Source organism: Mirounga leonina, unplaced genomic scaffold, assembly GCF_011800145.1.
Source record: "Mirounga leonina isolate KUSES-001 unplaced genomic scaffold, KU_Mleo_1.0 Mir_179, whole genome shotgun sequence".
NCBI lineage: Eukaryota > Metazoa > Chordata > Mammalia > Carnivora > Phocidae > Mirounga > Mirounga leonina.
The window spans coordinates 4315629-4387717 of record NW_023270466.1 but is presented as its reverse complement, the minus strand read 5'-3'; positions in this window follow the sequence as shown (position 1 = coordinate 4387717).

The following is a 72089-nucleotide window of genomic DNA, read 5'->3' as shown; positions in this document are numbered from 1 at the left end:
TTTACATTAGAAAAAAATTTATAATCTTTGCAAATATACTTATATATAAAATAAAATACTTTCCTTGAGATACTTGAGATAATTTTTACCACATTCTATAAAAAATTGACAAACGGTAAAAAGTATTCCTAAGGGGCTTCATTAGATTATACATTATAATGAAAAGTGTCCTGGCAAATGACAAAAGTTGATGAGGTTGATGGGAAGCCAAAGGAAATTTGAAACCAGAGGACTCGCCCTAGGAAGGGCAATGGGGTCCCCTCCTGGTGCTCATGCCCTCAACTCTGTTCAAAGGCAGATTCCAGAGCATATGGCAAAACATTTACTGGAGGAGGGTTTGATATTAGAAAATATCCCTGACCTCCTGTTTTGAAATTATATATTCACATTAAATTATATACGCAATTAAATTATATATTCACATTAAATATATACGCAATTATATACACAAAGCATCCAACTGACTTTTGTCCTACTCTCTGCATCAAAGAAGTGACCAGTGAAGAAAGGGTCTGGAATTCATGCTGTTCACATACACCACTGGGGTTGACATCCCACAAAGGATGTCTTTTATTGTGGGGAAATTGCAATTACCAGCAGAAGGAAGTCTCTGCATTATCTGGGCCAGGGAAACTGCAGCAGATCTGGAAGCTGGTGTTTTAAAATGTGGGTTCAAGGGCACCTGGGTGGCTCAGTCAGTTAAGCATTTGCCTTCCGGCTCAGGTCATGATCCCAGGGTCCTGAGGAGCCACCCCCCACCTCCACATTGGGCTCCCTGCTCAGTGGGGAACCTGCTTCTTCCTCTGCCCCTCCTCCTGCTTGTGCGTGCACACGTGTGGGCACGCATGCATGCTCTCTCTCTCTCTCTCAAATAAATAAACAAAATCTTTAAAAATCTTTAAAATCTTTAAAAGTAAAAAGTGGGTTCAGGAATGATGAGGCCAACAGATCAGGACATGAATATCAATGAAAAAATAGTTACTTACAGTTCCCAAGCTGGGGGAACACCAAATCAGGCATGGCCACATGGGAAAGCATCAGGGTCAGTCAGGAGGCAGAGGGAGCAGGAAGCAGTAGGGGGCAAGGGCCTTTATTGTGGTTTCTGCAGGAAGGAATGGGCAAGGCAGCACAGGCAGGTTTAGGATTGTCTTGTTCGAGTAATTTCAGCAGACTCTGGGGTATAGAGCATGCCTAGTTGTCTGGAACTGGCTCTGGTGGGATTGGGGCAGGGGAATGGTGGCCTGGAGTGTGAGCCCAGTAAAGGAGGGGGGGCTGGGGGCAGCTAATGGGCTCTGGATGGGCTGGTTTGCATATGAAAGACACTCACTGGTGAGTCCTTTGCCAACTCTAGGAATTGGTTAACCCCAGAGGGGCAGTCCCTCTAGGATCAGCAAGGCCCCAGGATATCAAAGCATCAGAAATACAGAACATAAAAAAGGCCCAATTAATACAAGTGGTCACTTTAAAGCTACTGAACAAACAGCAAATCTGGCGGCTTGGAATTGATTATGGGGGCACAGAAAGTGGAGAGGCAGGTCACTAAATGTGGCATATCTCTCGCCCTCAGCACAATCCACCGATTGCTCTACCTTTTTCACAAATGCACATTAATGTGCATGACTGTGTCAGAAAACTCTACTTTTTTTTTAAAATAATATGAAACCCAGCATTCCTTTGTCAAAGAGGGAAGAGATTGTGCTGGTCAGCAAGGAGCCTGGGCCAATCCTGGTTCTCTCTCTAGGATTCACATTCCCCTTGGTGTCTTTGGCTGAAACTTTTGGTACTGCCCTGTGAGCTTCAGAGCAGCTGTTCTTCCTTGAACTCCTGTGTGCTCCCCCTTATAGTCAGCTGCACAGCTGTGATGTTCAAAAGGACTTCTTGAGGGGGGCGCTTGGGTGGCTCAGTTGGTTAAGCGTCTGCCTTCGGCTCAGGTCATGATCCCAGGGTCCTGGGATCGAGCCCCGCATCGGGCTCCTTGCTCAGCGGGAAGCCTGCTTCTCCCTCTCCTTCTACTGCTCCCCCTGCTTGTGCTCTCTCGCTCTCTCTGTCAAATAAATAAAATCTTTAAAAAAAAAAAAAGACTTCTTGAGGTAAGAACAAAGCAAAAGACAAAAAAAAAAAAAAAGTAAAATCTTAGCTTATAAAATGAAGATCACTCATCTTTTGCCTGGTTTGCACCTAAGGGAATCCTCTTCTGTCCAAAACCCACATTGGGCTCAATGATGGTAATCATCTCTGACCAACACTACCCAGGTGTGAACTCTTAGACATGCAAGTTTCTTGAAATAACGACCAAGAAAAGGAGCTTACGTTGCCTCTTCCATCTCAATCCTGGTCTCCCAATTCCTATTTCCTGTTGAGGGAATCCAGTCTATATTTGAGTGAATGACCTCACCCTTCAAAAGATTCTTCACCCACAGAGATTTCTCTTCACCCCTGTGAGTCTCAGCAGAACGAATGTATCTCAGTAACACAAAAACTCAGAATGCTAAGATGGCCCTCCAAAATTCTGGCCTCCTGGTGTACACACCCTGTATAATTCTTGGGACTTGTGACAATGATTAGATGGGCACCCCGTGATCAGGTGATGTTATATGGCACAGTTGGCCAGAATAGTGAGAGACTACCCTCACTGGGCCTGATGTAATCAGGTGAGCCCACAGGAGGGACGGGGCTCTTCCCAGTGAAATAGATTTGAAGCATGAAAGGGATTTGACATAAGAACAAGTCTCCATTGCTGGCTTGGAAGACAAAAGGGGTCGGATGACGAGGATTGTGAGCAGCCTGTAGGAGTTGAGGGCGGCTCCCAGCTGACAGCAATGAAACTGGGAAGTCAGCCCTATTGTTGCAAGGAACTGGATGTTGAACTTGGAGGAAGTCATCAAGCTCCAGTGCAGAATACAGCCTGGTTGATACCTTGATTTTAGCCTTGTGAGACCCTGAGCCGAACACCCACTAACCGTGCCTGGATTTTTGACCTAAGAAATGTGAGATAATAAATGGGTGCGGTTTTAAGCCACTAAGTTTGTGGTAACTGATTATGCTGCAGTAGGAAACTAATACAAACTCCAACCTTCTTGAGACGCATCTAATCAGGGTGTGGTGTCCACACACTCTGTTGTAGAAGAATTGATGGTGGTGGGTCCTGTTGCAAAATGACTCAATGTGCTCTGGGGCCTGTCATGAAAATACCAGCTAGAAACTGTTATTTACAATGCAAAACTCACTGCTTCTCAATCCAGATTTGCTTAGGTCGGTTTAAGAATAGGCAAATCACTTAAATGGGCATCAGCAAGCACCATTATTTCCAAAAAGGGGGCCAAAAAGATGATAAAGAGTACCAAGAACATCCTGGAGTGAATCGTTGATGGAAACTATCCTCCAAACTGGCCAGATTTCTCATTATGCTCTCGATGGTGAGCAGAGGCAGTTTGCCTTGTGGAATTACTCATCGGTTGGTGCCTTAAGTCTACTTCTTTCCAGACGGTGATGAAGTTAACAAAGTATCCTGGGTACTGCTTTCTGCTTTTAATCCTTGCCCAAATTTACTAGAAGACCCGTCCAAGAACCTAAAAGTTGAGTTCCTGACACCATAATTGAGGTCAAAGGCTCTGTGTCATATAAAAACCACAGAATGACTGGAACCATGTGGCATCATCACACTGACCAGTGGCAAAGAAGGTGTTCCTAGGGGGACTTGGGAATAGAGAAATGGTTCCCAGTGTTTCTGGGCCAACATGGATTGACCTGGTGATGTCCGCATGTATAACCTAGACATACCTAGATGTTTTATGCCCCCTGTGGCAAGGATGGGATGGTTTGTGGGTTCTTGAAGTTCCTAGTGTTAACCAAAATTCCAGCTCATTGAAACAACTATTTTAGAGAGCCATATGGCATTGGTTTTTAGCCAGACCTCCTGAGGATAAACAAAATGAAGGAGGCACATATTTTTTTTTCTGATTACCAAAACTGCTGACAAGAAATCATCTGATGTACACACATTCACAGTTGGAAAGAAGAGTTCTCAGGGCTGGTGAAGAGATGTTTAGTTAAAAGGGAAAGTGTACCATGTCTGGCATCTGTTTGAGTTCATATATGCTGCATGACTTATATCAGAAAGAATAAATGAGAACAATCATCACCATGACCAACACCACCACCATCCCCATCATCCTCATCACCATTGCCATCATTATCACCATCATCACCATTTTCAGAACCATCACCATCACCATCATCATCACTGTCACCACCATCACCATCACTGTCACCACCATCACCATCATCATAATCATCATCATTGTCACCACCATCACGATCATCATCATCACTGTCACCGTCATAAAATATGCTGCCTTTATATTAAAAGTAAGTAAATAAATCTCTCCCAAGACAAGCATGTCCCCAGCATCCTTAGATAAGGTCACCAGTTTTAGAAAAATCAAATCATATGACAGTTCCCTCTCCATCGTTTCTGAGAATAGTTATTCTGTGAGGACAGTTTTGGCCCCCTGCATCCATGCCTGCCTTCACCACTACCTCTGTGTAAATATTCAGTACAAAATCATAGGGGGAAAAAGCTGTATCAATGGAGACAGGACAATAATCCTTCCCTCACTATAGAATCTTTTCCTAAAATCTAGTGTACGTGGATTGACTTCTGTATAGCTTTTTCTTAACTGTGAAGATCTGTTTTCTTGTTTTTTGTTTTTTGGCTTTTTTTTTGTTTGCACTTTGGGAGGTTTTGAAGGAGTATTATTTATTTTTTTATACTGCATGTTTTAAATTAATCCCATTCAACATAATTAAAAAAAAAATCTGAAGGGAGATAGGGGAAGCAGAAGGTAAAATAGGGATAGAAGCTTAGCCACGTATGACACTTTGGTGTACCTCACCATTATGATTCCCCATGTGTAAAATGGCATTGATGTCATCTTTATTTAGTATGTTCTTGTAGCTTAATTTTTTTTCCCCACGTGCTATATAAGTCCAAAAGGTAAGAAGGAAAGCACAGTGGAAATCCAGACTCGTTCTCCCCTGGCTATGGTAGAGTTCTTACCTACTCTTTTCTACCTTCCAGAGGCAACTGCTAGTCACAGTTACTATATCTTCCTAGCTCCTGACATGTAGTAAACACTCAAAAACCGTAACAGATGTTAACCACACTATTCTGTACCATGCTTTCTTCACTTTGACAGTGTACATAGAAAATGTCCTTGTTCTTTTTAATGGCTACATAGTATTCCAGTATGTGGATGGATCATAACTGAATTCATGAATCCTCTTCTGATGAATATTTATCTTGTCTCCAATGTTTTCCTACTACAAATGATGCTACTATAAATATAATTTAAACACATCATTTCAGAAAGTTATTTTAATTTTTAAGAAATGTGAAAAATATGAGAACTCCATTGGATCCCTGCTAAATTCAGTCCTCCCCAAATTATGTTTTGTTATAAGGTATTAAGTTCTTTACACCAGAAATTCTTATTTAAAGATGACTTTTCATCCTAAAATACTGGGAAGCCACCATCAACAGAAAGTTAAGAATATTATTTGCCTTGGAGAAAAGGAGGGGGTTGGAACAAGATGGCGGAGGAGTAGGAGACCTGGATTTCGTCTCCTCTCAGGAATTCAGCTGGATAGAGATCAAACCATTCTGAACACCTACAAACTCAACAGGGGATCGAAGAAAAGAAGAGCAACAACTCTCTCATCAGAAAGCGACCACTTTCTGGAAGGTAGGACGTGCGGAGAAGTGAATCCGAGGCGATATTCGGGAGGATAGACGGCGGGGGAGGGGCCTCCGTCGGCTGCTTCTGGCAAGTGATAGAACCACGGAGCACAAAATCAGAACTTTTAAAAGTCTGCTCCGCTGAGGGACGTCACTCCGGTGGCTAAGCTGGGGGTGGAACCCTTCATGGGACAGTGTGGTCTCAGGACCCTTGGGGTCACAGAAAGACTGGGGGTGCCTGAGTGTGGCAGAGTTCCCAGGTATCAGAGCAGGGAAGCCGGCTGCAGAGGCAGAGCCCAGGCGCGGACTCTCAGCTCGGGGTTGCCATAAACCGTGATCCGCGGCACAGTCGGGCCCCTGCTCCTCCAGCAGGGACCCAACAAGAGGCAGATCCGGGGAGACTCACCTTCCTCCCCCGGGAGGAGTGGCACGGGAGTGCACCGCAGGGATCTGCTGGGTTTGGAGACTCCATACCGGCTCCAGTGCCGGAGATAGAAACGCGTGGTCACAGGCCGGGTGAGCACGGAGTGTGGCTGGAGACCGGGGAGATGGGAGTGACTGACTGCTTTTCTCTGGGGGCTCACTGAGGAGTGGGGCCCCGAGTTCTCGGCTCCTCCGGGGCAGAGACTGGGAGGCCGCCATTTTCACTCTCCGCCTCCAAAGCTGTACGGAAAGCTCGCAGGGAACAAAAGCTCCAGAGAGCAAACCCGAGCAGATTACTTAGCCAGGAGGGGGCAAGGGCGGGGCAATTCTGCCTCTGGCAAAGACATTTGGAAACCATGGCAACAGGCCCCTCCCCAGAAGATCAGCGAGAACAGCCAGCCAAGACCAAGTTTACCGATCAATGAGAAAGGCAGAACTCCAGCGCTACGGGAATACTACACATGGAATTCATGGCTTTTTTACCATGATTCTTTAGTCTTTCAATTTTTTTTAACTGTCTTTTTTCTTTTTTTTTTTGAATTTTTCTTTTTCCCTTTTTCAACCAACATCTTATCAATCTCTTTTTTAAAAAAAACATTTTTCTTTTTCATTTTTAGAGTCATATTCTATCCCTTCATAGTAGTTACCCTTATTTTTGGCATATATATATAAGTTGTTCTCTCTTTAAAATTTTGAGACAGTTTCTTCTAACAGATCAAAATATACCCTAAATCTCTAGTATATGGTTTTTTTCTACTCCCCTGCCTGATCACATTATCTCCCTTTTTTTTTTCTTTTTTCTTTTTTTAAATCCTCTTCTTTCTTTTTTTAAACAACTTCTTATCAATTCCTTTTATAAAATTTTTTATAATTTCCATCTTTACAGTCATATTCCATCCCTTCATCATATCAACCCTTATTTTTGTACATATATAAGTTTTTCTTTCTTTAAAATTTTGGGAGGCACTTTCTTCTAACAGACCAAAATACACCCAAAATCTAGTCTGTGGCATTGATCTATATATCAGCCTGATCATATTTGATCACATTCTGGTTTTTTGTTGTTGTTGTTTTGTTTTGTTCTGTTTTTGTTTGTCTTTATCTTTATCTTTATCTTTTTCTTTTTTTTTTCTTTTTCTTTTTTCTCTCTTTCCCTTTCTTTTCCCACTGCTTCAGGTCTTTTCTGATTTGTTTAGAGTATATTTTCTGGGGACGTGGTTACTCTGCTAGCATTTTGTTCTCTCATTAATCTATTCTCCTCTGCACAAAATGACAAGACGGAAAAAATCACCTCAACAAAAAGAACAAGACGTAGTACTGACTGCCAGGGACCTACTCAATACGGACATTAGTACGATGTCAGATCTAGAGTTCAGAATCATCACTTTAAAGATACAAGCTGGGCTTGAGAAAAACATGGAAGTTATTAGAGAAACCCTTTCTGGAGAAGTAAAAGAACTAAAATCTAACCAAGTAGAAATCAAAAGGCTATTAATGAGGTGCAATCAAATATGGGGGCGCTAACTGCTAGGATAAATGAGGCAGAAGAGAGAATCAGTGATATAGAAGAACAAATGAAGGAAAATAAAGAAGCTGGGAAAAAGAGAGATCAACAACTACTGGATCACGAGGGCAGAATTCGAGAGATAAGCGATACCATAAGATGAAACAACATTAGAATAATTGGGATCCCAGAAGAAGAAGAAAGAGAGAGAGGGGCAGAAGGTATAATGGAGCAAATTATAGCAGAGAACTTCCCTAATTTGGGGAAGGAAACAGGCATCAAAATCCAGGAAGCACAGAGAACCCCTCTCAAAATCAATAAAAATAGGTCAACACCCCGACATCTAATAGTAAAACTTACGAGTCTCATAGACAAAGAGAAAATCCTGAAAGCAGCTCGGGAGAAGAGATATGTAACCTACAAGGGTAGAAACATTAGATTGGCAACAGACCTATCCACAGAGACCTGGCAGGCCAGAAAGGACTGGCAGGATATATTCAGAGCACTAAATGAGAAAAATATGCAGCCAAGAATACTCTATCCAGCTAGGCTGTCATTGAAAATTGAAGGAGAGATAAAAAGCTTCCAGGACAAACAAAAACTAAAGGAATTTGCAAACACAAAACCAGCCCTACAGGAAATCTTGAAAGGGGTCCTCTAAGCAAAGAGAGAGCCTAAAAGCAACATAGACCAGAAAGGAACACAGACAATATACGGTAACAATCACCTTACAGGCAATACAATGGCACTAAATTCCTATCTTTCCATAGTTACCCTGAATGTAAATGGACTAAATGCCCCAATGAAAAGACACAGGCTATCGGATTGGATTAAAAACAAGACCCATCGATACGCTGTCTGCAAGAGACTCATTTTGGAACCAAAGACACCCCCAGATTGAAAGTGAGGGCTTGGAAAACCATTTACCATGCTAATGGACACCAAAAGAAAGCTGGGATGGCAATTCTTATATCAGACAAATTAGATTTTAAACCAAAGATTGTAATAAGAGATGAGGAAGGACATTATATCCTACTTAAAGGGTCTATCCAACAAGAAGATATAACAATTGTAAATATCTATGCCCCTAACATGGGAGCAGCCAATTATATAAGGCAATTAAACAAAAGCAAAGAAACACATCAACAACAATACAAAAATAGTGGGGGACTGTAACAATCCCCTCACTGAAATGGACAGATCATCTAAACAAAAGATCAACAAGGAAATAAAGACTTTAAATGACATGCTGGACCAAATGGACCTCACAGACATATTCAGAACATTGCATCCCAAGCAACAGAATACACATTCTTCGCTAGTGCCCATGGAATATTCTCCAGAATAGATCACATCCTAGGTCATAAATCAGGTCTCAACTGGTACCAAAAGATTGGGATCATTCCCTGCCTATTTTCAGACCGCAATGCTTTGAAACTAGAATTCAATCACAAAAGGAAAGTCGGAAAGAACTCAAATACATGGAGGCTGAAGAGCATCCTACTAAAGAACGAATGGGTCAACCAGGAAATTAAAGAAGAATTTAAAAAATTCATGGAAACCAATGAAAATGAAAACACAACTGTTCAAAATCTTGGGATGCAGCAAAGGCAGTCCTAAGAGGAAAGTATAGAGCAATACAAGCCTTTCTCAAGAAACAAGAAAGGTCTCAAGTACACAACTTAACCCTACATCTAAAGGAGCTGGAGAAAGAACAGCAAATAAAGCCTAAACCCAGCAGGAGAAGAGAAATAATAAAGATCAGAGCAGAAATCAATGAAATAGAAACTAAAAGAACAGTAGAACAGATCAACGAAACTAGGAGCTGGTTCTTTGAAAGAATTAACAAAATTCATAAACCCCTGGCCAGACTTATCAAAAAGAGAAGAGAAATGACCCAAATCAACAAAATCATGAATGAAAGAGGAGAGATCACAACCAACACCAAAGTAATACAAACAATTATAAGAACATATTATGAGCAACTCTATGCCAGCAAATTAGATAACCTGGAAGAAATGGATGCATTCCTAGAGATGCATCAACTACCAAAACTGAACCAGGATGAAATAGAAAACCTGAACAGACCTATAACCACTAAGGAAATTGAAGCAGTCATCAAAAATCTCCCAACAAACAAAAGCCCAGGGCCAGATGACTTCCCAGGGGAATTCTACCAAACATTTCAAGAAGAATGAATACCTATTCTTCTGGAACTGTTCCAAAAAATAGAAATGGAAGGAAAACTTCGAAACTCATTTTATGAGGCCAGCATTCCTTGATCCCAAAACCAGACAAAGACCCCATCAAAAAGGAGAATTACAGACCAATATCCCTGATGAACATGGATGCAAAAATTCTCACCAAAATACTAGCCAATAGGATCCAACAGTACATTAAAGGATTATTCACCACGACCAAGTGGGATTTATCCCTGGGCTGCAAGGTTGGTTCAACATCCGCAAATCAATCAATGTGATACAATACACTAACAAAAGAAAGAACAAGAATCATATGATCTCTCACTAGATGCAGAAAAAGCATTTGACAAAGTACAGCATCCTTTCTTGATCAAAACTCTTCAGAGTATAGGCATAGAGGGTACATACCTCAATATCATAAAAGCCATCTATGAAAAACCTACAGCAAATATCAATCTCAATGGGGAAAAACTGAGAGCTTTCCGCCTAAGGTCAGGAACGTGGCAGGGATGTCCACTATCACCACTGCTATTCAACATAGTATTGGAAGTCCTAGCCACAGCAATCAGACAACAAAAAGAAATCAAAGGCATCCAAATCGGCAAAGAAGAAGTCAAACTCTCACTCTTTGCAGATGATATGATACTTTATGTGGAAAACCCATAAGACTCCACCCCAAAACTGCTAGCACTCATACAGGAATTGAGTCAAGTGGCAGGATATAAAATCAATGCACAGAAGTCAGTGGCATTCCTATACACCAACAACAAGACAGAAGAAAGAGAAATTAAGGAGTCGATCCCATTTACAATTGCACCCAAAACCATAAGATACCTAGGAATAAATCTAACCAAAGAGGCAAAGGATCTGTACTCAAAAACTATAAAATACTCATGAAAGAAATTGAGGAAGACACAAAGAAATGGAAAAACGTTCCATGCTCATGGATTGGAAGAACAAATATGGTGAAGATGTCACTGCTACCTAGAGCAATCTACACATTCAATGCAATCCCCATCAAAATACCATCCACTTTTTTCAAAGAAATGGAACAAATCATCCTAAAATTTGTATGGAACCAGAAAAGACCCCGCATAGCCAGAGGAATGTTGAAAAAGAAAAGCGAAGCTGGCAACATCACAATTCCAGACTTCCAGCTCTATTACAAAGCTGTCATCATCAAGACAGTATGGTACTGGCGCAAAAACAGACACATCAATCAATGGAACAGAATAGAGAGCCCAGAAATGGACCCTCAACTCTATGGTCAACTCACCTTTGACAAAGCAGGAAAGAATGTCCAATGGAAAAAAGACAGTCTCTTCAACAAATGGTGTTGGGAAAATTGGATAGCCACATGCAGAAGAATGAAACTGGACCATTTCCTTACACTACACACAAAAATAGACTCCAAATGGTTGAAAGACCTCAATGTGAGACAGGAGTCCATCCAAATCCTAAAGGAGAACACAGGCAGCAACCTCTTTGACCTCAGCCGAAGCAACTTCTTCCTAGAAACATCGCCAAAGGCAAGGGAAGCAAGGGCAAAAATGAACTATTGGGACTTCATCAAGATAAAAAGCTTTTGCAAAGCAAAGGAAACAGTCAACAAAACCAAAAGACAACCGACAGAATGGGAGAAGATATTTGCAAATGACATATCAGATAAAGGACTGGTATCCAAAATCTATAAAGAACTCATCAAACTCAACACCCAAAGAACAAAGAATCCAACCAAGAAATGGGCAGAAGACATGAACAGACATTTTCCCAAAGAAGACATCCAAATGGCCAACAGACACATGAAAAAGTGCTCAATATCGCTCGGCATCAGGGAAATCCAAATCAAAACCTCAATGAGATACCACCTCACACCAGTGAGAATGGCTAAAATTAACAAGTCAGGAAACGACAGATGTTGGCAGATATGCGGAGAAAGGGGAACCCTCCTACACTGTTGGTGGGAATGCAAGCTGGTGCAGCCACTCTGGAAAACAGTATGGAGGTTCCTCAAAAAGTTGAAAATAGAGCTACCATATGATCCAGCAATTGTACTACTGGGTATTTACCCCAAAGATACAAAAGTAGGGATCCGAAAGGGTACGTGCACCCCGATGTTTATAGCAGCAATGTCCACAATAGCCAAACTGTGGAAAGAGCCAATATGTCCATCAACAGATGAATGGATAAAGAAGAGGTGGTATATATATACAATGGAATATTATGCAACCATAAAAAGGAATGAGATCTTGCCATTTGCAACAACGTGGATGGAACTGGAGGGTATAATGTTGAGCGAAATAAGTCAAACAGAGAAAGACATGTATCATATGACCTCACTGATATGAGGAATTCTTAATCGCAGGAAACAAACTGAGGGTTGCTGGAGTGGGGGGTGGAGTGGGAAGGATGGCATGACTGGGTGATAGACACTGGGGAGGGTATGTGCTCTGGTAAGCGCTGTGAATTGTGCAAGACTGTTGAATCTCAGATCTGTACCTCTGAAACAAATAATGCAATATATGTTAAGAAAAAAAAAAAAAGAAGAAGAAGGTAGCAGGAGGGGAAGAATGAAGGGGGGGGAAATCGGAGGGGTAGACGAACTATGAGAGATGATGGACTCTGAAAAACAGACTGAGGGTTCTAGAGGGAAGGGGGTCGGAGGATGGGTTAGCCTGGTGATGGGTATTGAGGAGGGCACATTCTGCATGGAGCACTGGGTGTTATGCACAAACAATGAATCATGGAACACTACATCTAAAACTAATGATGTAATGTATGGGGATAATATAAGAATAAAAAAATTAAAAAAAAGAATATTATTTGCCTTAGTAATTAATATAGTATATAGGTAATTGGGATTTTCTTCATAATCTTTAAGTGGAATATATATCAATTATGATCATCAAAATTTTTCATGAACTATCTGCTTGATCAGGATCTGACAACACATGTACATGCAAACACACATGAAGATATGTAAGTGAGCATTTGCCCCCTGACTGTGGTTTAGAAGATAACTAAACAAATGATATCATGTCTTGGACTATAATTATCACTCAACAAGTATTCATAAAACACTTCCATGTGTTCCCTACTCTTTTTACATATCTTCTTTACTCTTGGCTACTTTGGGGATACATAAAGTTATGAGTCTAATTCAACTTCTGGCAAGGTTCCACAGAGTGGCAGAAAATTCTGATGTTTGCACCCAAATTCCAACTAATTTTCTCATAGTGTAAGCAGAATGGTTATTAATTGGACCAGTGTGTATGAGCATGAATTGTATGGGAGTTGTAGGGCTGTGGGGCTCAAAATGATCCTGTTCAAACTTTCATCTCCCTGACGAGAAAACTAAGCCATGGAACAAATTACTTTCCCAGGATATGAAAACATGTTAAGATGAAACCAACTTTCTGATCTCCAGTTCAATATCCTTTCTTTTTTTAAAAACTAATTACCCATCTTGTTACTTTGGCTACTTTTACTCTCCTAGAGTTAGCCAGTCTCTGTATTATTTCCAATAATGTGTGTATAGTATGTGTGTTTGCATAGCTTTTGAGAAATGTTTAATCCCTGAATGATACTTACTCTCACCTTGGCCCATAATGAGTTTTTTTATTCCTATAAGTATCAATAGTGTTCTCACTTTCTTGTAGCCATTCTGTTCCCTCAGTGACCTCCCCTACAAAAAGTAAGTGTGACGGGTAAATTACTGAGCTATTAGTGTGTGTGTGTGTGCGTGTGTGTGTGTGTGTTCCTATCTCAATATCCTTTCAATCTCCTTTTCAAGAAGGTCCTCTGAGCCCTTTGCCCAGAGGAGAAGATGGAGAAACATAGCCAAGAAGATGGGGGAGAGAGGTTCCCCAGAAGGGAAAGAAATGGAGGTGATGGAGTTCTTTGGTCCATGGACCCTGTGGTGGGGGTGGGGCAGACAGTGGAAGGATGCCTATGGTCCTTTGAGGGTAGACAGATGCCCTGCTCATTTGCTACCCAAGGAGGAACAAAGATACTGGATTTCAGTATCCCTTATTGGCCAGGCCAATGGTACCCCAGTTGTAACCAGGAGTCCAAATAGCAGAGCTCCTTCCACCTAAGATTTAGCTCTGCTTGAGATGCCTGAGATGTTTGCATAACTCTGCAGGGTATCTGGGGAAGGGCCTGTATTAATTATCTATTGCTGTGTGACAAACCACCCCATGACTTACTGGCTTGACATAACAAAAAGCCTTTTATTTTGCTCATGAATCTGCAATTTAGGTTGGTCTCCTTTCTGTTCCTTCCAATTTCACCTGAACAGCTTGACTTAGGGCTGGAGAATCTACTTTCATGAAGGTTCACTCCCATGGTTGATGAATTGGTTCTGCTATTGGCTGGGAGCTCATGCGACTATAGGCTAAGATCTCGCATCTTTAGATCCTCTCCACACAGGCTTGTCCAAAGGCTGTTTGGGCTTTCTTTCACGCATGGTAGCTAATATCCAAGAGCACGAGACCTGGGAAGACCTAGCCTTGGAAGTACATGATGTCACTTCTACCTCCTCCGGTTCAGAGGGAGGGACATCAATCTCATCATTTGATGAAGGATTGTCAAAGCTACCCTATAAGTATAGCATGTAGGATGAGAAGTAGTCTTTAACTATTTTCAGAAAACACAGTCTGCCACACTCCCACGTGACTCAAATTGAATTTTGTACCAGCTCAACATGGGGAAGGGGTTTGAACTAGAAATGGTCAAAGTAGTCTCATCTTACACTTTCCAGTGTGCACAGAAAGATTCATATCATCTCAATGTGTGCCAATATCATATTTTTATTCTAAATTATACATAATGCTGTACAGAAAATATTTCTGAGACACCTTCCCTTCATTATATATTTCTTTCCCACTGACTCTGTTCCACAGATTCTCATCAAAGTGGCTATTTATCTTTGATCAGATAACTTGAGGCTCACATTATTTAACTATAAATTGTACAGTATAGTCTTTTTCTAATTGAACTTGCAGTCTGCATTTTTTTCTCTGCAAAATAGTTTATTGAATTGAAAGTAATATGGAGGGACACCTGGGTAGCTCAGTCGGTTAACGGCTGCCTTCGGCTCAGGTCACGATCCCAGTGTCCTGGGATTGAGTCCCACATTGGGCTCCCTTCTCAGCGGGGAGTCTACTTCTCCCTCTCCCTCTGCCTGCTGCTCCCCCTGCTTGTGCTCACTCTCTCTGTCAAATAAATCAATAAAATCTTTTTTAAAAAGAGAAAGTAATATGGAAAGAATTATTTAAAGTTATTTTCTGAAAAATAAGCAAGATTTTTGGTAATATATATTATTATATTTTATATATAATATATATCTTATATGCATAAATGTATTGCATCCTAAACATGGAGAGATAATGCCTTTTTTTTGTGCTTCACTTATAAATGTCATCTATTGCAATTCTTTGAACCCTGTAAATGAGGTCAAATAGGATCTATAGTGAGATAGTCAGATAATAGGGACTAAAATTATCAACAAAACAGCTGAATTCCAGTCTGAAAGCAGTGCTTGATCTTTCACAGGTAATATGTGTCTTCCTTCCTTCCTTCCTTCCTACCTTCCTTCCTTCCTTTTCTCTTTCTTAAATTGAAATATAGTCAACATAGAGTGTTATATTAGTTTCAGGTATACAATATAGTTATTCAGCAATTCTATACACTACTCACTAATCATCAAAATAAGTGTACCCTTGATCCCCTTCACCTATTTCACCTATCCCCTCACCCACCTCCCCTCTGGCAACCACCAGTTTTTTCTGTGTATTTAAGAGTCTGTTTTCTTATTTATCTCTTTTTTCCTTTGTTCATTTGTTTTGTTTCTTAAATTCCACGTATGTGTGAAATTGTATAGTATTGATCTTTGATTGACTTATTTCACTTAGCATAATACTCTCTCCAGGTACCTCCATGTTGTTGAAAATGGCAAGATCTCATTCTTTTTTTATAGCTGCATAATATTCCACTGCATATCTGTGCCACATCATTTTTACCCGTTCACCTAACAATGGACACTTGGGTTGCTTCCATATCTTGGCTATTGTAAATAATGCTATAATAAACATAGGGGTGCATATATCTTTTTGATTTAGTGTTTTCATTTTCTTTGGGTAAATGTACAGTAATGGAATTACTGGATCCTATGGTATTTCTATTTTTAATTTTTTTTTTAAGATTTTATTTATTTATTCATGAGAGACAGAGAGAAACAGAGGGAGAAGCAGGCTCCCAAGGAGCGGGAAGCCCGATGTGGGACTCGATCCCAGGACCCTGGGATCATGACCTGAGCCGAAGGCAGACGCTTAACCATCTGAGCCACCCAGGCGCCCTATTTTTAATTTTTTGAGGAACCTCCATACTGTTTCCCACAGTGGCTGCACCAATTTGCATAACTTGTAGTCTGCAACTTAACATTACTTTTTTTTCTAAAGCTAGGCCCATCTGTAGGTCGATTTGAAGTTAGCTGTGTATAAATCTTCCCCTAGCCAACAACCGCTGGCATACTTATGAAGACAAAAATTCTTAAATTCATTTATAGTAAGCCATCTCAGGTAAAACTCACAAAATCTGATGTGTGGTCCTTTACTTTGTTTAAAGAATTTGGAACAAATATTTGTTTGGAGGATGATCCTGTGAGAAAAATGATTTGAAATGGGAAAAGATTCCTCTTCATTTGCCAACTGCAAGTCAAAACCAACCAATAAGCAAACCCTCCCAGCAATGTTTCCAGTGGCCTCTCCCTCCTCTCCTTAGGGTTTTCTTTTCAAATGCAGATACAGGGGACTGGAGAGATCTGTCCAGAGAAGTCCCTAACACCTCACTGGGGTGCTGCTGGAGAAGGAAGTTTGGACCAGGAGGGGCAGTGGTGGAAGTTGGGTGCAGCGAGACAACCTCCACAACCTGTCCTCTTGGCAAATTCTAATGGCTGATCATTTCCTCCAAATGGCATTTGGCTCTAAAGATAACACCATGGTTGACCGCTGCTCTTGTATGTCTTGCATTTAGATAAAGATGTGAGCGCACTTTGTAAGTAATTCTCATTTTATAATGACCCAGCAGCTTATATCCATACCTTCTTTTTCTGACCTGAATGGAAACAGAAAAAATCTGCTAGGCTTTGGTAAGAATATTTCAGATGCTGCTTTAACTTCATGCTGGGGCCTATATCACAGGACGAATAATTCCAATGGCCCTTTACCCTCAGAGGCCCGGTTCATCAACACCCAAACCCTCTTTCTTTTAAAGCATCTTTTAGCTGTTGACAATATACCATGTGGTCTAACTTCCAGAGTAAGAGATGATGGTGATTTCCCAGGATAATTGCTCTGGACAGGAAAGAATATGAGAGGAAGGGCTTCTGTGGATACCTACTCAGGCCATGGCCCCACTCACAGAAAGCTGGCCTCTGGCCCTGGATGTCTACAAATCTAGTCACGAAGGAATAGATTAGATGATCAGATGACTCCTTCCAAGCAGCTTGTTGGCAGGCTGGTCAGCAGGTCTGAGGTGGCTCTGCCCGGCTGGGATAAGAAACTCCTTTTATATGTCACTGGAGCTGGGTGATAGGGATGGGAGGCCAACTTGTATCTAAAACCTGCAGACAGAGTTAATATTCCAGAGCAGGGACAGTAGGAGTCACTGAGTCAGCAGGAGCCTTGAGTATTCTGGACATTCAGGAGGTCAGAAGTTATAGGCAGAGAAAAGACCTAGACTCATGTTTCCTCAGACTTTAATGTGCATTTGAAATCTTGTCAAAATGCCAATTCTGACTTGATAATTCGGGGGTGGGGTTTGACACTGCATTTCCAATAAGCTCCCAGGTGACAGAGAAGTTGCCAATTCACGGTCTACACTGGTAACAAGGGTGTAGACAAGCAGTAACTCTCAGCTTCAGCTTGCACTAGAATCATCTGGGATGCTTGTAAAAATCCAGTCTCTGGGGGACATGGACATCAGTCTCTTAAAGCCTTGAGTGATTCCAACGAGCAGCCAAGGTTGAAAATCACTGCCTGACAGGGAGGTTAATTAATGGTTGAGAAGCAGTGGCTGCTGACTCAGACCCATCTCGGAGTGTCCAGAAAAGAGCAGCAGGTGCTCCTTTTCAAGGACATGACTTCTACACTGTCCATATCTCTTGAACATATGCCTGATTCCATGAGACATCTTCTTCTGTTTCCATCACTCTCAGCCCACTGTATCTCTGTCCCTTGTCATATGGAAGTATTCAGGGGGAATGACAATGATAATGTTCCCTTTCCTTCATCTACAGCACGTGCAGCTGAGCTGGAGGGTGTCTGCAAGCAGTCCAAGGTCTCATGCGTAGCTGTGCTGGTTCCCCGGGAATCTGCATTCACATGACCCCACGTTGGCATTTTATGCACCGACATTTCTTACAGAAACATCCTTTATCTTCTTTCAAGGCAAGTGAAGGAATGCCCTAAACCATGGCATAAATCTACACACATTTAAGATCCTACACAGAGTTAGCTTCGTGTCTATTTCTGGACACTTCTCAACAGAAGAAAGCATCTCTAACATCCCAAAGGAGATAGAGCCCAGAAGTGCAGCTGGGAAAGTGCAGGTTGAGAACCCAAGACAAAATACACTTATCTCTTGAAGCATGAACAAGTTTCTCCAAAATAACCAAGTATTTTCATCGATCTGGGGGTAATGGTGTTATGAAAAACTGAAGGAAGTGTAAGATAGTGTCTTTTAAGAGCTTCTGTACTGATTATAAAAACGAAGGCCCCTAAGAGGCTTATTGAGAGAGAAAAATAATTTAGTTTGGGGGAAGGCAGAGAACTCAACTGGTAAGAAATAATTTGAGTCCTGATGTCTCAGCACCTAAATCCCAGGATGGATGCAGACTCATTAAGATCATAGTCTCTGACATAACACAGATCAGAGACCAAAGCCTGGCGCTCCCACCGATTACCTTTATAAGTTCGGGCCACATCAGTTCCACTTGTGTAAATGAGTCTCTCTGTCTGGGGAGGCAGTTGTAAGGATGAACCAAGGCAGTGCCTGGAGCGGAGAAAGTGGTCAGCTGATGGTAGCCAATGGTATCCATAGTTATTGACAGCTTTAAAGAAGAGGAGTGCTGTGAACAATACCAAGAAATCTGTTTTATAAAAGACGGATGTGGTGGGGCGCCTGGGTGGCTCAGTCAGTTAAGAGTCTGACTCTTGATTTTGGCTCAGGTCATGATTTCAGGGTCCTGGGATCGAGCCCCGTGTTGGGCTCCATGCTGAGTGCAGAGTCTGCTTGTCCCTCTCCCTCTGCTCCTCTCCCCTGCCCAACCCCCCACGATCATGTTACAGGTCACAACACACACCTCCAAGTGTTAGCTAAAATGTGAAGAGGATGAGCTTTTGTCTTGCTGCGCCACAGTAGAAAAAAGAAATGTTAAGATATGAGCAGAAAACAAAACAAAAAGACAAAGGGGAGTTCAATATCAGCCATCAAGATGCCCAAAGAGTTAAGCTTCAAAAAATAAAAATTTTACCCATATATTAGTCCTCCTGCAGAGGAACCATCAAGTACCAAGGTTGAACACTTTATCCATGCTGGAAATTCCCCAGGATCATGGGATTTCAAAGGTTGATCGTCAGTGGGGCCGGCGGGCCAAATGGGAAAGTCAAGAATGTTTCTTCTTCCAACACAGCAAATGTCTTTGCAATAGTTTAGTAATTTCTAACTCATAAGAAATGGGTCTTATTATCCGTACTTTCCCTTGATACTTACTTTTTCTTTAGGCACCTTGAGAGTGTCTCTACAAAATATCAGATGTGAACATTGTAAAGCTTTACTGTTGTTCATAAACATTAAGTGATGACACTCCACTTTGGACTTTTCCACCTATCCTGACAGTACACAGGCCAATGACTTTTCTTCATTGACTTTTCTAGTTTTTCCTGTAGTTGTCCTATCATTTTTTTCTTTTTCTCTAGATATTCTATATTCTCTCTGTATTGTAGATGCTATATATATTCTGTATTTCTTTATCATTTTTTATATTGACTTGTCTACTTCTTTCCTGTAGTAGCCCTATCATTTTTCACTTAACCAAAATATTTACAGCATTTATAGTTTTCATTAAGACAGATTTTTTAAATGACTTAGGATTGCTTTTCCAATTTTTTATCAGAGTGGAATGATGTGAACATTATTATAACTCATCTATGTAAAAATGTGTAAAAAGAGCAGGAGACTATGGAAAGAAAGTTTACTTTTGCTATTTCTTATTTTAATGTTACTGAAGTACAGCTGGGAGAATATTGGTTTACCCACATTAATTTACTCAGTGTAGAATATATTTTAAAAATACATTAAGAACAAAGCAAGGAGTAACATCCATGGTGGGAAATTTCTCAATCTGTATAGGATTACGAATCCCTATTTCCCTTGAGCAAACAATTCCCATCTAAGAATGAAGCCTATGCATATACTTCTACGTACTCAAAATGCATTAACCAGTAAGCAGGGGGTTCCCAACCACGTAGTGCATGATGTCCAGGCCACAGGAGAAGAAAAGGATGAACTGGTGTCTCTCAAGTGGGACGAGTTTGGGAGCTGGTTTGCAGTTGGGACCCAGGAGGGGAAGGAGGAGCGGAGGGAAGACGGTGGACTTCAAGCACCCGAGGGCCAGTTAGGGAATTTCCAGCTGATGCTGCACAGCACTGGAAGGCCGAACTAGGACCTTCGGGTAGAGAGGACAAGGAGGCGGTTGTAGCTCATCTTATAATAACCACTTCTTCCAGTTTCTGTATTTGGTGCTTTGACATCTGGGGCACTGGAGGGACGGCCCCTCCCTGTGCTAGCTAATTCCTAGACACAGCAAATGATTGGGAGGCAAACCAACCAATTCAGAGGCTGCACCCCAACCACTTCCTTTATGGAGCTGACACACGCGGGGCCACCATCCAGCTGCCCTGATCATCCCAGAGCCAAGTGCCAGACAACTACGGACACCGCCTCTACCCCAGAGCCAGCTGCAAGTTTCAAATAAGCCAAACCTAAACCTGCTCAGGCTGCTGGATCTTTCCTGTGGAAACCACAATAGAGGCTTTGCCCACATGGTCCCCTCACTCCCTCTACCTCCTGACCGACCCAGGTGCTTCCCTGTGTGGCCTAATTTTAGGGATCACTGAGTGTAGAAACTTCTTCCTTCATGTCAGTCATTTCTGTGTCTGTGTGTCTTACTAGACCTGATTCAAACAAATCTGGGGCCCATTTCAAAACATCCCTGAAAAGAACTTTCAAATAGCTAGAGGTCTCGGGAAATGAAAGGGACCTTCATGGATAAAGCAGTTCGCATCCCTGAAGAAGAGTAATCAGAACACAGCAGCCCAGAGAATGCAGTTTGGCAGGCTGTGTGTGTATATGTTGGGCAAGGGGAGGAAGTGTCCTAGTTAATTTTTAAGATTCGTCTTCCATGCGTTATTCTACACAACCAGGCACATCCAGTAGAAGTCGTGGGTGGTGCTACTTATTTCTGCGCCTGCGCACTTACATTCAGTTTCGTCTGGTAGGTTCTGTGTAACGCCTAGTACACTGCTAGTACTTATTAGAGATTCAGCCCCAACCGGATTTAAACATCATGATTTCCTGTCACAAAAAGCATATATATCGTGGGTCGCTTTGTGAATGTTCCTGATGTCATATGTCCGGCGTGCTTGCCTCAAAATATCGGCGGGGCGGATGAGGTGGAGGTCTCGGTGGGGAAGGGAGGTCAGCACTAACCAAGCAGGTTACTTTAACTAGCATTAGGTTAACTGGAATCCAGGGTTGGATTCCTCTCTCATCTGGAGCTGTTGTGAGGAGATTCTTACTGTTGGCTACATAAATCACCTTCAAGCTAGAGCATGGGGGCTCTGAGTAGAAGCCAGTTGGAAAAGCCAAAGAACAAACAAGAGAAAAATGTGACTGCCGTGTGGGAGCCAGGAGTAGGATTTGGTGGGGGTTTCAGAGCTGAGCCGAATAGGGAGGAGCTCAGAGCAAAAATAGATTAGAAGCCAGACAAGTACATTCCTGTGCAGTTTATGAAATGACCTTGGGGCTTCCTGGGCTGGTGGATAGGTCTGTGGTTGGCTCAAAAGGTCAATGAAGGCAGAGTGAGCACCTGTCTTATGTTGGGTTCCCCTGGGAACACATTCTGAGTGTATAGGAGGCTTACTGGGGCATGCTCTCAGGATCAACATTGGAAGGGGACGAGGGAAGCAGGATGGGGCAGAGGGAGAAATTGAACTGTCATGGATGTGGTTGCAAACAAATCTGAAGCCGATCCCTCAGGTAGCTCCAGAACTGGGGAGGCCATTCAGAGTTGTCCTGTATTAAGTCAAGGAAATTGGGCTTTGGTACCTACCTTCTTGGTGGATTTGAGCTACTTCGGGCAGGCAACCTCACTCTTTTTTTTTTTTTTTTTTTTAAGATTTTATTTATTTATTTGACACAGAGAGAGAAAGTACAAGCAGGGGGAGCATCAGGCAGAGGGAGAAACAGGCTCCCCAATGAGCAAGGAGCCCGATATGGGACCCGATCCTAGGACCCTGGGATCATGACCTGAGCTGAAGGCAGATGCTCAACCAGCTGAGCCACCCAGGCACCCTGGACAACCTCACTCTTGCCAAAGGCAGTTCCTGGGGTTGCAGCTATGAACATCAGTAGCCAATACTCAGGACTCCTGGGGACCCATAATCCTAGAGGTTTGAGAAGAGAAGATGGGCACATGCTATTTTCAGAATTACGAATTTTCAACCAAAGCCTTTCCTATTATCTCAAAATGATGTTAAAAATGTTAAGCTCTGCTGGACCAGGAAATGAGATGGTCCAAACCTGTCAGTGATGGGTTCTCACAGCTCTCATGAAGATCCGAAAAATCTGCATGTGGTTGGGACAGAGAGATGTTATTCTAACAGGTAACTGCTGACCCGGTGAAACCAGGTAGTGCGACCACAGTGGACTACACTGGTGTCTGGCTGGGAAGGGGTCTCAATTAGCAAAAATGGAAAGACCCCAGGTTGTCACTTGAAACGTGCTCATCGGATACAGTTCATCTTTCCTGGGAATCCTGTGCACTATTTCCTAAACCCCTCTGACTCTAAAGCGTGATGATTTAAATCAAGACACATGGAAGCCATGCAGAATAATCATCAGGACTTTCTCTGGTTACCTCCTGCCCCATCTTCCCCAGCACATATGCAGACAGACACACACAAGTACAGTACTGTTCTACCATATCCTTAATTTTACAGATCTCCTGCTGAAGTTTTTGACTAATGGTAAGTTATTTGTTCAGAAAGATTTTATGGCTCTCATAAAACGTCAATTACAGTTTTAAAATAACTTGTAGTTTTTCTGTAACATGATGCTGCCATCTTGGTTCCCAGAGGGTGTATTAAATTCAAGTAGCAATAACAAATCATTTAAGCAATAAATAAATAACCTGAGAGAAGCGTTGTTAAGAGTTAATAGTCTCCCATACACTCAATAGAGGGTGAGGCTCCACTCAATTAAAGTGACCCCGGGAGGAGGGGGGGCAGGGGCCAAACTGCACCCAGTCGTTTTGTTGAAGGTATTCAACCCGCACACATTCATTTCCTTCTTTATGTTGTGTCTTTTCAGCAGGGAGGCTCTCTGCCGTCCCTGGGTCCAGAGAACAATTACGGTACAGTCTCAGAGAACAGAAAGAAAACTGGGGTCATAAATATGTTAAATGGGTGCGTGGGTTTAAGTGGCTTTGTAAACGAAACACGGAAGAAACCTCAGACTAATTAATGAATATGAAGCAGTGGGAAAGCTGGAGGGTTTTGGGGGGACAGTCTTGTGGGGTGAGGATGCGACGTCTGTAGAATTATTTTCCCCCAGGAAGATACACTTATTTATTTTAGAAATCCTTTTTTTCTCAAGGTCTCAGAGTGTCTTGATGGAGAATAGCAGACGTGGGTGAAAAAAGAATTTTTAAGATAAATCCTGTTTAGATTGTATTTTCTCCAATTGAGTTATAATCTGAGCCTGAGAGAATGATTTTTGTGGAATTTTTAAAAAGTGTTGTCCTTGTATTTTGAGAGAGAAACATCAAAAAAGAGGATGAATTACATACTTTTCATACTGAGTCGCTCATTCAAATATATAGACTCTTTCCTAGGGAATGGCTTTTGTTAAATAAATTCCATGTGAGTCAAAGCAAAGATTAAGTTTTTATAATGTGGCATTTCCATGTGATCTAAAACATTTCAGTCTTTCTATATGGAGAATTTACTATTTTTTTTCTCTGCCTTTCCCCCCCATTTTATTAGCACAAATATCTCCATGGGAAGTTAGAGGCTGTCTGAATGTCTCAGATGATCCATTTTTGACGCCACAAATGACTTCCAGAGCTTGCTACATGAGGCAAGCCAGTGCTGGTACTCTGAAAATGTCCTTGAACTTGGAGGGTGCTCACACCATAAAGGCAAGAGACCAAGGACCAAACAGAGGGCACTACAGAGATGCCAGTGGACAAAGGGACAGGGGTAAGAAAAGGGGGGAGAGAGACAGAGACAGAGAGAGGGAAAGATCAGGAGAGACAGAGGGAGGGAGAGGGAGCAAGAGATGGAGAGACTCAGGGGGAATGGGAGAAGTAGACAGACACAAATAAAGCCACAGAGAGACACCAGGATAGGAAGAGAAAAAAAGCAAAACAAAATGAAACACCCAGAAGCAATAGAAAAGTGGCTGGCCCAGACTTCCTTGTTTAACTGATTAAATGGGAGCTGTAAGCAATGGATAAATTGAATAGTTGATCTGCTTCAGTTGTTAAGATACTAAAATGAGCAGACCCACCTCTTGCTTTGGGGCTCTTTCAGTGGTCTTAGTTACAAGGATAAAGAGAGCCCCTCGTTAAATCATGTCTATATTGACTCAATCAACTCATTTTATTTTTATTGCATTTAAAACTACAGAATCACTGAATTATAATCCTTAACTGTACTTCATAAATGACATTCATTCTCCAGCAAGTTTTATTAAACATCTACTATAGGAATGGTAGAACATAAAGGTTTGTGCAAAGAATACAAAAATGTTGAAGAAACTATAACTGTCCCTAAACATTGAGACAATAGAGATTTAGATATCTTTGATAAACACATGTCAAACTGAATTCTATAAAGACAAGAACTGAATAGCACAAGAAAAAATACAGAAAGTGTCCCAGGCAAAAACTCGAAAACTTGTCTAATGTGGGATACAGACTATGTGTTTTGAGGCCTGTGAAAAGAACTCTTGGGAGTTAGTGTAATCTCTCATACTTCTATGAAGATGGATGGCTTGCTTTGGGTCTTCAAAGACCACTGATTCCCCACTGGGTGGAAAGGAGAAGAAAAAGACACTTGGAGACATTTGATTTGTATATTATCCATTTTTATTGCTTAATCGATAATGACCAATGAAAAGAATAAATGTAGTTGCATCATGTAATTTGTATTTTTTCCTAAAATTGCAGGTTATTGTATCACAAATTTAAAGGAAAGTTACCCAGCCAATCTGAAGGAAATCTTAGGCAAAAAGGGATGGTCGCCCCAGAATACCTTTCTCCTTTGCCACCATTTATACAAACTGTCCAAATCTTATCTCCTTCATGACAGAGTCCTTCTTATATCAGACTGGAATGGTGTCCTCTTCCAAATACCTTCTGGCCCTCTGAGCACTATTCGAGAGCTCGGCTGTGTGACGGATGGACAAGGGAAGCACAGCAGTGGTTCCCTGGGGCTGGGAGTGGGACCAGGGAATGCCTGCAAATGGGCACAAGGGAACTTTTGCAGTGATGGAGGTACTCTACAATTGAGATTGTGGTTATGGCTGCACATCTCAAAAAATTTAAGAAAATCATTGAATTATACACTTTTTATGGGTGAAATTTATAATATGTACATAATACCTCAATAAAGCTATTTAAAAAAAACAAAAACAAAAAAACCAGCATCTACCAGGCCAGGCTTATAGTGGGAAGCAAGTGTAGGTTTTAGTATTTGGTTGCAGACACACTCTTTTGGCTTAGTAAACACTTAAGAAATCCTTCTACCGCACAAAGAAATAGCAATCTCCCATATTTCATGAAACTCAAGATTGTCTTGTTCTAGTTTTTATTTCCTAATTTTGATAGAGATGTGACTACGGAGAAATATTTCTTAACTAAGAGGGAAACAATACTGTGATCACATGATAAGTAAAAATCAGTGATTCCCTACTGTGGGGCCTCCATCAGGGGTGGTGGGACCCGCAGTGACTGAGAGAGGCATGCCCCAGCTCAACGGGCCAGCCACCTTGCAGCTCTCTTAGCTGATACCATGGAAGAGTGCCAGCCTAATGTTGCCAGATTTTCTATTTGTCCAAGAGAACTTTATAATAAAATCTTATTTTTTAAATGACCGTTCAGACTTTTAAAACAAAACACTGTGTGGTCCAAACCAAATGAGATCAATTCAATAGCTGGACTGAGAGTTTGAAACCTCTGCTTTATAGTCAGAACCTTAGGATTCAGCGCTTAACTGTGGATTTCCCAGTTTTGTTCACTGTTATTTTATGGGGGCTAATTTTGACTTCCCAGCTTTTTTATAGTTCCTGGAACTAGGGGTTGGGATAAAAGGTTGGGGCCTGATAAATATATATGCTGTGTGTGTGTGTGTGTGTGTGTGTGTCCTGGCCTTCACACAATGCCTAGCTCTGTGCCCAGTATATGTTACAAATGCATAGTCACTGTTGTTAATTTCATTAATATAATCAAATGTTATCTAAATAAATGTTTCCCTGAAGCTAGCTCAAATATGCATAGTACTTCACCCATCTAGTAAGAGTTTAAGTAGACTTAAACTCAAGTCTAACTTGACCATTTCTTAAAGTGATAAACAATGACTCCTCAGATTTTCCTTGGCAAGACCTACTCTGGAGAGAAGTAAGAATAAGATTTCTGGCCCTATATTGGGCCATCACATTATTCCAGAACTGTGGCAGAGACTAGATAGATTCTTTTTTTTTTTTTTAAGATTTTATTTATTTATTTGACAGAGAGAGAGATAGTGAGAGCAGGAACACAAGCAGGGGGAGTGGGAGAGGGAGAAGCAGGCTTCCTGCCGAGCAAGGAGCCCGATGTGGGACTCGATCCCAGGACCCTGGGATCATGACCTGAGCCGAAGGCAGACGCTTAACGACTGAGCCACTCAGGCGCCCAAGACTAGATAGACTCTTACCACATATCGTTCCTTTTTTAAGGGCACACATAAAGGCTGTGCTCCCCAGTCTCCCTTATAGTTAGTTTGAAGCCATTATTAGATTGCATTCCAGGCAATAGAATGTAAGCAAATGTTCTGGACACTATTTCTAGGACTGGCCATTGAAATGCCCTGCATGGACTTCTAAACTTCCTCTATTCCCATGCTACAGCATTTGTGGAAGCTATACATTGAGGATGGAGTCATCATGAGAAGGAAGGAGCCTGGGCCCCTGAGTCACAGCTTGGAGGAGAATCACAGGAAAAGGTCATCTGACCTGCCTCAGAGAGGAACACACACAAGAAATAAACATATTTGTGTTAAGCCACCAAGATTTGATGTTTGTTTGTTACAGCAACCAGCAGTACGAATCCTGACTAATACAAAACTTGTCTTTTCAGAGATGGTCTAGAAGACAATTGATTACACAAGTCAGTATTCAGATCCTTCTGATGTAATTAGTAACAACAGATTACTAAATAATCATATGTGTTTTGTAGTCAGCAAAACTCCTTCACACTCTGTTTTCTTTAAGGCTCTTGATGCAACCAATGAGGGTACAGAATGGGGCTTATTATCACTGGTACAGATAAAGAAACAGAAGTGCAGAGAGGTAGACTGAAGAAGCTGAGATTTACACAAGACTATCTTGAACCCTCATTTTATCATCTGCCCATCTACCACTGTTTATGTTTAGCAGAGAATTCTCAAAGAGGTAGAAATGATGCTTAGCTTTGTTATCCAATTCTTTTCTCATATTCATATTTCAACTTAATATTTATTCCCAATCTTCATGCCAAAGTCTTCAGCATGGCCTAGATTCTTGGGCTAATGTTAATTATTGTTCCTTTACTTTGATTTCTTTAAAAATAGAAAAGAGTTGTACAACCTTGTCTACTCCATATTACGATTAATGAAATAGAAAAACTTGGAACTTCCCAGTGCAATGCACCTCCTGGGAAAATATAGAATTGATCAAAATTTTTTTATCCATAAGTAAAATACATAGTGTATAATTATAAGTATAGTTAACCAAGTTTTGTTATAACTTCTTTCTCAGTTGGTGTTGTACTGACAGAAACTTTTTTAAGGCAAAAATTAAAAATATTCCATGAGTATGATGCACTTAAAGAAGAAAAGAAAGCTAAAACACCCTCAAAACAGTGTTTCACCAAAGACAACAAATGAACTATCAGACATGAATGAGCTCAGGCAATTTTCAAATTTTTATCCTCAAAGGTCTCACTCAAAGCAAAGCTTACCTTGCTCCTCTCATTCTAAATAACACACTTAAAATCCATATGATTATATATATATATTTTTTTTGCCATGGTCTTAAGCATAGCCTACTGTGTACTGCATCCCAGCGGCTCCTGACCAGGGGTTATTTTACTCCTTAGGAAACAGTTGGCAAAGTCTGGTGACCAGGACCTGCTTGATAAATGTGTGACCTATGCATTTGCACAGAGCTGCACGTTCAGAAGGGCCCCGCTCCTGGTTTAATCTTCTGCTGTCACCATTTACAATGGCTAAGAATGTTATCTTCAACTTGTATTTTGTACATGAAGTCTGAGTGGACAACGGAGCTTGTACATGAGCAGAAGGGATCCATGCAGAATGTGTGGATGACTTTCCTTGGCACCCTGTTCACGTATAGCATTCGAGATGCCCCCTGAACACAGAATTCCGGTGCCTTTTGAGTAGGAGTTCAGCCAGACTCAAAGGTAGTAGGTTCTGCATGCTTCACCTATGGCTGAGTAAATAGGGGCAGCCCCAGAAGCCACACTTTCTGTTTGAACCAGAATTGCTTTGAGTCTTGCAGAAGGAAGACAATGACATTCTAAGAAACACAAATGACCAAGAAACCCCATCAGAGCCTTCTTGTTCATGTTACTTCCCTGTGTTAGCCCACCACTTACACCACAAATGATGATGTAGAAGGAAAAGAAAAGCTAGAACAGCCTCTACGTCCTTTCCTTTCTGACCTTCCTTCCTCAGCAAGGAGCTGAAGGTAGAGTGTGAGTAGGACTTGTGCATATTTTGTGCGGTGTAGTCACTGTTCTAGGGAGGCTGAAATATGAGTGGTGTAATTTCAGTGAATCTGCATATGATATAAATGCTCCTATATTTGCATTAAAACTGGTATTCTGCAATATAAACAGTAAAATTCATGATAATAATTTAGTTTTAATTTTTCTTTTTAGAATGGCACTAAATAGCAAAGTTTTAAAAGCATCATGGCAGGAACCCTTGGGTGGCTCAGTCAGTTAAGCGTCTGCCTTCAGCTCAGGTCATGATCCTGGGGTCCTGGGATCGAGCCCCGCGTCAGGCTCTCTGCTTAGCGGGGAGTCTGCTTCTCCCTCTCTCTCTGCCCCTCCTCCTGTTCGTGCGCTTTCTCTCTCTCTCAAATGAATAAATAAAATCTTAAACAAAAAGCATCATGACAAATCCAGAAAGACTGTGAAAGAAAAAAAAAGCGGCATATTTTAGTCCCTTTGATGCCACGTTTTCCCTGCTCTTTGAATAAGGAAGGCACCCACATTTTCATTTTGCACTGAGCCCTGCAAATTACGTAGCTGGCCTTAAGGGAGACATTTGTGATTGTCACAAGTGGACGGGGGAGGTGCTACTGGCATCTAATGGGTAGAGGCCAGGGACGCTGCGGAGCACCCTGCAATGCACTGGAGAGCCACCCCGACAGAGGATTATCTCGCCCATAATGTCGATAGTGCCGAGATGGAGAAACCCTGCGGCATTTGGGTCCATTCGGACTTCTCCAACCAGTTGCCAGATCTCTTCAGGTCAAGAAGCATCTCTTCTCTTTCTAACTCACATAATACACTTTCTGGCACAAGTGGTGAAATTTAATAAAAAGCGATGATAAATACTTGCTCCGTTAAGAGGAAAAAAGACTAATCTCTCAGTCTTTTTTGTTGCCCTCATGATCCTTATTATAGACTTCTTAAACAGCTTGGACAGTTTGCAAACAGCTTGCAAGGATCAAGTCATTGGCAGAACTGGCAACAGTAGCCTAGACCCTGACCTTCACCACACTGTGGGTTTGTAACCTCACTCAGAACTGATGTGTACACAGACAGGCATAACTTAGAATTGAAAGATCCTGCCGCAACACTTAAGAGGAGGAATAAGGGAAAGGATATATGAACTTCGTTTTTGACTTACAAGCACTGATATTGAAACTTTATATTTAATCATTTGCTATAAATGGTTATCATGCGTCCCGTTTCACAGGTGAGCACCCTGAGGCTCAGTGAAATGAAGCAACTTCTCCAAATTTATGTATCTAAAGAATGCTGACCGAGCCAAAAATCAAACACCGGTCTACCTGACTGGAACACTGGAACTGGTCCTCCCTGCGGCCTCACTTCGCCACAAAGGGTGAGAACGTGAACCCCAAGTGGAACTCCACTCCCATGGCACACCTGTGACTCGCCCCTTTGACAAGTGAGCCACATATCCTATCTAAATCAGCACACTTTTGAGAATGGAAGAGGGGCTGCTCATCAATATGCGGGACCACTGGTGTTAACCAGGACTGCTCCTGAAGTGTGGGGACCTCTGTGGTCAGTCTACTCCTGGAGGAACCCCGCTGAGGGGCGCCATGGCAGCAGAGGGCAGGTGGCCTGCTCAGCACCTGCTTCCCCACGGTGACGGCTCACAACGTTTACTTGCCAGAAGGAAGTGAAAACAGAAAGTGAAGCATGGAAGGTGAAAAGCACATGAGGCATTTTATAATCCACCATAAAATAAGTACAGGTCCCGCATTTTTCGCTTCAAAATCATTAGTCAAAAAAATTCGCATCTTAGCGGATGTCAGATGCAACCGTTTCTTGCTGGCAGGAGAATCCTCATACAGACCTGTGCCCGGTTCCCCTCCCCTCCCAGTGTCTCTGGCTCTGTATACCAGTGCCCGCAATTGAAGTGAGTGTGTAAGAAAAGATTCTGATTCACACAACCTGGGAAAGACATGAAGTTGATATGCTAGGTTTGTGTCATAGTCATGGTATGGTGACTAGTTAAATCGACTATGATCAAAAGAACCATAGCTCTTTCTTTCAAAAAACTTCATCTCTCCTCCTCTTCTGAATAAAATACATGCAAATCGGACAAGCATTACTGGAAGGAACTGGGGCAAAGGAAGCCACATGGCTCTAGGGGGATGGAAGGTTCAAACCCAGGGCAGGAATCCAGCCCCTCACCATGGGTTCATTTGAATACCCCCTGCTGTGGCTGACACTCTACTCACCCCCTGCCCCCCAAAGTTCTGAGGGGCACTAGCCAGAATCCAGAAGTATGAATCTAAATTTGATGGTAGGCACACAGACTCAGTCCCATTCATGAAGATTCATGACCACAAAGCCTAGGAAGTTAAGATACAGAGCACAGTCCCTTCATGTGTCCTATTTTCATACACTGGGTCAGCGACCCTCAGATGGCTGGAGTTGCGATTTCATGCATGAGAGGCTCCTGGTTCGTGGTTGTGGCTCCTTCCCTGGTGAGGAAGGCAGTGGGTCAGAGACCTACTCTTTTGTCTCAGCTCACGCAGACTCCTGGTAGCAGACCCTATAGTTCAAGCTTGCTCACTTCTGGAGTCCTGCCAAGCCTCACACTGAGGAAATGAGGGCATTTAATTAGGGGGGAGCACCTCGCAGTACATGAAATGTAGAAATGGGAAAAATTAATTCATTGCTATGTCCTAGGTGTAAAACACTTTAAAAATAGAGGTTGCCGTTTAGTTTAAAAAAAAAAAAAAAAGAGCACTTCTTAGAAAATAGTGTAGTTATCTGGACAGCCAGTCCACCCTGGTAGCAGCTGAAGGCAACATGGGAGTGGGAAAACCATCACAATAAACCTCTGAGCTTTGCCCTATTAAAGATGTCAGACCAATAAATCACATTTTTAATGGCCGAGGAGGGGGAGATCAATAAGTTTGGGGAAGCCATCCTTAGAAACATCATATGGTGTTATTTAACGCAAGCTCACCAAAGTGGCAAATATGTCACAGCAGTCTGAAGTTCAATGTTAAAATCCAAATTAGAGCATTAAGGTTGTATTCACTTTCAGGCCAGAAATCTTGGTTTAAACCCTCCTCATTTTAGGGGCTATCTGGTCTTTCAGATTGTGTATGTGTTTAAAAATAAATGGTCCTCTATCATTCCAATTGTTTTCTGTCTTCAGAATCTTCAAAATGTTAAAAAAAAAAAAATAGATCCATTCCAGTAACCATTAAAAAGCATTCCTAAAATTTGGCAATTATTTAGTATATTGAAACAACAACGGGAAGTCTAATTAAACAAAAGGGTGAAATTTACTGTGGAGACAATGAATGTGAGAGTGTACTCAATAGATCTGCAGGGTTCAGTGCTAGCAGAGATCAAACCGTCACAGCCAAAGAAAACTAGATCCCGTAAAAGAAATAATCCTAGTCTTCGAATTATTCTTAGTGGCTTTTTCTTCTCTCTTCCTCCCACCTCCCTACCCCTGAGTTACATATGTATTCATAGACATTCTCGTTGGAGGGGGAGGGGGAGCTCAATCCCACACATCTTTTATATGTTCTTCAGTTTGGCAAAAGTTTCAAAATTGCCTTATTTAATGAGTTTCTCTTCACAAGTACAAAAGATATAAATAAGGTGCAGTGATGGGCAGGCAGTAAAGGGAGCTCTTTTGAGGTCTTGGGGAAACTGGTTAGCTGGGATTGAAGACCACTTCTGATGCTCATTCTAAAAGAAATATTTTAAGCAAACCATAAAAGTGGGCTTGACCCTTCCATGGGCCCATCATAAATCAATTGTTAAAGCAAGGGTGAAAACTGGGGAGGAGGTCAGAGGTGGGAGAGAGGTCACAGAGAAAGGACAGTGTGAGAACCAGAGGGGAAACGGGGCGATCTTTGGACTGAGTAGCGTCATTAGTTCAGAATTACGTTCCTTGTAACTGTACGCTAATGAAATTATAGCCGAATGAAAAATGCCCAGAGCAGAACTTAAAAGCTAGGGTTGTTTTAGATGGAAAGTCTCTGCTCAGCAAAAGGTAGACTGAAACTTTGTTGAAAATAAGTAATCAATTCACTCTGTCTCCGAGTCCTTAGGACATTTTCTCCAAATAGGAACTGTTTTCTTTTTATCAGCAGAGGATACAAGATCTTAAAATTATGCAAAGCATAATCAGACATAAATACCTCATTCACGGTATCTCTAGTATGTCATTTTTGCCATATTCTGAGAAAGACAGCCTTTGACTTTTTGCCAAAGTGATCTTGCAGTCACAAAGAAAGCTTTGTGATGACCCTTTCACTAAGAGAGAATATTTATTGAATGATGAGTTAGCTCATTGACTAATCTACAGATTTTTTAAAAAACTTTCTTTTGTAGAAAATTTTGGACTAAAGGTAGAGTTTGAATGATCTATATCTCTCATCATTTGTTTCCATGGGGTGGAATTAAGTTTGAAGCCCAGACAATTAAAGTGATTCACATTTAAATGAAAGGTGGCTTGATTGATTTGTAACGACACAATTTATTTGGTAATAATGACATTCCTTGAGTTTGGCCAGGGAAAACAAAGGTTGATTTATTTCCTAATAACAAAGACAAATGGCCCTTCTGCTCAGGCCTCTTCCTCATGCTCAGGGGCATAGGCCAGGTTGCAAGTGGACTCTGGTCTGTTCTCCCTCCTACTAAAGGAGATTTCTAGACAAAATCTTTCAAAAATATGCATCCCGACGGTCCCAATAATGGAAACAAGATACTTGTACACCTGAAAGTTTTAAGGAGCCACATGCTGATTTTTTCTACTTGCCATTTTACAACTTTGTACTGAAAACAAAGGATCATGCCAGAACAATTCTACTTCTCATGCAAAGCATCTTAACTTTGGCATTCGTAAAGATACAGCTCTAGTCAGTGTACGTTCTGAGACAAATCTTAGAGGACTCAGGTAAATGGGGTACATATTATGACAGCATCATTATTATAATGGCATTGCTCATATTTTTAAGGATGTTATTCTTAAAAATGATCCAATGTTTTATACTGATGGTTTGCTTTAAATATGCTTTTTAAAATGCAAATGTAAGTGGAAAAACTGAGGAATGTCCACCTAAAGTAATAAGGAATAACAGAAATAATATAAGGGCAAGCAGATTAATAAAACCGATTTTGAGCAAATATACGGTTTCTATTTTTATGTGATAAAAATCACAGTATTAAGCTTTTAAAAATATGTTGCCTATTTCATTTTATTTCTTAAATTGAGACACAACTGACCTATAACATTATATCAGTTTCAGGTGTACAAGATAACGATTGGATCTTGGCATATCTTGTCAAATGATCACCACAATCTCTAGTTAATATTCCATCACCCTACATAATTACAATTTTTTTCTCCTTGAGAGAAATTTTAAGATCAACTGTCTTAGTAACTTTCAAATATGCAATTACAGTAGTATTAACTATAATTAGGATGCTGTACGTTACATCCCCAGGACTTATTATTTTTATAACCAGAAGTTGGCACCTTTTTACCCCTTTGACTCATTTCACCCACTCCACCCACTATTTTATTTTAATATGTTTTTAAATATTCCAAGAACAGCAGGGTTACTGGGGATTTTTAAGAAATAGATTCCTCGAGTGACTTACAGAATCTTCTGGGACCTGCTGGGCAGAGCGGGCCTCCACCATGTGAGGAAGACCCTGGCTGGGGAAAGAGGTCAAGGATAGTAAGTTGGAGCACTGTCCTAGTGTAATTTTCCAAGACCTTTTTTCCTGAGTAGGAAAAATGCAGTAATACAAAAGTTAAAGAAGAGTGTATAACCTCATCTTTGTTCCTTTCTGAAAACAGAACACTTTTTCATTTTGACCCTGAAAGGAAGATGAGAAATGCTGCAGGTAGCTGTATCCAAGAGCTGACAGAAGAAGGAAGGAAGCACATAGCTCTTTGCTTTGCATTAGAACGTTCATTCATTCAACAGACGTGTCCTTACTATGCACCTGGCGCTGCCCGCCAGCTTAACATAGTGCAGCGAGGAAGGCAGGCTAGGACTTTGCCTTCCTAGGCTCTGTTCTAATGGAAAGACTGGAGGACAGATAATTAGAAGGTAAGCAAAGGGATGTTTCCTGACAGTGATAGGTGCTAAGTAGGCAGTAAATAGGGCAGTATGACTAGAAAGGGGAGAGTAAAAGGTCAGATGTGTACAGACAGGTGACCTACACATGAAATTGGCAAGGGGATACTGCAGAGGGCAGCCTGCTACTTAGCACAAGCTAATGCAAATTTTTTTTTTTTTAAGTTTTAAAAAGTTAGAGAGGTTCAGGGTATAATAAACAAGCACCTGCATGCCTAAAATTTACAGTTAATACATGCTAGCATATTGTCATTTGGGCTTTGATTTATTTTTAATGAAAGAAATGAGACTATTACAGCTGAAGTCTCTCTCCATTTTATCTGCCTCTCTACTCCAGTTCCCTTCCTTTCATCCCTCCCTCCCTGCTGGAGGCGGGTCCTTATCACGACTTCCTGTGTCCTTCTCCAGCCACGTTGTTACTCCGTGTCTATGGGTCAAAGAATAGCATTGTTTTGGGTTTTTTCAATGTATACAAACTGCATCATTCTGTATCTAAGATTCTGTTATTTGCTTTTTATTCAGCCTTGTTTTTCAAGAGGCAACATTTGTAAATCGAATTCATTCATTTTGGTGTCCATACAGTATCCCATCATATATCATAACTTATTCATCCACGATGGTGAGTATCGGCAGACATTTGGATTTTTGAGAGATTTTACTATCACATACCATGTTTCACTAAACATTTTTATACCATGTCTCCTTGATGTAAAAGTTTCTTTAAGAAATATAACTAGAAGTAGAATTGCTTGGTGGGGATGGATAGGAGGTGTGTATGCACGGACTATTCCAAATATTGCCAAATTGCTTTCCAAAGTGGTCGCACACACTTATAGTCATATAAAGAATGTGAGGCTCGTCCTTGACCCCATTTTTGCCAGTATCTGGTATTGTAGACCATATTGTTACCAAATGATATCTCCTTTCTCACATTGGTGTATACAATATTACTTCTTTGGTCACTGGTGAAGTAAAACCATTTTTCATGTTTATTGGCTGTTTGGTTTTCTTATTTTGTAAACTCATTGCTTTTATCCTTTGTTGGATTTTCTATTGGGTTTTACATTTTTTTTTTAAAGATTTTATTTATTCATTTATTTGAGAGAGTGAGAGAGAGAGCACATGAGAGGGGGGAAGGTCAGAGGGAGAAGCAGACTCCCTGCTGAGCAGGGAGCCCGATGTGGGACTCGATCCCGGGACTCCAGGATCATGACCTGAGCCGAAGGCAGTCGCTTAACCAACTGAGCCACCCAGGCGCCCGGGTTTTACATTTTTGCTTATTGATTTGTGAAAGCTATTTATATGTTATAGATTCTGATATATGTGCACATAAATATATCCCATCTGTATATATAAACATATATCTCATATATATACTAATATATATTACTAATAAATATTCAGTAAGGTGAACAACCACAATATTAATATACATTAATTTTAAAAATTAATAGCATTAATTCATATATAGATATAACTAGTTAGAAGATATAATGATAGCCTAATTTACAAAGTTACATAAGCATACAAAATACTTAGCACTATCTTTATTGAAAAATATAAAGAAATATTAAAATGCTACTATGTACCTAAATTAATGAAAATACTTTCAAGTCCCTGGAGAATAAACTAACATCATAAAGATATAAATCCTTCCTAAATTAATCTAATAAATTAATATAATTCTTTTAAAAAATCCCAGCAGCATTTTTCATGGAACTTGACACAAAATCCACATATTGGAATAAAAATATTCAAGAACAATTAAGGCAAGGAGTGTGTCCTACAAGGTGACAAAAATTATTTAAAATTTGCAGTAATGGTAACCACGTGCACCAGCACAGAAATATACAAATAGCCATTGTTCCTCATTGTGTATTTTTCAAAACTTGAGGTATGATTGACATATACATTATAGTAGCTTCAGGTGTACAACACAATGATTGGATATTTGTATATATTGTAAAATAATCACTACAATAAGTCTAGTTAACATCCGTCACCATTCATAGCTATGAAAAATTTTTTTATCGTAGCTTGACAAATTTCTGTTATAAAAATATTCCTCTATTGTCATTTCTTTCCTCAGATAGTTTTTAGTTTTTCTATTTTTAATTTTCAATAACTAATTCTACTTTAAGAGGGAAAACAAGCGTAATAAGTGTAATAGTCCTGCTGATGTTTTAAAGCCTCTAAGATGATATATCTGATATCTTAATCCAAAGAGAAACCATTTCCTGCTGGCTGACTCAAGAAACACAGGAGAAATTAACTAGGTTCTCTGGGCCACCTTATTTCCTTACATACAACAGCAAATTGTACCTGAAGATAGTACACTCCTAGAAGTGTTTAATGTTAGAATTTGAAGAAACCGAAGTGAGCAGATAACTCATTTTACTGAAGAAGAAACTGACCTGCCGAACCCAAGGGTAACAAAATGACCAGCATTTGTCAGTAAGGTCCCCATGTGAAGGATAAGACCAGCAGCCAGAAGGAATCTTTAAGGAGCTCCCAGGATGAAATCAGAGCAGGCATGACCGTGCCAGCAAACGCTGCTGGAGACAGGTGGAGACCGGGAGACAAAATTCATGAGAATGGCAGGGTGCCTGGCGCCCCTACCTGAGCCAGCTGTATCTGCCTGTGTCCCCATCTTCCCAGCCAACTTCACCCTTGTGAGGCAGAAGCTGGTCTCTTTTCGAACTGTGATTCTCCTTGAAATGCTCTCAGAGCATTTTTGCTCATCTTCTCCACATACCACACTGCGCTTTTTAAAATTAGTCAACTCAAATGACAAGTACTCGAACCAGAAGCCACCATCTGGTTCTTCATTTGCATGTGATTATAATTTAATCAGATTCTATTCACTTACTGAGATGTAAGAGTTACCAGGGAGTTTTAAAAAATACCCTGGAGACTTGAAAAAAAAAATGTTATCTCATGGTATCTACACTTGGAACTAGGTGTTACAAACTCCATTTAACTGACATTAAGCTGAGCCTTGGGAAGGCAAGTCACTTTCCCAAGGACACAGGGAGAGAGGGCAGACACAGAACTCCCATCCATGTCTAGCAGACTCTAACCCTACGCTTGCCATCTTGTGTGATGCCAACTGTCAACTCAATTTACATTGACTCTCAACTTACTTGGAGAGTCTCAGCATACAGATGACTTGGAGTTCTGTAAGACTGGGATTCCAAAGAAATATACGATGTAATTACCTAGAATTCAGAGCAGGTCACTCTCTGGCCATGTGCCAGAGGGTTGCCAAGCCTCCTGAACTGTGCCTTTAACTATGTTGATTTGGAGGATGTTAACAGAACTTCATTTGGCTTCTTTGTAACTTCAAGAAATTCATGTGCTGACATCAAGCACCAGTTATACATTCCTGGCGATTAAATGGGTTCAGCAGCACATACAAGAATAAAAAAGTGATGTGATGGTAGTAAAGATCAGTAGCTTGAAAAATACAGTAGTGAGAGTGATACAGTTATCTTTGACTTCATTCTTGTCATTCACTTGGCCCCTGGACTCTAACACTTCACCCATTCTTTGATGGTATGAAGCTCATTCTTGCCCCAAGAGGCATTTACTCTTCCTTCTGCCTTAAAACCTTTCAGTCTTGAATCAAACATTGGCATCTCAGGAAAGCCCACTGATCACCTATCACCAAGGCTCCGCAATTACACTCTATCAAATCCCCTGGTTTGTTTCTTTCAGTTGTCTCAATTTGGAATGATCCTATTGACTTATTTTCTTGAATTTGGAGATTCTTCTATTGGAGTTGAATCTCCAGTACCCAGAATAAAGCCTAGAAAATGGTTGTAAATCAGTAAAAAGTTATCAGATAACTCCTGGAGTGAATGAGCGATCCCGTAATTGAAACAGAGATAATGATCAGAAAACTCCTTTCAGCTACATTTTCCAAAAGAGATTTAGCAATGGAAATGGGGGCGCCAAACATACTTTTATTCCGTTCCAAAGCCCTGGTCAACAAATACTGACTTCAGAGGCAAAACAAACCTGAGGCTTGACTGCCTCTGGGTTTTGCATTCCCAGCTCAGCAACTCCCCTCATGTGAGCATAACTGGGGCTCTTCGGGACCTCCTCTCTCCACTCCTTTGGCGTGTGTTCTGGGGCTGCAAAGGTTGCTATTTACTGGGTTTTGTCGAGCCAACATAAAGTAAATATTTTCCGTTCCCGAACGCTGGTGAAGGCAGGGGAGAGATCAAATGGCAGTGCCTGGGGATCAACTCTGCCCCTTGCAGCAACAGGCTGGGTGCCTGTGTGCAGGGAACCCTCGATTAGGAACACACGGGGAGGGGAGGGCGGAGTTCCTCCAGCAGCTCTGCTACACGCGGGAAGAGTTTGTGCAGCTCTAAGAGAAAGCCACAGCAACAACCAATCAAGTGTCAGGTGCTGTCGGGTCAACGCATTCTCCAGGACTCGTAAAATACCCCCAGACACGCAGAGAAGTCCGCGTATTACAGAAGTGCGGAGCAGGAGGATGGGTGGGAAAGATACCCAGCAAATCAGGAAGAAGGGTAAATAGTTCTGTTGGATGATCATTAAAGGCAACAAGCCTTGTTAGTCCTGAGCTCAAGTGCTCGAAAACCACGCTTACCTGTAAATAAAAATCTTTGGAAACCATGTGTGTTGTCTTCTCCGGCAAGCGAACAGGATTCTGGCATCTGGTTGGACACTTGGAGAGCCATCTGAAATGAAGCCTCTCTGAGGCTCGGAGAGTCACATCGCTGTTCTGGTGCAGGGTGGGTGGCAGCTGAGCCCTCCCAGATGATCTTTTCCTCCTGGCCAACATGAGAGAGTATTAGGGCTTGCCCAAACCGGCCCCAACAAGGCACTTTTATTTAGTTTCTAGCATGATTAATCTAATTTGTCTTAGGTTCTGGGAAACTGGCTATGCTACAAGATAGCTTCCTGGAAACTTAGGAGAACTTACATCCAAAAATTCTTGAGCAAATTAGACATTAAGGGGCCAATTGTATATGTTTCAAATCAACAAGCTGCTACATAGGCGAAATTAATCCATCTAGAAAAGGTTTATAGTTTAGGAAAAATGAGGTTTTGAGATAACGGCGTATGTTCTTTTCAAGCTTGCTTTCTCAGGCCTCCTTTGAAAGGCTCATTGGAATCCCCCATTAAGAAAGGTACTAAATCTATCATTTGAAGGGTATCGGAGAGCACTCCCATATGCTACTGCGTTACCATTTTGAAAGGATTCACTGAGAGTGGAGAAGCTTCTCTCTTCCAAGCTGGCAGAATGCTCTGTGTGCCAAGGGCAGGCAGCCCGGATCATCCTAGAGGTGGATGGTCCTGGCCTGCCCGTGGAGAACATAGTACTGGAAGGGAACAGGACTCAGGCTCTCACTTTTCCAAGTGAGAAAACAGACTCCGAGATAAGTTAAATAATTTTCCTAAGGAAACCAAGCCAATGAACTAATGAGAAAGCCAGTTCAAGAAGCCCCATCTCCTGCTCTCAAGCCCACAACCATCCCAATTCTGTTGTGAGGCAGAGTCTATTTACATCTTCCCAACGGGTGCAATTGTAGACACCACCTCCTGGAGGTCCCTTTCCACACTGAAACTGATCCAGCAGGATAGTTTTAGGACACACATGGATTTCTCAGTCCCAGGCTTCATGTTCCATCCCTGCCCTCCCAAATCCAGCAACTGGTTTTTAAAAATCTTTATTCCTATCTTCTAAGAGCAGATTTTAAATCCAAACCAAACCTCCAAAAGAAGCCACAGGCCAAAGTCCTCTTTACTTGCACTAGACCTCTAGTAACATTAGCTATATATGGAAAACATTTAGGCTTTTCAGATGCTTAAACCCTATTGCATTCTTGGGAGGAGGTAGCCTAGGAGAAGATATTTTGGCAGGTGCCCATTCAGTTCAATTTCATGGCTGTCCTCCCAACATGATCTCTTTAGGGAGTCAAATTTTATATCATAGTCTTTCTAAGAATATAGGAGATGTAGCTCTTCTTTTCTCAAAATAGCTTCTTCTGTTTCATAAAGGACAAACATTTAGCCATTCTTTTTTTGCCTGTGAAAAAAACAAAATAGAATTCTCTTGACAATGGAGTTTTGTTTTAAAGTAAGAAAATTTTTGTCACCTACCCATGCTACAAATGGAAGAGATTCTTATAAAATATTTGACAATGTGGAATGTGGTGTTTATTCACGGTATACCTTATCTTTCTTCATATGCATATTCCAAAAGACAGCATTTGTCATAAACAAAGCATTGTAGTAGCTTTTATTCAGAGGATCTGGTATTAAATACAGTCACTTATCCTCAAGATCCATTAGTTTATTCATAATAATTAATGCTTTCCACATGTTCCAGGTTCTGGTCAATTGGATATTATGGGTCAATCTGTGAAATCTGGTTTAAAGATATGGAAGCCATAAGGAAAACACACACTTACCATAAGTTTGTGCCCAGCACAACCATGAGATTCAAGTGAATGAAAAGTGAAGAACACTTCTTCATTGGGACCATTATGTCCATTAAGAACTGTGAGTCTTCAAAACCATCCAGTTCTGTGGCCCTCGGGTGGTATGTACTCAATCTCGTCACAGATCAGCTAGAACTTGTTTCCAAAAAGCAATCCATCTCAACCACCTTCAAGACTAAGTGAAATGATCATATCAGGGCCGAGCGACCTACAAAATCTCTGTTCCAGAATTCTACAATGCATTTGAGTAGTTCAGTCCATCACCTTGCTAACATTAGCTCATTTAGCTAAGAAAATGGTGAGTTTTAATTTCTCCTATAATAAGCTCTCCTGGAATAAGCTCCACATTGAGCTCACATGCATAATAACTTTAGACAGGTTTTAATAGGTCAGTTCTTAATACCTACTTGCTAGTTTTATCCTCATATTATGCATATTATGACTTTCTGGAAAATAAACATCTATCTAGAATATTAGTCAAGATACCATAATTTAGAATTTGAGGGGAAACTCATCCGTGAACTCATCTGAAGAAGTTGTTTGAAATGAGGAAGTTATAATAATCCTAGTCTAAAGAGTTTATTTACGAGAAAATATTTATGTGTGTGTGTGTTGATAGAGTTTTAATTTATTCTCCGTCACTAGGATATAAGCTGCACAAGGGCAAGAATCTTTGTCTTGTTTTTTGGTTTTGATTTTGTTTTTGTTTTTCCCCCACTGCTCTAGATCAATGCCTGACATGCAGTGGGCACTCAATAAATACCTGGTGAATGAGTGAATGAAAGAATTACTCATATGTGGAGTTTCTACTCCATGTGGTTGACCAAGGAATTCCATTCTGACCATTGGAACACCGTGCTGGGGAATTCAGCCAAGCTTTTCTTCTTAAAATCATAGTAGGTAGAGTACAATGGAAGATGTGCATTCCTTTGGCTGCCATTTTAATTTCTGTGAGTGTTTTAGAAGCATTGCTAACTGCTTCCTTTCCCTACTCAGAAACAGAGGGAGTAAGCCAATTTTATGGTACTTGCTTTCAAGGAAAGGGAGAATATGTGTCTTTGAATTTCCCAGACCTACGTTAGACAAAGTAGCCAGGCAACCAATACATCTTGGTTCATTTGACTTAGAAAAATATTCCCAGCAAATATTTTCTGTGGCTAGAGAATCTAAAGATTTCTTTTTCCTCTGCTCAATCCACACATGGAAAGAAGATGATTGGTTTTACTGGGTCTGTCATGATTTGGCCAAGATAGATGGACTTTCCAGTCTCCATTCCAGGCTCCAAGAGGAGCAGTGTGTGAATGGACCTCCCTGGTCAGTGTTAGCTTCTCCTGGTATAGAGACAGAGGTAATTGGGAGGTTTTGGCAGATTCTCACTTCAATCCAACCAAGATGTCATCCTCGGACAGAAGGTGGTCCCACCGTATACTTACCTGAGAGTGCCTTGGCTCACAACTCCCATAAATGAAGGTGCACATTTTATCATCTCTTATTATAGATATGAGCACACTGAGGCAGAGAGCCAAAATTGATTTACTGCATTTTTCTACTAAATTACTGGGGGAGATGGGAACAGACCATGGACTATTTGACTTTGGATCGCATTGCCTTAGTAGAGAGCCTCGCATATTAACAGATGCTGGCCAATGTTTTTGAATGCTAGAGTGACCAACTGGTCCTGGTTTGCCCCAAATGTCCTTGATTTTAGCAGTGAAATTCCAATGTCTCAGAAAAACCCCCTACCCAGGGCAAACTGGGATGGTTGGTCTGTCTGTTCAAGAAGTTGCCACGAAGTTGCTCACTCTGAATGAAGGTCAGTTTACCTCCTGCAGATCAGTCCCCTCAACCTGGGGACACAGGGTTTGCAATTTAAAGCAAACAGTTTTCTATTAAATACATCAATATATTTTTTGACCATTTGACAAATTCTGTTTCTTTTTTCAAATACCTGTCAGAATAATTAGCTAGCATGAAAAACTAAAAGGCCTCGAGTAGAAAAGAACAAAGTCAAATAAGACGCATAACAAACGATTTCTGTCACAGGGCTCGTATATTGCTTTCCTTCCCCCGAGTTATTTGCCAAGTAACTTACTACAGATACACTGGTAGGCACAGGGGGATCTGTGTTATTGTTTGGGTATTTAGTATGAAAAGATCATTTAAAAAGAAATAAATGCCAGGAAAAAAGGATCAGCAATGATTTTCTCATACTTCCTTTCAAAAACAAGAATTAAGTAGGTAAGTCAAAGGAAATATCCCACCTTTGGTAATTTTGTTTTAAATACATTTTGCATTTTCAGAATTTCCCCAAATGAAACACCACAGAGAAGAATGCACATTTTGCTATCCTGAACATATTTAATACACTGTTTTTACAACAGCTGTTGATTTCACAGAACTTTAACCTGCTGTGGAAATGCATCACCAGGAAAATCCTCAGGTTGTCATGGAGACAACATTAGCGCATGGCCCTTTGCTCAGTTGAAATGGTGTCAGCTTTCAGCCTCCCTGCATTCCAGTCTGGCATCCACCAGGCTACAACTCAGACTTCATTAAAGGCCCAGATGAAGGACAGCGCAGGAATCCAAGGCAATTACTAGAACTGTATGACCGCTTTCCATCAACACACCTAATGGCAGAACTGAAAATTAATTCCAGAGGGAGCGGTGGTATTAATCAAGATTTTCTGGCATCTTCCTTGAAGAAACTCTGATAGACACAGCTGTCTTTTTCTAGCTAATTTTAGGCCCCTGCATTGTCTTAGCAGGGAAAGATAACATTACAGCTGACATTTGGAAGATTATTTAAAGTATCATGTGACAAGTGCCACAAGTGTAAGGCCAAATTTTCAGTGTTGCTAAAAGAGTTGGTGAAATTTCTATCACCCCTTGCAGAAAATATAGAACCATAGTTTCTTTGAATCCTGTATGCTGATAATTCACTATGGTATTTTCTAAAAATTTTTGAATATTCGACTTTAAACAAAATTGAGCTCAAATGGGTCACACAAAAAATATGGAATAAAAAAGCAAGACTGATGGTCATGAGGTTCTTCTTATAAATCACTGCAAAAATAGAAAAGAAATGAAGTTCTAGCCTGGCTCACCACTTCAGAGAGCAAATGAAAAAAAAAACATTTTCTCTAAAACAGTGAGGTTTTCTAATCTTGCAGACATGTGTGCACCTGGGTATGTGCAAACACACATACACTCACAACACATGCACACATGCATGTGCATTATGTTTCTATTATTCCCAAAAAGTTGTTAGATTTCATAGAAGATTTCCAAGTGGGTTTACTTTATAAAACTTTTCCATAGATGTAATTTAGCCAAATAAACACCTCTTCGGCCATGATAAAACTACTGAATTGTTCTGAGTGAACCAACACAAAATTAAAGACAAAATAAATTCAGTAGTTTCATCAGACCATCATCAAATGGCCTTATCTGGTGGTGATTCTGATGGAGAAAGGGACAGAGAGTGGGCATGTGCAAAGCTAAGTTCAGGTGTAGTCATCCTTAGACCTTTGACTGAATGGGGCTTATATTTAGGCCCTGAACACATGTACATAAATAAACCAGAAATGTAAGACAATTGGCATGTTTATTAAACTGATTAAAATGTGAGGAAAAGGGACGCCTGGGTGGCTCAGTCAGTTAAGCCTCTGCCTTGGGCCCAGGTCATGATCCCAGGGTCCTGGCATCAAGCCCCACGTCGGGCTCCCTGCTCCCTCTGTCTGCCGCTCCCCCTGCTTGTTCTTTCTCTCTCTCTCTCTGACAAATAAATAAATAAAATCTTTAAAAAAATAAAATGAAATGTGAGGAAAAGATGGAGTTGACTTTAATTTGTTTTCTCACCCTTGCCTTGAAAGATCATCTGGAATCCACGCTCTTATAGCAAATCTTCAATCAAGAGTCCAGCTGCAAGTATCCTCTGCCTTCTGCTCACTCACTAAAGTCTATTGATTCACTCACTCAACAACAGTTTACTGAGCATGTACTATATGATGGCCACTGTGCACGGTACATGATGGTGAGCTGGTAGGTGTGATCCCACTTCAGGGAGCTTACAATTTTCTGAGCTGTTCATTTGGCAACATGGTATTTGATCATGTTGTGATATGTTTGCCTCTGTATTTCCATATTTACAATGCCTCAAGGGCATACGCAACCAAAATAAGTTGTTCTTTAACAAAATTTTTTAAATGAAATCTTTAAAAAAAATAAAATGAATTTGTCTTCAAAAAGAATCTGCACAACATTCGAGAAATAGAACTTATCCCATTTTGATCCATTATTTGATGAGTAGATGTATGTCCCGTTATGGTCACTCCCCCCATCAGAATTGGCCTAGAAGGTCAGGGTTAGGACTTACTAACAAAAATCAATGTCAGAGAAGAAAAGTGTGTCACAGTTAAGGTTACTTTAAGTAATACACCATAACTTCTTATTCCAAACAAGAAGTTTCAAAACTCCATGGCAGAACAAGAATTGTGAAGTATTAAGCAACATGGTACTTGTTCCCTGCTCCAGTAGCTTAGTTCTGGCTCTGTGCTCATTACCTCCAGGGTGAGATGTGACAGGGCTAAAAGAGAGAAATGTCGCTTGCCTGGCGTCCGTTTCCAAAAGCCTGATCCTTAGGGAGATACAGAGGACTCCAGCAGAGAAAATGTTTGGGAAAACATAAGCAGAGCTTCCTACCTCCCCTGGGACTTCTAAAATTTTCCAGGTTTAAGGAGGGGAAGGCACATGGAATGAGATGAAGGGACGGTGATGAGAACAGAGGGTGGGTGGGGCTTGGAGAGAACATGCCAGATTCCGTGAGGACTGAGTGGAGAGGAACAAGGACCATCTCAAAGAAAGGCCACTGTGAGAGGCTCGGTTCAAGTGTCCAAGCACTGGGTGGGACTCAGAGACCTAGTAACCAGACTATTACCCAGGGACCAGTTTGTAAGGGTAGCGTTCATTTGAGCCTCAAAATGTCCTTCTTCCCTGCCCAGCACACTAGTTGGACTAGGTTTGGTTTTTCCAAACCTCACTGGAGCTTTCTGTCTTACTCACGATGCTCGCTGTTGTGCACTGGCTAGGAGCTCTGCCCCGTCATGTTTGTCTTCTCTAAGAGAACCCAGGGCTATCATACCAGTTACTGTCTGGACCCAGGCCAAAGGGAAACAGATCGTGACAAAGCCCAAAATCGCTCGTAAAACTTCTGTCCAGATGTGATGGATGTTACTTTTGCTCAATTTTCATTGGCCAACACACATCATGTGATAGGCCTGGTTTCAATGGTGAACCCAGGGAGGGAAATGGAGGAAATGGGTGTCAGTGACTACTCGCACCATCTACCACATGTACTCTCTACAGCAAGCAAGCCCTCTATGGTGCACCACGAAAGAGAGCATGAGCCCTGAACATGTGGCAGGTCTGCCTGTGTGGGTGAGTGTGTGTGAGGGGTGGGATGGTGGTGGCCGCATCTGTGTGTGCAGGTGACCAGAACCAGCCCGAGGTTAGCCCAAGCTAGAGAAGGGTTTCGCTTGTTCCTGACACCCACATGGGATAGTAGCCTCATTAGTAACAAGTAGATATGCTTCCCAAAGTGAAAATGAGTTTTGTTTTTGTTTTTGTGTTCCCATTCACTCAATTGAATTGGTGAAGATAAACCAGAAAAAATATAATTAGTGTTCTTATCTGAGAAGTGACAGAAGTCAAATTTGCTTGAAACATTATCAAAATTGACACATTGCCTAGAACTAATTATTAGTCCTCATAACGTCCTCTTCTTTATTAATTAATGAGTTTGCTAGAAATTAAAGTTTGAGAAACATCTAGACAAGCTTATTATTCTTAGTCATGAAGAATTTTCTTCTTATGCCAGTGTTTAATTTTTGCTTTTTGAGTTATCTTGGCAATTGAGAAATTTAAATTTAATCAGTGTGACTTTGGGGATAATGAATGATGCATGTTGTAAACTTTCATTGACTATGTTGCTTTTACCATTTGTATTTTTAGGAGAGATAATAAACACCAGAAGATAATTATCCCCCACTTGGTTAAACTTTGGGGTTTATCTGTTGAATCTAGGAAGTCACCTTCGGAAACTCACCTACCCTTACTTCATTTCTATTACCCTGTCTTGTTGATTATTCTGTGAAACATCCATCATCCAGGCTTTTATATTTTTTCTTATTGATTTGTAGGAGCTCTTTTTATATTAAAAATATTGATATCATTCCTGAGGCATGTTGTAAGAGTAGCGTGATGGATTTCTGTTGCACACAATGACTGTGAATACAAATGAAACATTATGTTTAAATCTTAAAATGGTTGTCCTAAGACAGCTGACTGCTCCAGGCTGTTGTGCTTTGAATCATCCCAGTTGTCTGCTTGAAATGCATTCTACCCTCCCCTGAAACCTCGCTCTGCAAACTGCTCATTCTTCTCAGTGAAGCTGTCTCCCTTCTTTTGGGCAGCCTTTCTCCTCACCCTTTCCAGGCTGCCCACCACCCTCTCTGTCTCTAACACTGCCAAGCTGCAGCCTCCATTGGGGCATTAACCACAGACCCCCTTGCGTGATTATCCTGATGCCTTTATCTATTCATATCTCCACTCCAGAGACCAGGTCTCATGCTTTCTGCCCGTCCTCACAAAGCCCGAGACACTCATGTGGCTACAGGCCACATATTCCCAAAGAGGATTGAAGCCCAAGTCATGGATTTCCTTTCCTCCATATTCACTGGGTCCAGCAACAGCCCTCGGTACTTGTCAGTGGATTAATCAGAAGTTGTAAGAAATGGCAAAGGACAGACCAATGCACAGTGCCTCAACTTGTCACCGAAGGAAAACAATGAGAACGTTCTACATTGTGGTCATGTTCTGCACAATAGACTAGTATCTAGAGGTTTTCTTAGAGTCCCTCAGAAAAGTTAAATACTGCAGTGGTAATAGCAGAAAGCAGGAGCAATTCTTACTGAGTTTCTGTTATTTGCAACAAAGCATCTTGAATAACACTGTGATGATTTTTTAGTAATTTCCCTTAAGGGCAGAGTAGAGATGCCACAAAATTTAAAGCCAGAATTGGCCATGCTGCGTCTACTTTTGTTAACTTTTTTCCTCTCTTAATAAAAATCTGATGAAAAGATTCTCGTGCCATTAAGCATTTTTTTCTATGAGAGTTTATTAGTTGTACCATTAATAAATTTTATTGATTATGATTATTGAACATTCAAGTTGTTTCCAAATTTCTTAATATTTTAAACAATGTGATAATGAATGATCTTATTTATACACCTTTGAGCAACACTCTCGATCATTGGGTGGGTACAAATTGTCAAAAGTGGAATTGGGACCAAAAAGTTGGGTTGACAAACCCCTCCCACCCTGCAATAGAGCTTTGGGGCTTACTTTTCCACACCCGAATGAGCACTATTTTCTCATCAGGGTCTCTGGAACCAGACTGCAACACTTCATTCCTGGATCCTCTACCTGCCAGGGATGGGACCCAGCCATGTGACTTGAGGCACATCACTCAACCTCACCACCCCCTGTCCCCTCATCTGTGAAGTGTTAATCACATCATCTCCTCCTCTCTACTGTGTGCCCTGCCTTCACATGCTTTCCATAACCTATCCACTTTGCCTATCAGAAAATAATGCAGCGTACATGCCTTCTGCCTTTGCTCTATTATGCATCCCACAGATACTTACACAGTGTTATTTGAGAGCATTTGAAAAACAACTGTCCAAAAATCTGTCCTGCAGAAATTTCATGCAACTTAAAATTCTGAGGCTAGAAATGATGAAGTGAATACTGTCCATTGGTAAAACACACTGTGCAATATTCTAAGGCTTAAAAACAGCTCTGGAAGCAGAATTTTCATAGAGGAAGAGAGATATTTTAAAGCAGAACTGATTCAAAATTTTATAATCAAATAGGTGAAAGGGATTAAGAGTATATTTATCATAATGAGCACTGAGTAATGATGTCTAAAATTACTGAATCACTATACTGTATACCTGAAGCAAATAGAACACTGCATGTTCACTACCCTGGAATTAAAAATAAAAACTCAGTTAAAAAAATATTGGGGATGGGATGGTTGGGAAACATCAATCCTGTTATGGCAAACTGGGTAGATTAAATTCAGGTTAATATACATTTTTTGAAAATCTCAAATATCCTAGTTATCCTGAATTTCTAGACACAGAGAGTGGTCCAAAAGGTGAGCTTCTTCTACTGTTCTGAGACTTAAATCAGGCAAGCTGTGAACATTTGGATGGAGGGACACTCTGAGAAAAAGTGCTTCTTGGCAGACATTTTCTCTGCCATAAAATAAGATAAATCTTTAAAAGTGTATTTAAAGCTACTGGGGATAAAGATTTTGAAAATATTCTGTCTTCCTTATTTTATTTTAGTGAGCACAAATGTTTATTCATAACTTCAATACTCATAACTATTTTTCCCATGACATCTTAAGATTTTAAATATAAAATTTCCCTATTCTAGATCTTTCAAAAAACGTAATCTTTCTAGTTGGTAAAGAAATGCTAAGATAAACGTTAGCATACATACAAACACATGGTACTTCTAAGACTTATTTGTAAGTGTTAAATACTGTGATCTTAAATAAGTGGCTGACTCTCTCTGTGCCTGAGTTTTCCCATCTGTATAATGGGCTAGTAATCACAGTTGCACTATCTTAGAGTGTTCCCGTGAAAATAAAATGAGTTAATACTACATCCCACCTCACTGATTCAAAGACACACCATCTTCCACATATTTATATATCTGAAATCCAGATATATCTCACAACTGATGGAATTTATGTTCACTATTGATAAGACCCCATTCTGTTATTCCTGTACCTTGAAAAACATCAAAATTTCCACAATAACAGCAAAAAAGCTCTATCAACAAAATTTACAGAATAGGCACCAGCACTTAGAAGAAGATCCTGTGAATTGTGCAAGACTGTTGAATCTCAGATCTGTACCTCTGAAACAAATAATGCAATATATGTTAAGAAAAAAAAAAAAAGAAGAAGAAGGTAGCGGGAGGGGAAGAATGAAGCGGGGGAAATCGGAGGAGTAGACGAACCATGAGAGACAATGGACTCTGAAAAACAAACAGGGTTCTAGAGGGGAGGGGGGTGGGAGGATGGATTAGCCTGGTGATGGGTATTGAGGAGGGCACGTTCTGCATGGAGCGCTGGGTGTTATGCACAAACAATGAATCATGGAACACTTCATCTAAAACTAATGATGTAATGTATGGGGATTAACATAAGAATAAAAAAATTAAAAAAAAAAGAAGAAGATCCTGAAGACAATAGTGGAGTACTCTTAATTCCCAGGAACCAGATGAGGTTTCCCCTGTAGGGAAGAAGAAGTGATTGGGTAGAGCCAGTTGTGTTTTGCAAAGTTCTAGAAGCAGGAACCAAAAATAGACAAGTTCTGGATAATTTGCAAAGTCAGCTTCAGAGCCCAAGACCAGGACTTGTAGTCCCTTTATGTCCCTCAAAAAAGACTGAACCACCAACGTTCTTATTGGCACAGAAGATATTGTAAAGAAACAGTGACTTAGTCAAGCAGTTAAGACTCTGGATGTGAAGAAGTTTAGTAATAACTTAATCATTTTATTTTGTTCACATTTCCCTTTCTACAAATGAAGAGTAATTCATGGTACACCTCTATGCCTAAGTAAATCTAAAAGGGAATCTTTTTTACTGAGTATAAAAGAGAAATTCTAAGTGATCAGGAAGCACTATGACAGAGTTTAATTGGCAGCATTTATTTTTTCTTCTCTTGTTCCATAAAGAAGAGTTGCCTCTTACAATTACTGGTGATTTCGTTTTGATGAAACAGTATGTGTGGAGGTTCAAATGGTATCTGGCACATAACAATTGCAATATAAGTTTTTCTATTATTTTTCCTGGGTGATAAGATTGTGGATATTTAATTACTATTTTTTTCCTGGATCTTCTCTTGTTTTCTAAATTGTCTACCTTGAATACATCTTTTTTTTTTTAAAGATTTTATTTATTTATTTGAGAGAGAGAGAATGAGAGAGAGCAAGCACATGAGAGGGGGGAGGGTCAGAGGGAGAAGCAGACTCCCTGCCGAGCAGGGAGCCCTATGCGGGACTCGATCCTGGGACTCCAGGATCATGACCAGAGCCGAAGGCAGTCGCTTAACCAACTGAGCCACCCAGGCGCCCCCTTGAATACATCTTTTTAATTAAAAACGTTTTTAGAAATGCAGATGCTCCTGAGAGGGGGGCCCATGCAGTCACTGCTTCCTCAAAGTAGATGAGTCAGACAAGAGGGGCCCCAGAAGGAGCATGGAGAAGGGCATGGCCTGGTCCTCCCAGTCCTGACTTCTGGTAGACCAGCATGAGCAGCGTGAGTGGCCACCTGACCAGTCTCTTCATTGGAAAAAGCAGGTAAGCCCAGATGGTCTATAGCATCACTCCCAGCTCTAACATCCAGCCCACAGTCCCCCACAGCTGCTAGAACTGCTTCTTCATGCCCTGCCCTATCTCTCTGAGGCAGCGCAGCCCAATAGAGACAGAGTGAGGGCCACATATGTGGTTATAAGTGCTCTACTAACCACATTCAAAAAATACAAAGATTGATTGAAGTTGTTTTTAATAAGATATCATTCATGATTAAAAGGTACAGCATAGAGAATATAGTCAATGGTATTGTAACAGCATTGTATGGTGACAGATGACAGCTATACTTGTCACCACAAGTATAGCCTAGCATAACATGGAGTTGTCCAATCACCATCATGTACACCTGAAACTAATGTCACATTGTGGGTCAACTCTACTTCAATTAAAAGAGTAATATATCTAATTAACTGAATATGTCCAATATATTATTTCAACATGGAATAACAACTATTTATTGTGTGCCTTGACTGAGCCCTAAGCTAGCTACTGGAGGGGACAGCTCCTGTCTCATTGGGATCAGTTTGTCAGAATGTTTAGTTAATGCATATTTATTCTAAACTGACACAGATGAGATAGGCTGACCATATCACATTTCTTTTAGATCCAATTTATTATATTCATTAAGTTACCTTGGTTTCTTTCAGTCTATAACTGATTTTCAAAGCTATTATAAGCTTGTTACTCGGGGTCACATTTAAAACCCATTCAATTTTTTATTTTTTAATTTATTTTTTATTTATTTATTTTTAAAGATTTTATTTATTTATTCATGAGAGAGAGAAAGAGGCAGAGGGAGAAGCAGGCTCCCAAGGAGCAGGGAGCCCGATGCGGGACTCGATCCCAGGACCCTGAGATCATGACCTGAGCTGAAGGCAGACGCTTAACCATCTGAGCCACCCAGGCGCTCAACCCATTCAATTTTTTAAAAAGTATACATAAGACTATAAAGGAGCTTTCAACTTTCATTTTACCAGTACTTTTACCCGAATCAGTATGTATGGTCCATTTCCAGAGCCAACCCAACAAAGTATAAAAAAAATTTTTGTGAAATAATTTGGAGGACACTTGCTCAAAAATATGTCTTCCTCCACCCACAGGCTGTCCAAAATTCCCACCCTTAGAGCCTTTCTTTTGGTTGAAAGTTATCTATACAACTGCTTAATTTTTAAGCACCTACTTTCTGCTAAGTGCTGTGGGATATAGCAGATATACCTTCCTGCAATGCAATGAGTGGTCTGATATATATTCAGCCCCAATTCCAGGGAATTTGGACCTTCATCCCAATAAGTGAGGCACTGCTTACTTTCCCATAGCCACTTGGAATGCAAAAGAAAACTTTGGGTGGCATGAGAATATATAGAACACTGACGCAAAGCTGCAGAAACCCTAGAGAAGGAGCTGGTGAGAGGAGCCTCCTTAGATACAAGTAGGAAGTCTTCACACTGCCCAGCCAAAGGAGTAAGGGATCTGGAACAGAACCAAGATGCCTAGTGGGGCAGCAGAGAATATCATGTAGACAACCATGATGTAGATACATAAGGTACTAGTGGTGGGGGTTCCTGTGGGTTGGTGGCAGGGGGTGGGGAGGAGGGTGTGGGATTAGGATGGAGGAGGGAATACACAGGGGTACAAAATAACACATTTGGATGCAATCTTGCTCTACCACAGCTTCTGCCCTGATTAGCTGACCCAGTGATGATGGATGTTGACCACAAACCAGGCTGAATCACCTAGTTCATTGGGGATGTTCAGATGCTTGGCTTTCTATCCCTTTGGAAGGGACCAGCTGTGATGCAAGAAGCAGGGGAAATGCAACAAGTAGGGAGCTAATCAGCTCCAAGTTTCTTTTGAAGTCTCCATGTTTATTTTGAAACTCTGCGAGGAAACCAAAGCAAAAGCAAGTTATCGCACATTCATTACTTCGCCACCAATAACAGGTAACAGATCCCCCTCTGCGACTTGATAGAGCTCAGTGTCCAGAAGGAGCATGTCTTTTAAAATAGGGAAATCTTGATAGAGAAGAGGAGTTCAGAAGTGGTTTAAAGTATTTGGTCCCAGGTAGGCTATCAAAAAGTGGCCACACGGACAGACAAGTGAAGGCATGAACACCCAGAAGGTGTCCACCAGAACATATGACTTTGAAGACCACAGGCCATTATCCTCCTAAATGCCTCAGCTTTATGTGGGCCCTTGGGATGTAGCGGAACTTCTGAGGAATTTATGGAACAGACTTTAGATTGGAATTAATTTGAATTTTAGAGAAAAGTCATACATCTACACCTGAAGTTATGGACTAAATTTCTTACTTCTTTTATGAATATTTAATCTGGTGAAAGGGGACTTGAATAAGGCAAGGGGCCAAGGGGTGGTAAATATGAGGCACATTATAAGACTTCAGGTATCTGAAAAGTCTTCACCTAGAAAACAGACTTGACCCACTCTGCTGATGCCGCGTGTAGAACAGGGGCTGGAAATGCTGTTCCATTTATGGGAATGTCCTATAATTGAATAATTCTTATCTTAGAGTGATGAGTGAAATTCCTGGCATTTGGGTGAATTTGACCATTTAAAAGGAGATTGGCAAATTATTTGCATTAGAAACCTAGCTATCCAGGATGCTGAGAACGAAAAAGTATTACAGAGGATGGAGATTTGGATAATTTGCATTTCAGGGATGGAAGGGGGCACTAAAGTGAGCTGAGCACCTACTATGTGTCTGTTATGGACATTGTTAGACTTTTTGGCCACCCATCCCCTGAATCCATTTTCTGAGCTTGGAGATTTTCCTACCTTGTGTGTCTTAATACCAGAGTCACCTCCCAGTATACAATTCAGAAAGATCAGATAACCATTCTCTCAGGTTCCGTTACTGGAAGTGCAAGCTTTAGCATCCAGGGCATTCTGATAACAATAGCCGTGTCCACTCTCCTGTGTCATGAGATGTGCCTGAGCCTTGTCCTCCAGCCCTCATAGAGAATCTGATTACTGCTTTGTTTTAGTATTTTATTATAAAGAATTTCAAGTGCACACACAGACATCCACAGACACACACTCACACACACACACTCACACACACAGAAACAACAAAATAAATCCCTCATGTGTTCATAGCAATAATCAACATTTTGTCAATCCTGCTTCTTCTACATTCTCTGCTTCCCTGAAGTTTTTTTTTATTAAGTTTTTAAATTTTCATTCCAGTATAGACAACATCCAGTGTTATATTAATTAGGGATGTACAATATAATGATTCAAAAATTCTATGCATTACTCAGCGCTCATCATTGCCTGATGTTTTTTAATGCAAACCTCAGACATTGTGTTATTCACCTTTAAATACCTTAGTGTATTAGCCTCTGTTAAGGCCTCTATAAGAATCATAATCTCATGACAATATCACACCAAACAGAATTCACAGTGATTCCTTAACGTTGTCTAATACCCAGGCATATTATAATTTTCCAATTGTCGTTTTACAGTGAATTTCCTTGAATCAGGATCCAAACGAAGCTCACCAATTGCCTTCGGTCATTATGTCTCTGATTTCTCTTTCATTCAATATTTTTTTCCCCTGTACCTGTGATTCGTTGGCAAAATAGTTCATTTTTCCTGTAGAACCCAATATCCTTATAATAAATTCCTTTCTGGCTTCAATCAGCCAGAGTGGATTTCAGCTGATTGCAACTAAGAATCGTGACTGAAACACAAGCTTCGCAGGGGTCCCAGTTTTACAGAGGAGGAAAGTGAGGTGCACCGGGGTTAAGTAACTTGCTAAGTTTTCGAAGCTGACGAGGGTCGCAACTGGAAATAGAATTCAAGCTCTCGGACTCAGTGCTCTATGTCATCACCATGCTTTCCCCAGCTCGACCCGCAAACTAGCATTTTGTCTAATATTTTATGCCCCTTTTCTCTGTCCCAAGCTCATTCAGCCACCAGCACAGCCTAGGAATCCAGAACACCCGGGTTCTCACGCCAGCAACCATCTCTGCTCAGCTCAACAAGTGTTGCCTTTATTACAGCCCATTACACTTCCTGCCAGAAAGCAGGTGTGAATGGGGGTAAATATAAATGTATTTTACATATGTATCCTGATGCTAAGTATACTACAACAGTGGCTCTCAAAGTGCAATCCATGGACCACTAGCTGCAACATCAAATGGGAATTTGCTAGAAGCCCCATCCTAGACCTACTGAATCAGAAACTCTGGTGTTGGGGCCCGGCTATCTGTGTTTTAACAAGCCTTCTAGGTGATTCTGACACCTGTTCGAGTTTGAGAACCACTGCACTGATCCTTACCACCTGTGTGTCCCCATAACATCATGCTAACATTAAAAAGTCCAAAATTGCCACTTTTGTCCCGCTCATGTGGTACCTATAATGCTGCGGGTAGAACGCCCTCTCTGCGGGGACTGGATATTCGTTTTCCACCATCGAGTTTGACATTGGACTTTTTGGTATTTAGGGAAAAGTTCTTTTTTTTTTTTTTTTAGATTTTATTTATTTATTTGACAGAGAGAGACACAGCAAGAGCAGGAACACAAGCAGGGGGAGCGGGGAGGGAGAAGCAGGCTTCCTGCTGAGCAGGGAGCCCGATGCGGGGCTTGATCCCAGGACCCTGGGATCATGACCCGAGCCGAAGGCAGACACCTAACGACTGAGCCACCCAGGTGCCCCGAAAAGTTATTTTTTAAATGTCATCATGTAACTTCTTATTCCTTAAGTTAAAATCACAGTAGTGAATGAAATCCTACATTTTAGACACAAAAGCCTTGTTCTTCCCGTGTGAGAGCAGGTTGCTTCCAGGCAAACGACTCAAGACTACCTTCAAATCGGCAGACCCCCCGGAGACTGAGGGGTGTCTGAAGACGCTGGCTGGCCACAGGCCGCCTGCCCCGGGCAGGGTCTCTTGTTCCGTTCATCACTGCAGCTGATGAGGGAAGGGAAAAGGAGAAGGTTCAGAAAGCTCGATGAAGCCATAAGAGTCATAGGGAGAAGATTTAAAACTCAGTAAAGTCTTTAAAAACCCTTTGTGAAAATTTCTGTGTTCGGTTTTTGGTGTCTGTGATAACCCTGCTTGCCCTGTCTTGTCCTACCTACACTTATTTCCTTACACTTAACCATTCGGCTACAATTGCCCTCGCTGGATTCTTGCCATCTCACTCAGGACCGGTAAGAGCAGACACTTGGCTCACCATCCTGCTGGCCTCCGATGCAGGCTCCCGGTGGGGGAGCACCTGATCCCCAGCCTGCAGGGATCTGACCCGCCTCGGTCATCGGACATCACTGGTGGGTCCCCAGTGCTGTGCCTGCTCCCTGCTCGGCCTGAGCATTCACATTTTAACCCTGTCAGGAGACAAAGAGTAATGGCAAGGCCATTCTTTGTGAAGCACCATCTGTTTTTCCTCTCCTGGAACCAGCTCTCGTTCTCTCCTCATCTTCGTTCCTTTCTAGGGCAGAGTGATACTTGAAGAATTCTTTAACACTTTTCCTCTTTAACCTATTCATAGATACCCTCCTCAGCCTCTGCAACTTTCTGGGCCGTGCTGAATTTCCCAGCAGTGATAAACAGGCTGATCTTACTAGAGCATGTCAAGTCACAGCTGCGCGCGTGCGCACGCACACGCACACACACACACACACACTCACAGAATGTCTTATATTTGCTTCTCCATTCCAGTGTTTTGTCTTCAGAAAGTGAATGAAATAGCCCCATGGCAACTAAAACCACCAACACCAATGTTACATGGCAACCAATTGGAAATTTCTGGAAAGAGTTTGCCCTACAATGTTTGGACTTAATATTTATAGTTTGTGTTGGGTCATGTCCTATCCAAGACATCACTGCCCTTCATGAAGTGAGAAGTAAATACATCTCTAGTGTCACAAAAACAAGCTGCTATTTACTCAGAGCCAGTTATCTGAACCCAAACCCTCTTTCTTGGAGCCTGGAGTCTCAAGCCGGCAGGAGACTGCGGTCTTTATGCCGTGAATAGGCAGCGATTCCTGTGCCAAGGTGCCTGGCCTCGGAGAACAATCAAAGAAAACTCTTTTATCCACCACCTTCGCTGGGTTTCTCCATTTCTTTCAGGGCTGCCACGGGCTCTTAACATGGTATAAGAAGGCACCCAAGGATCACTTACTTCACACGGCGTGAGAACATTTCAGGGGTTTATGCTCTCCCATCAATCTCCCTTTCCCCTTGGCTCTTTCTCACCAGGCTCCAGGATGAAAAATGAGAACGTTCGAAGCTCGCATATTAAACCATAACTAATTATTATTAGATCAGTTTTCACTTTTTCCCAACCCAAATGTCAAAGGCAAAGGTCTTAATTTCCTAGTTCCAGGAGGCCTGAAGCTAGGGTAAAAAGGAGGACGAGAGGGTCCAGGGATGGACTGACTTCAACCGGCACCAAAGCTATGGAAGTATAAAAGCTTTTTGGCTACCGAAAGTAATGAACTCCAGCCTTCTCGCCAGAACTGCCAGCAAATGCTGCGAATGTTGTTGATGTTCCCTGAACCAAGGAAAAATGCCCACGGGGAAGCAGAGTCACTCTGAATTCAGATGCGAGACCACATAAAAGTCAGGCACTGAGCGTGGAGCCGCCAAATTTCACATCTGGAAGAGACTCTGGAGGGACCTGTGAGGACCACAAACTCTTCAAATCATGGGTGAGGAAGCCAGGTTTGCAATGGCACAAGGCCACACACCTCCAAGCCAGGGCCTTCTCTCTCCTTGGCCATCTGGTGGTCATGCCCACCATTTTGTCATCACAGGTCCGGACGGAAAGTACAAGAATAAAGTCCAGAGGTCCTGAGCTCTGCTGTTGTGTTTTGGTGCTCAGAAAAAATTCAAGATGACCCAAATCAAGTATATTAAGCTTTTCCAAGAGGCACGTAAAGTCTCAGAGTCAGAGCAGATGCACATACACTGGAGGACTTAGACCTGGGGTCTGAGATGGGACAGGCTAAGACTGAGTCTCCAGTCTGCCCCTCACCACTGTTAACCTTGGGCCTCTAAAGGTAATACCTCATTGGTTAAATGGAGATCATAGCACCTCATTCATTGAAATTCTATGACAATGTAAATGTTTAATGTAGTTATTGGCACATATAAGCCCTCATAAACCTTAGACAATATTACTGTTACGACATTGTAATTAATAATAGTAGTTATAATATCAGAGAAATCATTCAGGGTGTATTGGATTCAGAATTTAAATTTCTAAAAAAAAAACTGTTAGGTACTTAGAAGCATGAAATTAGAAAGAAACAATTCTATGTCATCATGGGACCCTTACTTTTGAGACTCACCTCATCTAAAGGAAATATCAAAACTGTATTTACTGTGGCAAGTGATTTTGTCTATTCTCTCTATTGCTTCAGGAAAGTTCTTTGAGTGAAAAATACCTCCTGAGTCCTCCTGGCCCCCTTTCTAGTCTGGTCTCCTTTGTGGCACCAGAGTCCTGACGCAGGCCACCAAGAGGGCTCCCCTACACTGCGTGTGAGGCAGTGGGAACTTTATACACCATCCCTGTGCTTGCCTTCATCCTAGAAAATGGGATGAATTCCACTCTTCTTTCCTTGTCATAGCCAGCGGTTCTGTGACTGCCTGTATCATGGCTCTAGACCAGGAATGTACTAGAGAGCGAGGTCGGGGACCTCTCTGCAGGGATAAAGGGTGAGGAATGGATGCAGAGGAGGAGAGGGGAATGGGTGGGGGTAAAGAAGATAGGGAGAAAAAGAAAGAATTTCCCCTTTTTGTCGGATCAGAAAGGGATTTGCTTGTGATCCTATGAGTTTTGAAAGGTTTTGTTTGTTAATGTTGGTGGGGTGCAGACAAAACCACTTGTGTTACATTTGGGTAAAAGCAGCTATTAGTGAGTAAACTACAGATTCTAGAAAGGCAAGGACAGAGGCCCTTTGAGGTGGAGCATCAGAAAAAGGTATGAGGGTGAGAAATGCCAAGAGTAAAGTTCCCTTGATGTTCAATGATCCCACGTGAAGCAACAGCTCTCACAAGGCAGGAGACATGAGGTAGGAAGAGGAGGAAGGCGATTTACCGGCTTCAAAGAGAAGCCACTAAGTTAATGTTACATTTTGCTTTTTTGTTGATAAATTCTATTCCACTGGTGCTTGTAACATATAAGGATAGGCTCAGAACCAAGCTCTGTTTCAAGAAACATTTATTTTCAGGAGCCAACAGACCTTAGAGAAGTCAGGATAGCAGACGAAAACTTGCACATCTGCTCATATCAAATGCATATACATATGTCATATACGTGCACATTTTTTAATCCTTGAAAGATAACCAAATTATGGTTTTCAAAAATGGAATCCTTTTGTTTAAATAACTTACCTTTCCTCACTCTTATCACAAAAGTGTGAGCGTGAATTTTTCTTGAATGGATAGCAAGTCCCATTTCCCTCACATTTGGTGGGATTCATGTTGGTAAAAAGAGAGTTAAGATCTCTGAATCAGGTATCCACAGTCCTGACTGCTAGCTCTCGAATTCCTCCAACGGTCAGTGTTGGTTCCTGTGCACACACAAGCACTCTGCTGAAGTGCAAACAACCTAAACTCTTCACCAACACAAGTGTATCTCTTGCTCACAAGGGTCCATTGCAGGTGTGACAGACAATCCCGGTAGCCGTTTTCCATGTGAGGCTTGGTGTTGCGCCCCCATGTCTCCCAAGTCAGGGAAAGAGAGACACAGTGAAGGGCTTTAGCTGGAAGTGACATCGCCACTTCTGCTCACACTTCATTGGCTTAAGCAAGCCATGTGACCATGCCTAACTTCAAGGGAGGGAGGAATTACGATTTCCAGAAGGAAAGAAGGACAGAAGTAATCCTACCAGAATGTCACTTGGTCATTCTGAAAATGACAAAGCAAACAGTATTACTGTCCTATCTAAATGGTCTCATAATTTGGCAACATTGGCCATTCTTATTGGTTAGTCCATCTTAGCTTCTGGAACCACCTGTCTTATTCCCTTACACATCATACGTTAGTTATCTTGACGATGGATGGTTCTTCCCTAAATAGCCAAATAATATACCTCAATTAAACTCAAATTTTAGCCACGTCAGTAAATTTTTGACATAACTTATTAGAAATTTAGAATTTTATAAACATAGAAATTAGCTAAATGGTCCCAGAATTCTGATGCCATGTCCACACATGCAGCCTTACCGTCATCAAGTACATAAGGGTAGCCATTGTTCTATTGAGTTAGGTTTGCAAGAGTAATACTTCTAAGATTATTCATTTTTGCATAAGAATTTTACCTACAATTTTATTAAGCTGCAACCATTGGACAATGCTTTCTGAGTAATGACTTCAAAGACTGTACCTTTTTCCAGTTAATTATAATAATTTATCTATAAGAATATAATTATTTAAAATAGATACAAATATGCCAGGCTGCGCAGCAAAGGAAATGAATAGACAACTTGTTGTGCACGTCATATTTGTGTTAATAAAACCATAAAACTACAAAAAAAATAAATAAAATAAAATAAAATAGATACAAATAACTATTGACTAGTAAAATAATAGCTTACTGATCCAGATATCATTCTCTTTGCAAGCTCAACTATTTGAGAACCTTGAAGGAATTTGAAATAATAGGATGAGCAGTTTAAATAAAGGTCACAGAATATATTTATGGTTACTTTTCCTATAATCATAATAAACATCATATGGTTATTCAGGTATTCATTAAGCTAGGGATCATATTGAATCTCTGTCTTCCAACATAACAACAATAAAGAGGACAAAAGACCATAAGCGGTGCTCCTGGGTGGCTCAGTCATTAAGCATCTGCCTTTGGCTCAGGTCATGATCCCAGCGTCCTGGGATCGAGCCCCGCATCAGGCTCCCTGCTCAGCAGAAGGCCTGCTTCTCTCTTACCCACTCCCCCTGCTTGTGTTCCCTCTCTTGTGTTCTCTCTCTCTGTCAAATAAGTAAATAAAATCTTTAAAAAAAAAAAGACCATAAGAAGTCATAAGAAGTGAACCCAAGGATGTGAAAAACAGAACTGTCTAGAAGTATGACCCCATCCACCTCCATGTCTTTGAAGAGCAATACAACACGATAAGAATATAGATTACAGTGAAGCTCTCAAGCCGTTTGTTCCATACTTTTTAAAAATGTCACCACATATGACATCAACAAAACCTTGTCAGGTGCCTAGGAGAGAATTTAACAAAAGATGTGCAAGACTTAAGAGGAAAATTATAAAACTCTGCTGAAAGGTATATCACAGAACACCTAAGTAAATTCAATATTTTTCACAGCAAAAATCTAGAAATAACCCAAAGATCCAATGAAAAAATAAGGTGTCATTACCTGATAATTATCAAGATACACACAACGCACATGTCTGAGGACACAGTGCTTTTGCCCTCAGGTGGGGCACATCTGCCTGAGGAAATGTGGCAAAGAGGTTCACAATTTATTGTTTTTAATAACGAAATATAAAAATGGATGCCAGGAAATGAATGAATGAATATCTAGCTATCTATAAGAACAGATACAATATGATTCCATTTATTTGAAGTTCCAGAATAGACAAAACTAATGATATTTTGTTTAGGGATAGAATCCCATATAATAAAACTTATGAAGAAAGGTAAGAGAATGATTCATTCACACCAAATTCAGAATGATCTACTTCTGAGGGAGGGTTGGAGATCCCAACCTGGGAAGGACACACAGGGGGCTTCAGAGAAACTGGTATAATTCTATTTGGTAAGCTTAGAGTGAATATATGGCTTTTCATTTTATTATTTCCTATCTCTTCATATCTCTTAGGTAGTATATATATATATACATTTTTTTTTCTAAATGTATGTATGAAATATTTCATTTTATCACTGCCAGTTTCCAGGGATTGTTTTGTATAAGGATCATAGTGAATCAGTTGAATAATAGTAACTTTAAGAGCATGTGAATAAGACATACACTAAGATTTGTTTTTATCATCAGGGAGCCTCCAGAATAATGGATTATTTACAAAGACAACTGGCTTGAAAGCATTACTTCTGAGATTACAAAAATATTCCTCATCTCTTTAAAAAAAAGTGTATTTTTTTTATTAATAAAAAATTGCATATTCCCTAGCATGGCAATTAGAAGTCAATAAATATTTGTTGAACAAGTGAGCAAATGGATGGAAAAAAGCAAATCCTTCCATGTTTTATAGTTATTTCTGTACCTGATGTCAGTTACCACCCACTCTGGCCCACCCATAGGTCTGCTATAAAATCCTATTACCCGTGTGCTGAATCTTGCTCTGGTCCTGAGTCAATGGAAACCCGGATAGTCAGGTAGAATGGAAAGTTCCCTCTTCACTGATGACTCAGAGTCTAGCCACTGTCTGCTGTCTTGACCTGGTGTCCGGCGTGCCTGGGATGAACCCAGCCTCAGGACACAGCACCAAACATGCCCATTATTTCTACCTGCTGAGCACATTCTCTCTGTGGAGACCAGGGACAGCCCAGAGACATGAAAGGGGTGGCCTTATGGGCCAGAAGGTGCCATTTCTTACAGGGATGCTGAGGTTGGGGGGCAGGCCCCCGACACAACTGAGCACAGAGACTGGGTCTACCACCTGTGGGTGCTGGCCTAGCAGAGGATGTGGGCTGGGGGTTGGGCTTCTGTTTAAAGGCAGCCATGAGGCTCCATGTGCGTGATAAAACGAAACAGGTCTCCACAGAAGCAAGAGTGAACAAACAGAAAGAAAGAGTTGAAAAAATAGGGAGAGTAAAGTTTTATAATGACCTCTTGGCTCTTATGAAGCTAGGTGAATCAATGAGCCCTGACATATTAATAACATAAGAATAACATAAATCATAACAGCAGGCAATTAATGCTAGCAGTGATACTTACATGGTGTTTACCCCATGCCAGCCATTTAAACATAATTCATTGAATTCTTGCCTTTGGCTTAGATATTCCCATTTTACAGCTGGGAAGACTGAGGCATAGATATGTTAGCCAATTTGCCCAGACCAGGTATGGACTGATGACCTGAATCCAGGCAGAACGGCTCCAGAAGCCACGCTTTTGATTGCTATCCCTCTATCTCTCGAAGGGTCTTCAGGTGTGTTTGTTACTTGCAGACATTCCCTGACTAACTCAAGAAAACAAAAAACAAATCTTTTTGAGAAAGCTGTACTGTTGCACAACTCTGTAAGCTTTCTCTGTTGTGAGCAGCTGAACAGGCCGTCTGTCTGGACCCGGGTCCTGGACCCCTTTTAGGTGTCTGAGGACTTGAATGTGCATGGCCAGTAAATAGCCCCCGGAGACTGGACCCCTTTGCCCAGTCCCAGTTCCCCTCCATCTTTATTACTTCTGTGTTCACTGTTCTAAGGAAATGACTCCGATGCTCAAAACTCTGAAGGTTTCCCAAATTCATGTTCTTTAGAATACTAGTTCTAGAAGATGTTAAGTGTTCTGCAACACGAACAAACAAAAATCTTTAAAAATTGAGCAGATGTCAGGCTGAGAGACGCGTCTACCAACATCTAGACCAGGGGCTGCTGAACTACAGCCCTGAGCCCAGATACAGCCCGCCACCTGTTCTTGTCAATAAAGTTTTATTGGCCCACAGTCATGTCCACTTGTTTACATATGGCTGCTTTGGTGTTACCGCAGCCGAGTTGAGTAGTTGGAACAGAGTCTGTGCGACCTGTAAAGTCTAAAACATTCACTACTGTTTCTTTAAAGAAAAGGTTTGTTGACTCCTGACCTAGGGGCATGGAAAAACAGTCATCCTCACAGTGTGATTCAAAAAGAATGCTTTAGGGTTAGCCTGGTGATGGGTATTAAAGAGGGCAAGTTCCACATGGAGCACTGGGTGTTATACGCAAACAATGAATCATGGAACGCTACATCAAAAACGAATGATGTAATGTACGGTGATTAACATAACAATTAAAAAGTAAAAAAAAAAAAAAGAAAGCAATATCAAGGGAAAGCCTCAAATACCTGAAAATTAAATTTTGTTTAATAGTATATACATCAAATATATTAAATGACAGCTAATGTCTTTTGATTGTGTTAAAAAAACAACAACAAAAAGAATGCTTTAAAAGCTTAGCAGCTCCCAAATCTCCCCTGTGTTTCTGGTACAAGGAGGGCACTTTCCCCTTTGAGTACTCACACATGTGGCTTTCTCTGCTAGCGACAGCATTTCATATGCAGTTTTGCCCCCAGCATCGTTGTTCATGAGTTTACCCTACCCTAGATGCATTGTTTCCTTTATGAAAACCAATGCAATAAACAAAAAATGTGTGCTGTACTCCGCCCTGAGCGGATGTGCGTAAACTTATTTTATTAGGAATGATATTTTTTTCTTCAAGTTATTCAGATTCCCTTTGGTTGCTAGAACTAATTTCATTTAATAGAAATTAAGAGAACTGGCCAAAAACAGAAAGAGAAAAGAAATAGTATTAATAATATTTCAAGAGGCGGATATTACTATTCCTGTTTTTTGGAGGAGAAAACTGAGGCTCTGAGAAGTTCAAAAAATGCCGTGAAGCCATAGAGGAGAAAGGCAGCAAAGGCCTGAGAAGCAAGCTCTCTGAGAAGTCCTGAAGTAAAGAAATCTCAGTAAACTTTTTGTAACCCATTGTTCCCCAAACAGACCTTTTTTTTTTTTTAGATTGCACGTAAGGTCCCAGGATTTGGTGTGCTGAGGAAAAGCCTTTGGGAGAATGCTTCTCTCTAGTGGGGATGTCATGAGTGTCATGGATCAGAGAATGAAAACACACCACGGCAGAAGACGCACTTGACTTTGCGGAGCTCTTGAAGTTTGGTGGGAAAAGCCTGGATGTTGACATTACAGAGATTGGGTACCAGCTCGCCACTAGGAAAGGATTTTCAACAAGCCGGTTTTCAGTTCCCTCCTCTGTAAACTCCACGGGGTTATGGGGACAGTTACATGAGATCATCTATTTCAGCCTGTATTGAATGACATATAATAGGCATTCAGGAAAAGGGAGCTAATATTATATTATATTATATATTATATATATATCCTATTATATATATGTCATATATATTATATATTATATTATATTTTGTGGGTGAGGTAGAAAAAGTAGAGAGTCAAAATGAGTCAGAAGCTCCTCAGAAAGAAGAGCAAGGCTTCTGTGCCTGGTTTCTCCACCCCACCTGCCCTTCCCTGCTCAGTCTAAACACCCGGCTCCAGCTGCAGCAGACAGAATGCCAGAGGTGGGAACGGGGTTCAGGAAGAGGAGGACATCAGATCAAATAACTGCATGAAAAATGAAACAAATGCTAGAACGTTTCATTGTTCCATTCCTCCTGGTCTCCTCGGCCTCTAAGCTGGGATGGTTCACCACTCTCAACCGTAGGGGAAACCCAGCAGTCGAACTGGTTTTTTTCCCCAGAGTGGAGGAAGGTAAGGGGAAAATAGCACCCTTTCATTCTGGCAAAGCTCTTGTGAAGACACACCCGCGTTGCCCCTCCTGAAGAAGGGAGCTGCCTACCAGCCTGGACGCTGGGACCCAGGTCTCCAATTCACCAATCAGAAGGACTGAGACACTCAAGATTTAAAGGACTAGCCTTTTGTCACAGATCAATTTTTAAGCCTCTTCTACTGGGCTTACAAACCAGATCCCTGCGGGTTTTGCCTTTGTCCACGGTCTGCTAGGATTCTGGAGAGACAGCTCTTGTGTGACGGAATAAGCCCTTGATCTAGGACAGGGGTCGGCAAACTTTTTCTGTAAAGGACCAGGGAGTAAATAGTTCAGGCTTGTAGGCCATATGGTCTTTGTCCCAACTATTCAGCTCTGCCCTTGTAGCAAAAAAATGCAGCCATAGATAATATGTAAACGTGGTTGAGTTCCAAGAAAACCTCATTGCCTGATGCTGAAATTTGAATTTTATGTAATTTTCCCGTGTTACTAAATCTTTCTTCACCCTCCCCAATCATTTAAAACTGTAAAATTCGGGGTGCCTGGGTGACTCAGTCAGTTAAGTGTCTGCCTTGGGCTCAGGTCATGATCTCAGGGTCCTGGGATGGAGCCCTGCATTGAGCTCTCAGTGAGGAGTTTGTTTCTCCTTCTCTCTCTCTCGCTCCCGTCCTCTCACTCTTACTCTCTCTCAAATAAATAAATAAAATCTTTTAAAAAAAACCTGTAAAACTCATTTTTAGCTCATATGCTATTACAAAAAAATACACAGTGGGTAGGATTTGGTCCATGGCTGCCATTTGCTGAGTCCTGATCTGGTAGATCCTGGAATGTTCTGGACAAGAGACTTTGGACAAGCCTTTTACCTTCTGAGAACATAAGTCAGAGAGCATACCAACCACCAGAGGGATAAAATGAGATAAAGTACGTGAAATTGTTCTGCTAACAATAAGGTGTTTTTTTTTTTTTTTAATAAATTAACATTCATATCACCAAAGTAAGCCTTCTAGGAGAAATGTCAATTCCAACATAGAAAGACATATAAATTTTCCAGGGATCATTTAAAGGAGGACGATTTCAACCTCTGTGGGGAAAATACAGTTGAAATGATCTTTTCCAAGTATTTTGCATTTTGTAGGGAATGAAAAACCACAACCAAAATGTGACTTGTGGTTCTGGATGCTGGAGATTTTTGCCACCACTTATATTGTTTTAAAAGTCATAAAAATCGACCACAAGTATCTCATTTCTAAAATTATTATTTATTACCATTTAGTTAGTTACACTGTTGATAGAAGATTTTCTTCCACAATTCCCCCTTTTCTGTGGTTTTTCCCTTCCTCTAACAACACCTGACACAGGGCAATAGCCCCCTGATGTCAATGAAAACTGAAATCAAGGCAGAGCTTTTAGGACAGGAATTCTCTCCCAGCCTCAGGCTGAAGATGTCCTGGGCTCTGGTGGGGCAGGTGGGGTGGGGAATAGAATAATAGAAAAGTGTGTCTCTAGCTGGAACCTTCTAGGCCTTCCTGCCAGAGGGTGGGGAGAGTCACTCGTACCCTGGCTGCGGTAGGGGAAAGCCTGGGGCGTGGCCCGAAGAACAGGGCTTTACCAGTGTCAACTGGGCCCCTGGCCCAGATGTAGTACTCTCCTTTCCAAAGGCAGGTTCCTGGAAAGCACTCAGGGGCCATGGCTTCACGGAGATCTGAACAACTTGGATGCAATGGAAGCAAAATCATGTGACAGCTTGGGCCAGGCACAGAGACATAAGGAAGCCAGGGAGGAGGGAAGGGGAGGCTAAGGAAATGCGGGTTGCTTTATTTTATTTTATATTTTAAGTTTCTAAATTTTTCATTTTCATTTAATTTCATTTTAATTGTAATCCTTTTTATTTTTGCTTTTACTTTTAATTTAATTTTATTAGTTATTATTTTATTCTCTTAAAAATGAAAAATGTAGAAATCGACGTCATGGATGACCAGGGAGAAGATCTAATCTAGTGGAATTACCCGAGGTTGTAGCATTAACTTTACAACTCAGAATCAACTCTGGACACAGGAGAAAGAGTGGAGGGGTGGGGGAAGGAGGAAAAGAGAGGAAAGGAGGCAGGGAAAGGAAGGCGGGAAAGACAGAAAATAATTGAAGGAGAGCAGAACTTCCTGCTACCTACCATTTCCCCCATCAAGACAGTCCTGATGTTACATTGGGGTGAGCAATGTTTTCTGCACCCTCTGTGAGGCTTGTTCCTTCCTATATGTAGGCATCCCCCATCTAGCATTTACAGGTGCCTATTTTCCATTTCACAGATGCAAGTCAACTACTTAATTTAGTTCCTTGTGGAAGAACTATCATAGATGGAACAGAGCATCCTCCTTTCCCACCTGCCCTCTATACTTGTCCCCTTTCTTTCCTTTTCTTTTTCTTCTGCGTCCCCTCCCCATGAAACTTGGCTCCCTCATACATCCCAAAGTTTACACAGACTGTGCTTGTGGATTGCTGGGATTGCACCAATGACCCCAAGCAAGAGGTGTAAAAACAGGAACAAACTCATCACCAACTCCAGGTTTACTGAAAGATGGAAATTGCCACTTGAGCCACAAAGTGTGAGGACCACAAAGACAGTAAAAATTCTGAAGATCTTGGGCCTGCGCAGATAGCAGGGGGCTGCGGGTTCCCCCTGGTTCACATCAGCAGGAGAGTCTTTAGCCTCTATTTGAGTTCCATGAAACATTTTCTTTGGGAAGTACTCAATAAAAGGCCCAATCTGCTCCAATCTGGAACAAAACCTGGCTTCTTGGTCAGCAGCATCTTGCCTTCCTAGGGATTTAAAAATGCTTCTCTTTTGTACATGGATTTTCACACCTGTGGCTGTTGTGAGAGCAACTCCCCTGCATAGGATCTTGAAGGATCTCATAACCTTCCACACCTTTCCCTTTACCCTCTCTGAACTCCCTCCTATGTTCATCAATGTAACAGACTTGAAGTTCTTGACAGAAGTTGTCTTAGGGCTGGTAGGCTTTGGATTAGAGAAGGGACCAAGAGTTTGGGGTTCCACACCCAGCCCTCAACGAGGGCTCCTCTAATTTTGCTTGTTGGATGCGTGAGTTCATGTAAACAAATTTTAAGAAGTAAAACTTGGAAAACCACCTTAGAGATCGAAAAGAACATGAAGAAGAGTGGAAGTTAGTCACAGATCACTTGACAGCCCAGGGATGCGGGTGCTGTAGAAGGGAGGAAATAGCTCTGTCTACTTATTTATTGTCTCTTCCATTCCCTCATTTACAGCAGCCACGCCCAGAGTTACTTCCCAGCCCAAAATAGAACATATAAATCACCCACTGTTTGTGTGAGTACATTTTGTGATCAGCACAGTTAAGTGGAAAGAGAAGGAACTTTGAAGCAGACACATCTGGGCCAAAATCCCTGGCTCTGCCATTTATGACACCTACAACTTTGAGATAAATTTGTCCAATCTCTATGAACCTCAGTTTCCTTTGTGAAAAAGTGGGGCTATAATTATTTACCTCTTGGAGTCAATAATTTTTTTTCCTTCCCCTTCTCTATTTAACTACATCCACTTGACTTCCATTAAATAAAATGGGTTTGTTTAACTTTTGCGGAGAAGATAAATCTAATAAAAAAACAAAGAAATGCTGGTCGCCTAGAAACACCGCAGAGCTGCAGGTCTCCACTGCCAACATTGGTTTCATAAAAGAAAAATGCATCCAGGAGAGGAAAACTCAGTGTCAAGCATTACTGGGGCACGCTCATCAAAGATCGTCCCAGGCAAAACTGCCTTTTGACTTTGTAACCTTTTTTTCCTTCTTTCTCATCACCTTTATTCTTTAGAACAGTTTTAGAGCTACAGAAAAATTGAAACAATAATGTAGAGAGTTCCCATATACATCACTCTCAGTTTAACTTACTATTAACATCCTGTAACAAATACAACTGTTACAATTAATGAATCAATAGCAAAACATTATTATTAACTGGAGCAGACTTTATTCTAATTTCTTCAGTTCTTCCTTAGTGTCCTTTTTCTGTTCCAGAATTCCATCCAGGACACCACGTTCTGTTTAGTTGTCAAGTCTACTTGGGTTCTTCTTAGCTATAACAGTTTCTCAGACTTTCCTCAGTCTTGATGATCTTGACAGTATTGAGAAGTACTGGTCAAGTAGTTTGCAGCATTCCCCAATAATAGGATTTATCTGATGATTTTCTCCTAACAAATTTTTGATTATGGGATACTGGGAGGAAGACCACAGAAGTAAAATGCATGTTCTTGTCACATCATATGAAGGATATACTATGAACATGACTTATCACTGTTAATGTTGGTCTTGATCACCTGGCTGAGGGAATGTTTGTCAGGTTGCTCCACTGTAAGGCTCTTCCTCCCATCTTCTGCACTGCACACTTTGGAAGGAAAACCATCAAACATGGTTCCATAGGTTTCTCCTCCCCAGCCTGCCCAGCTGGCTTCCCTTCGGTTCTGCATAAACATTGGACTTCTGCTATTTTCTTTGCAATTTTAGCAGATTTCAAAGATTTCCAAATATTCTCAAAATGTCTTTTCTTTCACCCAAGTTATCATGAACTTTTCTGTTTTTAGCAAACCACGACCTTTATCTCTGATCCCACAAAGTGAAATGTAGGATGATTGTATACCTGCAACCACCCTCTTGGTGGGACCAACCCTCTGGCTGCTATGACTACTTAACTCCAAATCTTATGTGAGTTAGCAGAAAAATGAACTGCAAATTCCCTGACCAATGTTCCTTTCAGGCAATGACGCCATTAAGTAGAATGCGCAGGACTGTGTGGATATGCAACTATAAGAGTCTATTGTATTAGGGTAGGCTAAGCATATGCTGCTGTAGGAAACAATCCCCAAATCACAGTGACTTAATATGTAGTGTTTATTTGTCACTCATGTAAAGTCCACTGTAGGTGGGCTGACTCATGAGGATAACTCACCTTAACTAGAGATAGAGTGATCCAGGCATCTTTAATTCCATGTCTCCTGACTCCTCATCTCCTGGTTCTGTGATCCCCTCAGAAAGGGAAGAGACAGTGGGGAAGTCACAAGGGATCTTCATTGCCTCACCTTGGCACTTGTACTTACAATCCATTGGCTGGAACGAGCCACATGCCCCCCGCCCCCCCCATCTGCAAGTGGGCAAGGTCCTGAGAATTCTTGGATCATAGGCCCAAGTCCACTCTTTTATACATACATCAAATTCTTCCTTTTGATTTCAGTCTGTGCCTGGCACAAAGCCCTCTGAGACTCCCTCCCAGATTTTTCCCCAAAGTTAGCCTAATGTTGCTACATCTCAGTGACCTTTAATTTCACTTTACATTGCTTTTTCTTCCTGTGATAATGTAATCCATTGTTATAAAGAGCAGAAGTGCTATA